The following is a 72,089-nucleotide window of genomic DNA, read 5'->3' on the forward strand; positions in this document are numbered from 1 at the left end:
AAAAATAATGATAAATTTATGTTGTTTCATTATAAAACAATAGTTTTGATATTAAATTGATATATATTAGAACCATGTCTCTAACGACTTTTATTCAATAGAATTAGATTATGACTGATATTAAATTGATATATATTAGAACCATGTCTCTAACGACTTTTATTCAATAGAATTAGATTATGACCCGCATTATACGTGGGAGAACGCATAAATAAAATACAAATATATAGATATTGTAGAATAATTATAAAAAATCAGGGTAATTAGTATTATTTAAATGTGTAGAAAATACACTAAAATCAGTAAATATATATAGTCGTTGAAGAACCTCTTTATAGACAACATTTTTTGTTTTATTAGTTAAACGACTTTCCTCGTCACATATGAGTACCTTCAAACATTTTGTTACTTGTGACATGGGAAACAACTACATATAGCTGACCATGTGTGAAAACGAGTCTACGCAAGTATAATCCAACATTTAACAATGTACTTTCGAAATACATTGTTATTTTATGGTTATATTGCGAAATAGAACTGTTTATTTCAAAAAATAACAATTTATTTATGTTCCTTCAAAATGAACCACATAAACCCCGACAATATTAAATATAAAGAAACTCTAACCAATAAATATAAAAACAGTTATGTTTGATCGATTTAGATATTGCCCGTGACTCATTGAAAATGTCAAAAGACATAATTGACAAACAACTTACTTGTTATTATAAACGGATTAAACAATTTAAACACATGAGAATGTCTTTTTTATTTTATGATAATGATAAAATAATGGAAAAATGATTGCTTACTTCAAGACATTTGTTGACGTTTGAGTAAGGTATGTGGTCTTAACTGCTAAGTATTCATATATTTTACATATAGCTATTAAATGGTTATTCAAGATGAATTAGAAAACAATGTTTTCTTGTTGCTTCAATGTTAAACATTTTATATGCCAATTTAGTACAAAAGTAGCAAACCGTAATTAAAGCAGGGACATAACCATTAAGGAAATTGGTAAATTGAGGTTCTATTTTCTTAAACATGTGATAAGGTAGAGACATACCAGGGCATGTAGTTAAAGGCTCGAATTCTTTCATCACTGCCTCAATGGGTTCAACGGACAACCCCTAAATATATCAAAAAAGTTAAAATTTTCAAATAAAGATTAATAAAATATGGTCAAATTGATGAGAATGTTAAAAAGCTGGAGGTGTCGATAACCTACAATTGGATGAATAGGAGGTCTATTAAACGATTTAGAATCACCTACTGAGAAGATACTTGAATACAACACCAAATGATCATAAAAGGTTAATGGAAAGAAGTATCAATTATAAGGAATGGAATTGAATGTTTTGGAAGGAATGAAATTTGTCAAATGAGTATAACATGTACCTCCGACTATCAGACATAGACCAATTTTAGCAAAGTTTGCATTATTTGATCAATTTTAGCATTATTAACATCCTAACTTTCATATAAAAAATTTAATTTTTTGCATCTGACCAGACTAATGGTTTTAACATTATTAACATTCTATAATTTATATTCTTGAGAGTTTTGAAAGTACATTGCTATATATCAGTTGTTTTTTAAAGTTTATTGTTATTTCTTGTTGGTTTAGAAGTATGTTTCGACCATTTTTGCATCATATTAAAAACATATAGGTTCTTTTAGTATTACTGCAATCCTACTTTCATATAAAATTATTCTTTTTTGCATCAGACCAAACTTGGTGTTTTTTAGCATCATTATCATCCTATATTATACATTCTTGATAGTTTTGAAAAGCTTGTTGCAATTTCTTATTTCTTTTTGAAAGTTCGTTGTTATTTCTTGTTGCTTTTAGAAATAAGGTTTAGACTATTTTTTTGTATGAGACAAAATTTGAAGGTTATTTTTGCATTATTACCATCGTATATGTTCCATTTCATTTTTATTATTTGAATATAGTTTTTGTAGTTCAAAACCGATACGAATATAAAAATACTGACTATATATTAACCGACGCCCTATAATGTATAATTAAAAATCAATGTAATCATAATTTATTGATGTTAGTTAAAATGTAATTTATTTGGGGATGAGGTTAGTTTTTGGTTATTTATTTGGGAAGTATAATATGTATTCTGCATTACAAGTGCTTACCTTTTGAATTTAGTATTTGTTGCTTTAGAATTTTATTTTGGATTGACATAACCATGATCATCCAATATTTAATACTTTGCTCTTCTTGCACCCTTACTACCTGCTGACATGCGTTCGTCAAATCAAGATTTAACATTTTTTAAAAACAAATGTAGACAAGAACCTATTAAACTCAATAGATACGCTAAAATGGACATAAGACTTGCCTTTTGTGAGATCAATAATACCAAATTGGACCACTTTCTGCAAAATAATTTAAGAACCGAAGAAAACCCGATTGCCGAAATATTTAATATCATTATTTAAGTCTTAACATGTTAAATTCCGATAAAATTAAAATTTATAGGCAAAACTTTGTTACATGCCATCAAAGTTGAAAAAAGATCCTTTAAAGTTAGAAGAGTGTATTAATTTAAAAAATTGTCTCACTTTTTGTTGGATGTATTTTTTGATGGCAGGAACAATTATCAGGCCAAGCATAATACTTAAAAACAATCCTTGCCAAATCATAGATGGCTTAATCAACAAAATAGAATACCACAATCGTAGATGGTAATCCAGTTATAACATCTTTTTTTAAAAGATCAAGAAATGGAAAATTTATTAGAATCTTATCACCTTGATAAAAGTCATAACAAAGTGCAATAGATTGAATTGATAATTTACAATAAATATAAAAAATAAAGCCGATAGAAAAACCTGAGGATGGGACAAAAAAAGCACATATCACTTCAAAATTGAAAACAACAAAAAAACAAGATGCTAAAAATCTAGAAAAAATAACACCAAAATTTATACCTGGTTGTGAGGTGAGCGTAAAGAACTTGTGTCAGATTCTTTGAGACATTTCGTCAAAAAAATCCAATGTTACAGGAAAGTGTAGGAAATGAACTAAATTGACATATATTTAGATTATGAAAATTATTTTGAACAATGTTCCTTCAAAAATATACTTATTTTTGTTCCAACCTACATACAAAGTTTAATAAAAAAAATGTTAATTGTAAGTATGAAATTTGATTCTACTATATAAATACGACACCATAGAAAATTTAAGAATCAAATAAAAAATTTGTCTATAATACCATAAATTTGATATTCAAGGAAATAAGATCATTCCTAATTTAGATTCTAACTTCTTAGCCAACTTCTGATATGGTTCATGTATTAATATTTAGAGAAACCGATAGGCAAAGGTGTTGATATTAAGTGTTGTTACCGGTAAAAAACTAAGTTGTAGTTTAAACTTAAAAGTTATTTTTTCATGGTAATTATGTTGCTATAATTTGTAAAAAAAAATCACATAGTTATTGATAGATAAAAAGAAATGTATGTTGCTATTGCAGTTTGTAGAGGTTGTTGAGGATTGAGTCCAAGTTAATATGCTAAGCATTTAATATGAAAAGTTATATATTGTTGTGTTGTTTGACTTAATATAGATTGAATGATGTAATATGTTAAGCCAAAAAACCTTATGTAATGTTTTATGAGAATTAAAAAAAATAGAAACCTAATTTTGTTGGTCACAGAAAGCAATCTTTGAAAGGTTTTATTTACGTGGGGCGTACTCCCTATGTACGTTGGGCGTACTCGTATGTTGACCACCATCGAGGTGGTTGACCTCGTACGTTGGGCGTACTCCAAGTCCACGCGACATACTCCTAGAAGTCCCAAAAACTCATTAAGTGCTTAATAGCTTAAGCACTCACGTCCATTTTTCAGATCCATGGCTAAAATACCCTCAAGAGTCATAAAGTTTCCAACTTTATGACTTTGCATGTCCATTAAGTGCTTAACTCAACTTCTTAATCCATTAAGACCTTCTAAATGATGCATGGAGCAAAACCAACCATTTGAAACCCATTTTTTATGACTCAAGACCCTTCCAAGGGTCTGAAAGGACAACTTAATGGGTCAAAAACATGCTATGTTCATGAATCATTATTTTGGGACCAAAAAGTGACTTAAAGGAGCAAAAACCTAGATCTACATTATGGAGTGGAAAAGATGCAAGCTTTATACCATCAATATGTTGCAAACCAAGAAGAAATCCCAGATCCAAAGTACTCTCAACTCCAAGATCTTCTCACCACCTTTTTCTCTCTTCAAAACCACTCGAAAACTCTCTTAAAGGCCCAAATTTTCTCTTTCTTGTTCTAGGGTTGCTTAAAGGTCGAAAACACAGAAGGAGGATGGATAAGAAGAGGATATGAGGCCATAAGGTTGCTTAAATATGAGCCAAAGACCTAAAATTAGGGTTTACATGCAATCCATGTACGCCCCACGTACGAAGTGTATGCCCAATGTACTAAGGCACGCCTTAGTACGCTCATCGTACACACACGTACGCACAACATACTCACCCATCCCAACTTTCACCAAAATGCCACTTTGGGCCCTTTTTCACTCTTCCTTAACTTAGGGACAAAAAATGCAACATAGTGAAATTATAGAGTCCAAAATTAAAAGTACCTTAACACCTGGATGTTACAACTTCTAGTAGGTGAGGGTGGTTCCAATTAAAGTTAATGTGTTTTGTTGGAAAATGTTTTTGGATAGGTTACCTACTCGGTAAAACTTGTTTAAAAAGGGATGGAAGTTCCTTCGATTTTGTGTCCCATTTGTGATCTTGTGGTTGAAGATGTCAATCGTCTTTTATTTTGTTGCTCTTTTGCTAAGGCAGTGCTCGAAAAGATTTTGGCTTTGTGGGATTTTAAATCTTATTTTTTTCAATCTTTTGAAGACTAGAATACATGCTTTGATTCTGTCAAATTGAAGAAGAAAGTTAAGGAGATTCTTGAAGATGTTTTCTTTGTGATTTGGTGGTACATTTGGATATTTAGCAATAAGATCATTTTTGGTAAGGTACTTCTAAATATGAGTCTTATTTTCGATAACATAGTTTTTTTAGTCTTTTAATTGGTGTTCTAGAAGGTCTAAGAGCATCTCCAACCCACCCCCAAATGCCATTTTTTCCTCCATTTTCTCCCCCATTCTTCTCCAACCCTACCCCATTCCCCCCCCCCCCCCCATATTTTGAGATATGAATAGTATTACCCCATATATGGGGTGATACTATTCATATCTCCAAATATGGGGATGAAGTTTCAGTTGTCGGGTTTAGTCCCTAATTTTATATATTTATACATTTGTAGTTTATTTTATCTATTAGATTTAATTTAAATATAATATTTAATATTTATAATATTATGAAATATAATAAATTATATCAATTAATCATAAATATAAAATTTATTTTTATTTGTTAAAACTAAATTAGTAGATGGATGTTTTTGACAATCTATCTAAGTTGGAATAATAGAATATACTTGGAATATACTTTTTGGGGTTAAAATGGGGTAAAAAATGAAGTACGGTTGGAGATGAAACACTATTTACCCCATTTTCTACTCTATTTTTGGGGGAAAAAATGGGGGTAGGTTGGAGATGGTCTAAGTCTCATTTTAATTGGGTGTTGTGACTTCAAAACCAAAGTTTGACTCTATTGTAATGTTGTTTGAACTTTTTTTCTAGCTTCTTGCTATTTTTTTAAACGACAGAAAAACGATGGAATTAATAGTTAGAAGTTAGTATATCATATGCGTTCTAAAAAATAACCAAATTAGATACATCAATTTGGTTCCAACTGATTTTGATTCCAATTTGTTTTTCATTGGAAGATCACTACCCTTTATTAAAGCATCTTAAATTTTCCTAGGGAGAATGACTTGCGAGGATAATTAAATTTTCGTCTTGTTCATGTTTAGGTAACTTCATTTTTTATCCGATTTTCGGACCAAAGATTTATTCAGCTTACATTTAGACTGAGATGTGAGTTTTCCTCACTATACCCATGGGTCGAAGGCACCAATTCCAGCCCACTAGATTATTTATCCTGTTTAGGATAGTGTTATGCTAGTTTGTAGTTGTTTTGTAGATATGTATGATTATCTGTATTTGATGGCTCTATGTTTATGTTTATCTATATCATATGTCAACATATTGTGTTGGGTTGAGGCGTTGCTTCTTTGTGTTATAGGCCAAGACACTCGGGGACAACCAGATAGGCAGTAGGCCTTATGAGCTGGTCCAGTCATATTGAAGGCTCGTAGAGTGGTCCAAATAAGCTGTAGGCCCTGCGAGGCTGTCCAATCATACTAAAGGCTCGTAGAGTGGTCCAAATAGGTTGTAGGCCCTACGAGGTTGTCCAGTCATGCCGAAGGCTCATAGAGTGGTCCAAATAGGCTGTAGGCCCTGCAAGGCGGTCTAGCCAGGCTGGTTGATCATATTTGTATGGTTGTTTGCTATGTGGTGTGTTGGTACTTTGAGGAACTCACTAAGCTTTGACTTACAGTTTTTAGTTTGTTTCAGGTACTTCTAAGGATCGTGGGAAAGCAAAAGTGTGATCGTGCACATCTTCCTGTTTTATGTCACTGAATCTTGGAAAAACTCTGATTTTGAAACAATGACTCGTTTTGTAAACAATATTGATTAATGATCGATTTTGAAAATTTTAAATTTCCTTGATTTATGGAGTGTTACAAGTATTTACTTTAAAAATATTGTATATGCATAAAAACAAAAGAAAAAAAAGTTATAAGAGGCTATATAAAATAATTCACAAAACAAAAACATATTTATTAATTAAAAAGTAAAGTTTAAAATTGATCAATATTTAGGAAATTATTGATATTTTAAAAATAACATTTGAAAAAAAAATAATACAAATAAATATAAAAAATAAAATCGCTATTAAAAGTGAACAAAATGACTTATCAAGGTAATTAACTTTTCGTTTTGTTAACATTTATGCAATTTTTTTCGTACATATTTAACTATTTAATTTGTTAATTTGTTCGCATATTATCATTGTCACCTGTTATAGCCGATGACAATTGATGAGTTATGAGCACTACATCATTCCTATGGTGTACATGCAAACCCTAAAGCTTTGGATCTAGTTTGTCTAATGAACATGCAACAATCATCCAAAGCCATAACCCATATGTCTAGCATACAGTAAACAATTTAACATATAAATTAGGGTTTAGATCTTACCTTTGATTATTATGTAGCAATAACAATCTATTCCTTCTTGTAATTGGCTTCTAAAAGCTTAGTGTCACAAGTGTCACACCTCTAATGGCTCACAAACACCAAAAGCAAGATGATGACTTAGTAGAAGAGAAACAGGCACCAAAAACCGTCCAAGGAACTCCAAGAATACTTAGCCACGTTTTTTGGTGCCCTAGGGATCTATTTATACTTGTGTGGGCTGCTAGGGTTTCAGGAGAAACCCTAATTCTCTGCTTAGGCCTTAAGCAACCCATGGAACCTTTCTAGAAGGCCCTTGGATGAAAATCATATGGGCTTCCCATAGATTTCGTCCAATCCCTTTCCCAAAAAGAATCCATAGCCCACAATGCAATTATCTTGTAATTACAATATCAGTCCCCAATGTTTAATTAATGTCTTTTAGCCACAAAGTTAATTCTTATTAATTATTGACTAATGTTAATTAAACAATATGATTTCTCCTTTAATATATTATTCATATAATACATTAGTAATTCATAATTAATTATCTTTCTCCATAAATCATCCTATCAAGTTGCTTTGGTGAAGGCAACCCAAAAGGACGATGCACAACCGGGTCAAATACTTACCAAATATAGTTAAGGGCTTAGACACTAATCCAACAGTCTCCTACTTGGATAAGTCTAGTAACTATAAATGCAAGTATTATCCGATTAGCAATCGTAGCTCTCAAAAACCGCTGTCAACTCTGATCTTATCAGAAGCGTGTGCCTTAGATAAGGGATCATATATTCCTCCATTCTAGATATCATATAAACATGAGACATAGATTATAATCATTCTCTCAATCTATGTGTTGTTTCCTGATTTCCGATTTATGACGACTGACAACAGATTGCAGTTGAACACATTAAATTAGTCCTAGCTTGGCCAAGCGCTTAGGGTGTCATCACTAAATCATCGAGGGGCCACATATATCGCTTTTATCCCACTTTGGGTAAAAGGAACGGATAAACTTCGACTCAATGCTCGCTTGTACTCACTCACCGAATCACACACAACAATACGTTTTATAACACCAAATTACTGGTGCGTTTACATATTATCAATGTGTAACCGACCCGCAAGATACAACTCACACATCTCGGTTTCAAGAATATAAGATATCACCGTCTCACCAATCACTTGTGATAAAATCCATGAAGCGATCTAAGTGAGCGTGGTTTTAATCCAATACTCTAATCTTATAGCAACACTCATGAACTCTGTAGCAAACTTGCGCTATGTCTAAACATTTTAGACAATCTATAGATGGATTCATGACAGTCTTCTTTCATACCTACTTCCAAAGTATGAGCGATTGTGGAGGGTTTGAATAATCTTATTATTCGGGAAGTCAAAACATGCAAAATGAAACACAAGAATAATACTAATCCTATATGGCCCCAAACTTTTGAGTATAAATAAAACATTTTATTTAATCACCATATTGATTACTCATTATTTGTTGTTTCGGGTAATCAACTTCTTACTAGAATTATAACAACAATTGTCTCATGCTCTTAGCATGCACACTATGTTTTCCTATGGTCCTTACTTTGTGAAATAGTATAATTGAATAACATCACACTCATTTCACAATTCCCAATCCTTACCACAAGTGTGAGAATACCAAATTCTTGCCACTTATAGAATATGTTAGATTCTAACATTTTATGCAACAATCCTTTCGTAATATCATATCGCTAAAGTTACCAAGACTTTGCCAATGAAATTACAAAGTGCTCTATCGGATATTGTTACAAGGCAATTCCATAGTCATGAAGTCTCATATTCAAAGTACATTCCTTTGAACATTCTTCTTGCATAAAAGTTTCTAATCTAGACATTGATTCTCGATATCCAACTCCCATTATGGAAACATTTCCATATATACCATATGACAAATCATTCTAAATATAATCTTATCTATTCATAATAATGTCAATATGGTCCATCAATGACTACACTTCTAACTGTCCACAAGCGACCAATCCTTGGCGAACCTTAGATTGTCCTTGATAGTTGTTTAATTATTTTAGTCAAATCCGGTTCTATTCCCTTTTTCCCTCTAAATGCCCTAGGCACTTGGAAAATTTTAGAACGGTCGAATATTACAGCATATGCAATCGATCCTATACCCGAAGCGTATGGAATATGATTCATAATGAAAAACATGATACTTTACTAGTTTCTTGCTATAATATTGTCATAATATTTCTAGTTGCTGTGTTCTCAAAATTCGAACTAGGAAGAGAGATGCCGTAATCATAATCGAACTTTGAGAATGCAATAAATATATCCTTGACTAAATTCAACCAAAATTTCGCGATCTAAGCTTTTAGCTTCGAAGCGAAGTATAACATTCTCTCCCTTAATTATAGCAAAAACAACTTTCAACCCCTACAAATTTGCAAAGTGAAATTTTTTATTTTTCTATAATTAATATTGCTAACTTGCAATACTTAAAATAATAATCATGCTCCCACTAACATGATGATTATATCCATTCCAGTATAACATTTATACCCCTACTAGCTTTGACACGTATTCAGAAAACAGTTGGACTTCTAAAAGACAATACTTATTGACTTCCAAAGTTCATATTTCCAATACGATGTGCTTCGATAAGCCTTTTATCTAAGCTTCTCAAACTCACACAGCTTTCCTTAGACAGCTCACATGTGTGTCTAAACTAATTCAGAACTTATATTACTAAGTCTCAAATGTTCAGACTAATTGCCAAATCTCACAATTCGAACTATGAAGAGGGATGCCGTAATCATAATCGAATTTGAGAATGCAATTTACATAATCGCAATCTCCTCAAAATCTCTCTTAGTGAAAGCGTTTTCTCACAATCATTTTCATGAAGGAGAGAAACCTTATGACACTTATATTTTATGGTGCATGTGTTCCTATCCATGTGAATTTGTCATAAGCATAATCATACGATAATGTTTGTGATGAATTCAAACTCTTATGGAAAGAACTTGTTCATTCTAAATTACTGCCATCAAGGGTCCCACCATTGCTTTCAAGTTATTTAGCAGCTCACCTATGCCAGTCAATGTAATTTCATTGAACAAGGTGTTTGCCTTATGCAGTCTATTGAGAACTCGTAGAATTCATATGCATAATTACTCAACTGGATTGGCACAGAAATAAAATCTTGTCAACACGATGGTTATAAACCTCAAGTCGTGTGCTAGTGCTTAATATGTTTACTTCTTGAAAATTTTCAAGATCTTTAGACTCCCACTGACCTCTTGACATATTAGACTCTCTTATCAAGATACATTTCTTGACAAAACAAATATCTAAGAATTTGTGTGTGTTTATATCAAGACAAAACCTACACACAATTTGGTACTAGTTGGTCTTTGTCTTATTCAAGACATCACAACCTACCAAAATGTGCAAGTGTAAGAACATTCCTACTTAAGATTATGTTACTCAAGTTACAATCTTGGAGTATGACTCTAAGATTTGATTTTAGAACGAAGTACGATACATCTTATCGACTTAACCACTACAACAATTCTCGATTCCTCTTCTTAGCCAAACTGGTGCACTAAGGTGTCCTTAGAGGATGAATTGTAATATGGTTCCTACAATTATCAAGACGATCATAAAACACGATACAAAAGTACTCTCCCTTCTTCTTATATTGGATAAACTTTTATCTTTCTGCCTAAATGATTCTTCTTATTCGTTCTGTCATTCATTGAAACTTTTCAATGATTCAGAATTACACTTAATCTTGTAAGTATAACCACATTTAGTAGACTTTTAGTAAATTATGACGAATAGTCTTATTGTTATTTGTGGTGGACTTGTCTAGTGCACAACATTGTGTTCTAGTCCTTTAGTCCTTCACTTGACTCACATACTTGTGTGATCAAGGAATTAGTCCTAATTTCCTAAGTACCAAGATTTCCATACATCACACAATACAAGTTGTATGATTCCAAGTTTCTGTCCAATTGAAACTTGGGTGACGGGAATCTTTCCTTACTTAGAAAATTTTGACACTACGATAAATAACATAACTAAGAATCACATCCATTTATAGAAATACACAAACATCAATTTTTTCACAACGATTTCATTGCAACGATATATATATATATATATATATATATATATATATATATATATATATATAAGACAAATCAAAATTTTATTTTATTCATAAACGCAGAAGAAAACATGTCCTTACAATGCAAAATCAACTGAAAACTATGTAATTAAATATTCCTAACAACTCTATCATAACTTTCTAAGCTCAAAATCTGATCTTCGAATCCATGCGATCGTGATCCATTTCTTCGTGATCAGACTTATCTTGCTCTTCCATCAAGCTTCCTTTATTCTCTCTGTTCTTGCAAAACATTCAAATGTAATCTTATCACATTATGTATTAAGAATCAATGAATAGGAACTTAATGGAGTTAGATAGTGGATTTTACCTGAAGTAGAGCCAAACGTATTGACTCTCCCATCTCTTAGATCTCTCAGGTAGACTAGGCAGCTTCGTCTCCAATGCCCCTTCTATTGGCAATAAAAGCAAATTGACTCTTTTGGAACAGCACACGGAACTACTTCGGACTTTGCCTTTCTCTTATGATCAAAATTTTCGACCATGACATGCCTTTCGTTGCCATTGCCTATATCCATAGAGGTCTGCAAGGCAGATCCACCAATCAACTTTGCTTTTTCTAGTGTGCCAAATCATCGTTGATTTAGCAACAATAAGCAAATAGGTGAGATCGATGAGGCTCACGTCGTGGTCTATTATATAGTACTCTCTTATGAACTCACTATAGGAGTCAGGAAGTGACTGAAGAACCCAATCAATAGACAGCTCTTCACAAACAACGACTCCCAACATTCTTAACCTATTAATGTGTGACTTTATCTTCAAGACGTGTGCACAGACTGACTTTCCTTCTTCATGTTTTCTTGCCAAAAGGGCTTGAGTGAGCTTGAACTTTTCAAGCCTTTGAACTTGTGGGTTAGGGAGAACAATAGGAGGAGGTGGAGGAAGTGAAACATGATCTCTTGTTCCTCGATCGAATCGTGGAATATCATCTTTATATGGAAGGCTTGTTCCATGGGATTTGGGAAGATCATAATTGTCATACTTTGACATCTACAAAATGGGAGAAGATTCAAGTTAGTTGATTGATTGAGTCCTTAATAAATCACCCAAATGAGATATTAAGGCTAGGACCCAACACAATACTCTACAACTTGGGAAAGGGATGTCGTAACCCAAATTGTAGAACATTTGAAGGTAAGTGAATGACAATTCACTAATTTTACACCATGAAAAACGAAAAAGAGATTAAGTTTTAAATGTATTGAAAACTCCTAGATCCTTTGAGATTCATTGAACTTTTCAATGACATGTTTAAATCTCGATACGCCCCTCGATTTGTGACTGGGATGCCGAGGATCACAAAACAGGATGTGAATAACCATGCAAATTTACATGGTGCCTCCAATGTTACAGTCATATATTCGATGTGCCGTTTAACCACACACGCTCCACCGAACTATGACAAACATCAAGTCACCCTTCGCTACCTTTGCTTAGAGCCCATTTAGTGTGTCGGTTAACCACACACGCTCCACTAACGTCTTAGCAAGGGTACCCATTCGATTAACGACCCTCCACTAGTCAATAATGTGGTGGGTAAGAGTGAATACCCAATGGTGGTCATTTTACAGGCCGCTTCCTTAAACACTCCTTATAGATCAGCTTCGTGAATGAGGCCTACTAACGGTAAGACTAGCATTTAAGTTATACATATATAATATTAGACCTTTTAATTTTATATATAGTATAAGGGTGTATTTCACACTTTTAAAATACTATGTGGTCTAATTTAATAAATTACACTTTTAATTTAATTAAATGTAAATCATATCACTATGAATTTATTAGCTTTCTTTTAATTATACACTTAATTAATTTAATAAAACCATAAGGGTGCAATTTGAACTTTTTCAAAATTAAGGTTTTAGAATTTAACATTTTAAACTTTTAATCAAAATTTAAATTCCAAAACTTGAGGGCAAGTTTTGAAACTTTTCAAAACAATTAGGTTTAACTATTTAAATTTCAAAACTAAAACTATTAAGTTTAAATTTAAACTATAAAACTAAAGGGTGTAAATTGAAACTTTTCAAACTTACTAGGTCAAATATTTTACTAATAATAATCCTATATTATCCATATTTAACCAAATCCACCAATTTTGATAAGGATAATCATTCCAAACATACACTACTAGAAAAACAGCCTTTTACGACGCTCATTGCGTGTCGTAAAAGGCTCAGACGACGCGCAAATGCGCGTCAAGGAAGGCCCTGTCATAAAGAGAGACGACGCGAATTTACGACGCTCATTTATGACGCACAATTACGACACACAATGCGTATCAAGGAAGGCCCTGTCATAAAGGAAGACGACACGAATTCGCGTGTCGTAACCTTACGGCGCGCGTGTTAATGACACACAATGCGTATCATTAAAACCTCTGTCAAGAAAGGCCATGTCATAAATGAAGATGACACACAATTTTGCGTATCGTAAATTTAAATGTTTAATATATATATATATATATATATATATATATATATATATATATATAATTATATATTTATTAATTTTTAAATTAAATTTGCATTTAATGTCTCATAATATAAATAAAATACCATATATAAAATACAATCCATTGCATAAAATTTAATGTCATATTATTTTATTTCTTACAATATATAAATTTGCATTCATCTAATCTACTATGTGTTTCATACTAACAATTGAAATGAAGAATGCAACACTTGCATTTGCAACATCTTATCTCTTTCAGCTTGAGCTTTCTTTTCCTCTTCTAACTCCAAAGCTATTCGCTTTCATCAACCCTGTAAACACAACACAAAATCACTTGTCATTTTCATTCTACTTTTAAAATTAATTCTTATTAGGACATTCTACTTTTAAAACTACCTATCTAGCAAAAATTTCAAAGAATATAATTTATACTTTTTTTTTATGGAAAGTACATTGCTATTTCTTGAATACAAGATGTTACAAATCAAGAAACTTACATGGACTGCTGACCACCATGAACCTGCAAGACACGAGACATCAAATAAATCAAAATGACCCAAAAGATTTGTGTGGCAACAATTAATTAATTAAAGTATGTTAAAACAAGTGTAAAATGGTAAATTGATAATGTTTTCTTTATTGATTTGTGACAAGTCAAAGGTTTTGTCCAAAACCCTGAGGAAAAGAGGTTGCTTTTTTTATTGTAGTAGTATCTAACATGTTTTTGTCTCTCTCTCTCTCTCTTACAATAATAACAAAATATCTACATTCCTTTTTTTTCTTTCTGGACCCCCTCCTCCTCCGCTAAACCCAATCCTAAGTCATTACACCCAGTATTATTACCAAATTACCCCTCTAACCCTCTCTTTCTTCAATTTAGTTGAGTTCCTGAATAGTATATCTGAAGTATGTTTGACATTCAATTTGGATGCTGGTTGGATTATAATTTGAAGAGGGCAAGGACACAATGGTAATTACAGAAAAGGATTAATATTGTTATAATTCTATTTTGGTTTTAATGACCTTCTATTTTGTTAAAAATTATATATTTAAATTTTCCAAAGAATTCAACCATATTTCGAAGATAATAATGAGAGAGAATGTGATGATTATAAACAGAGAATATGAGGCACATAGATCTTAAAATGCGCTTTTGAATCTTTGTTATTCCATTTGTAAGTGGTCCATTTAACACCAAAAGAAACAAAAGAAAATTGATTAGCCTTCCAATATCTATGTACTACTTCAAAATTAATCTTCCTATTACTATTGCTTCAAAAAGTCTACAAAAACAACTATAGTTTGTTATATTTTGTAGTATTAACTGCTATATTTTAAGTTATGAGATTATTCACCTCCCAAAACCTTTCCTTTCTACTAGTTATATATATAAGATATAGTTTCATAATATAAAAAGTTATTTATGTATACCTTACTAGAACGTAAAAAGAATACCTGCTCTTTTAGAAAGTGTGTTGAAACAGAATTCAGTGTGTACGAGCTCAAATTATAATCTCTTTGCATAGCCTGCAGAAGATAAGACAATGAATCAAAAACTTAAAATAAATAAATCAGAATATAAATAAAGAAGAATCTGACAGCTGTTTTGGATTCTTCTTTATTAGCCTTGATTATTAAGTAACACAGAGTAATCTAATTATCAAACACATATTTCTACAACTAAATGTGATCGAAATCAAATTAAGGAAAACTCAAAGTCTTAATTAGACAGACCCCTGCCGTGTAGCTTCTGACTTAATACAAAGCAACGTCTCAAATCTACAAGAAATTATACTCTGCTTTGTTCAAATTAGCACAAAAGGTACCAAAACGTTCATATAGATTACATGCGAGCAATATCAGATATACAACCAAAGTTCGCACCTAAAAAATAATTAAAATAACAAAAAAAAACCTACATTTGGAAACTCTAGTACATGCCAAATAGAAGCCTAGATACATTTATATTTGGTTAGTTCATTTCTCCATTCATATGCTTAATTATATCTATAAACATAACTAACTTTTTTATATTATGATAAAGAAGTTGCAATTTTTGTTGGTCGTCTACCGATAACGACCCGGCTCTAGGATACCGTATCTTCCCTCTTCTTTATGTTTTCAATTACTATTTCTATTGTTTTATGTAAACCAAGAAACAAGATAAGTAAAGAAACTAATGTGATTAAACCCAAAAGTGAAAAGAAATCAGTTTTTTGAAGATAAAAGATGTTATGTGATGAAAACTAACCTCAGTTGCATCTTTACCTAGCCAATAATGGATGTCATAGCAGAAGACAACACTTTTTTTTGTAACAGTCTGTAGAATAGATGTAAATTGCAGTATTCACTATAAACAAATAAATAGTACTCCAAGAATAAACGATTTACTAAGTCAAATAAAGTGTTCTTTTCTTGTTAGAAAACATGGCCAAAAAGCATCTTAGATGTAAAGTGTAGCTTCCTTTATCCTATGATTTACTAATTACATATAATAAAATGACAATATTTTCAATACATTGAATTAGATAATAACAATAACTAGATGGAATTAGATGCGCCTTTGGCGCTGTGTACCTTTTTTTCGTTATTTGAAGTTGTAGCAAATAAGTAACCAGATTGTACTTTTTATGAAAGGATATTACATATATGGGATGGATGTTCATATCAGCATCTGCTTTCTTCAACAATGGCTCCTCTTTTGTTTTTGGTGATCTTAAGTTAAGTTTCTGTTTCTTCCATGGGAGAATGCTTGTTTTGGGATTCTGAACAACATAAGCTTTAGAAACAGAAGCGGTTGAAACTGAATCATCGTTTTGATCAGATTTATGGTTTTGGTTACTGTAATAAACGCCATCTTCATAAAGAGATCCTCCTACACAATTTGCATATGCTAATGTGCCATAACTGAATGACTTTCTGAAAGCAGCATCATCATCTTCTTCTTCTTTGACTTCATTTGATTCGCCTTCTTCAGATCCTTCAAGTGATTCTGAATCAAAACGTTAGGAGTAATCACCCTCTTCGCTTCTACTTTCTTGATCATCTTCACATGAGGTTTTCTTTCCTCTCCTAGTTGATACATATTCTATAAAGATTTTGACTTTTCTTAATCTTGCTTTGAGTGCAGAAAGCTCATCTTTCTCTCCTGATGAAGTTTCTGATGTTTGACTTTGACTCTGTGTTGCTTCTGATGGTTCTTGATCACCTCTCAACTCCATTAAACTAAGTTGTATCTGCATAACAAACAAACCTCAAGATTTTACAAACCCACAAAAGTTTCTTTGAAATTTTCAATCTTTCAAGAAATATTGATGTGAAAAGTGTAAAAAGTGACATACATGAAGAGAGGGGCGAGGCTCGGTTGCTCCACATGGAATGGTGAGAGGAATTGTGAGGTCAAAATCTTTTTCTTCAGTAGCAGAAGCAAATTCAGCAAGATTTAAAGATGTTGTTCCAATTACAAGGACCTTGTTCTTCAGTCCTGCGTTTAATCCCTAAAAAGAAAAAGAAAAAAAATATTCATATGGAACTTTAGCAAAAAGATACCAAAAAGTCTGCACATAGAAATTTCCCTCATCTTTCATATAATGGAAAGTGGAAGTTACTTAAATTTTCTGCATTTTGATATGCAGTAAATCCATTTACTTCATAATAAATCATCTGGTTCAGTAGAGTTAAAATACACAATAGCAATTATATATTCACCATCGTTAAGTGTTTTAAATAACCACTCAGTAATTTAAAAAAAAAACAAAGATCAATTAAAGAATATACAGACAAAATGGGAAGGTCACCGGATTAGAGAGTGCAGCCAGTATTAAAGCCTATAAAGTATCATCATCCACAGAAATCGACAAATAATTAAACATCTGAAATACATAAATAAATAAAAACTTAAAACACTCACTCACATTGCATTTTTGTTGCTGTGAGGCATCCCACCAACCTCGTATCCATAAAAAAAAATGAAAGCCATCCCAAAAACATATAGCCAGAAATGCAAAGATACATTACTACAAAATACAGACATGCATCAGAAAGAATTCAATTCAATTCAATTCATTTCAATTAAATAATGTCAGATTGAAAAATGATAAAAAGATAAAAACCAACCTAGAGCAAGTTTTTTACATGGTAAAGTGCTGCAGGAATGGAGTAAACACTAACTTCATCAACTGATGTACTCAACCTGATGAAAAGAAGGAATTTCATACTTCATGGGGAATGAAACTATTGGACAAATTTATTTTTGAAGAAAGTTTATTGAACAAACCCGTTATCTTCGGTCACACCTACAGTTCTCCATATTCTAGCCAAGGCCAAAAGTGATAGTGCACATTTCAAAGCCTCAACCTGATTCCAAAGCAAGGAAAATGGAGGTGTAGCATAAGACAATATAAGAAAGAATTCTCAATCAGAGTATGGAGTAATAAGTAAAGGTTTTTCACTTGAAATCCTAGAACAAAAGTTCCTCACCAAAAAGTTTGTTGTTGTGACACTGTAGTCGTATCTTCCAGCTCTTTTGGACCACACAATAAGTATAGCTTGGCAACTTGTTAGAAAAGTTAATGCTAGTGTCACCATAGATCTATTGCAATCAAGAGAAGGAAATATAGATCATGACATACAAAATCTTATAGGATAAAATGAAATTGGCAATGATATGATTTCCGCAACCCCTTCGGGATCGGAATCAAAATTCCGAAACCCACAACCACCTTCCACTCCATCTTCTCTTGCGGAGACTCAATCTACCTTGGTGGATCCACCGCCCACTCCACCTCTGGGACTCTAAGACACAAATGAGTTGAGTTGTATCAAATGATGAGTCATATTCCCATAAAGTCCATTAAGTCAAAAAGAAAGAGAATGCAATCAATCCAAATCAGAATCTATACCTGTATATTTTCAGCCACATCTAAAATTGAAAGATCATGGCTACCCTCGAGTGAAAGAACATTAAATGTTGCATATTTAACAGTGCCAAGTGTCAACCTATGCCTAGACCTTCTATTGGAGAAACCCCTCTCTTGCATTATGGCCAATGCTTTTTTAGCTGTCACTCCACTTCTTAAATTTAAAATTATATCTCCACCATCAACACCCTGCACTTGCAAATACCAATTTATCAAGTTATTATACTCTTCTACCCAAACCGATCTCAACAAAAGCAGAAAATGTGTCTAAGTTTTGATTTTGATTTCATGATAGAAATGTTTCTTGATAAAACTAGATGATATAATGATCAACTTGACAAAAAGTCATCTTAGGAATTGGAAAAGGCAACAAAAGGACCATAATATATCTACATAAAGTGATAAACGACAGGGAGGGACAATTTTGTAATTTACCATTAAAGGTACCTCGTTTTCTTCATGGGGATGTGGTTGATCGACATTTCTTTTTTTTTTTTTCCAATTTTGGTCCATATCCTGCAGAAAGAGCAAATTGACGCAATATATCGGGCCATGTCAATGGATTTAAGTGGCGTTGCCAGCTACAAATATCAAAACCCCAAGCAAATGCCCGAAAGCAATAGCAGATTCATGATGATTTAGGGATTTTTTGGTGAGGTCAAGTTATCAGTCGAATCCATCTTTCTGATATAAGAACGAAAACGTTAAGAAGAGAGAAGAAGGAAAACATACCTTTATCAGACCTAGGGCTTGTATTCTTAAGTAATCGTAGTAGGTTGAGTAAGGTAGAGGGGAAGTGGAGTGAGAACGCAGCCCTACACAAAAAATTGACGGTGACTCAAAAAATCCGACAGCCCTACACAAAAACTCGAACAACTCCCTCTCTAGCTACTAAGACGAACGAACGGAAGATTAATGTTGTTTTGGGATGCTAAGGGTTTGGTTAGAGGGGATGTAAGAACTAAATATATGAGAAATCGGCCCTAACATAGGAGCCCAAGGGGATCTCTACATCAAAATGAGGCTTTCATCTCAAGGGTACCTGACGTCAACATGTGGCTGCCAATTAGGGTTTTTTTTCATGTAGAGGATGTAGTTGGAGTTTTTCTTGCAGATTAAAGCCCATAGTTGTGTTGGACGAACGAAGAAGTGTTGGAGGTGATGGATGTAGGTGAAGATGAAGGGCCCTAGGGTTTCTTTCTAGCTAATTCAAATATTAGCATCGATGGAAGAAGGTGGAGGCATCAGTAGAGGGGAACAAGGGAGAATGAGAGAGGAGCAAATAAGCGGGGGTTTAATTTTTGGGATGCCATTTCCCCCCGACTAAAAACGCGCGTTTCATTAAAAAAATTATAAAGCGACATGTTTAGATGACGCGCATTTTATAATAAGCGCCCTCCGTGTTTTTTTTTGTGAGACACTAATTTAAGGGCGCGCAAAAATGCGCATCCTAAATTCTTCAAATTTCTAAAGATCTGACATTATTTTTAGGGCACACCCTTTTGCGTATTATTAATCAGTGCGTGTCGTAAAAAGCGCGTCATTAAAGGTCTGTTCTCTAGTAGTGATAAAAAATCGATTTTAGGCAATAACAATGAGTTTTGGTAATTATCCTAATAAGAAATTTGCTAGAAAATCGAAAATCCCGGCACCAGATCCTCCAACTTGTCGAGTTCATGCAACTTGCCGAGTTCTTTGAGAAACTCGGCGAGTTCATCAGGCAGACAACAAAAATTTTGATTTTCTGATCTTTGGCAGTACACAATTGCATCAATTCATTATACAAATAGCCTAGGCTCTGATACAACTGATGGGTTATGAGCACTACATCATTCTTATGTTGTACATGCAAACCTTAAAGCTTTGGATCTAGTTTGTCTAATGAACATGTAATAATCGTCCAAAGCCATAAAACTTATGTCTAGCATACAATAAACAATTTAACATATAAATTAGGGTTTAAATCTTACCTTTGATTATTATGTAGCAATAACAATCTATTCCTTCTTGTAATTGACTTCTAAATGCTTAGTGTCACAAGTGTCACACATCTAATGGCTCACAAACACCAAGAGCAAGAGGATGACTTAGAAGAAGAGAAACAGGCACCAAAAATCGTCCAAGGAACTCCAAGAATACTTAGTCACGTTTTTGGGTGCCCTAGGGATCTATTTATACTTGTGTGGGCTGCTAGGGTTTCAGGCGAAACCCTAATTCTCTGCTTAGACCTTAAGCAACCCATGGAACCTTTCTAGAAGGCCCTTGGACGAAAATCATATGGGCTTCCCATAGATTTCATTCAATCCCCTTCCTAAAAGGAATCCATAGCATACAATGCAATTATCTTATAATTACAATATCAGTCCCCAATGTTTAATTAATGTCTTTTAGCCACAAAATTAATTCTTATTAATTCTTGACTAATGTTAATTAAACAATATGATTTCTCATTTAATATATTATTCATATAATGCATTAATAAATCATAATTAATCCTCTTTCTCCATAAATCATCTTATCAAGTTGCTTTGGTGAAGGCAACCCAAAAGGACCATGCACAATCGGATCAAATACTTACCAAATATAGTTACGGGCTTAGACACTACCATAGCTTCGCGGAATGACAAAATCGTAACTAAATTAGTGTATTAAAAAAAACTTAAGATCCATTCTGCGGTGCTACAGTTGATTCTGCGGAGCTCCGCGGAGGTAGCTCCGAGGAATGGATCTTCAGTTTAAAAAGAAAAAAAATCTTCTCCAGTTATTCTTTTATGTAATGATCTCTAACTAAAAGACAAATTTTTTTCCACATCACATTCATTCCAAACATTGTCAAGAAAACTTCATATTATGATCATAATCTTTTCTTGAAAATAATTAGCTGGGGGAATAAATATATACCCTGAAGAATCGATTTGAAAAAAAAAACAAAAAAAACCGAAGATCCATTCCTCGGAGCTACCTCCGTTGAGCTCCGCGGAATGGATCTTGAGTTTTTTTTAATACACTAATTTATTTACGATTTTGCCATTCCGCAGAGATATAATAAATTCCACGGAGCTCCGTAAAATGCATGTTTATACCCAGAAATGTTCATTTTCATGTCCAAAATTTGAAAATACAAAATTTATTTTTTTGACTATTACTGGTTTTTTCCGGATAAAGAAGTTATTTAAAGGGTAAACAAACATAAGGCTGGAGGGAGTGGCCCTGCCACCCCTCTCGTCAATAGCCTCGTCAAGATCGCTACACCATTCCTCAATATTCGCTATGAAGCTCATTAGCAGGAGTTCGCCAAGGGTCTAGCGAGAAGAGAGAGAAAGAAATGGAACAATATGATTGGCAAATGGTTTTTTTTTTTGTTCCGGCAAATGAGTTTTTTTCCGTGAAATGAAATTTACACGTAGCTAACGAGGAAGAAGACACATATTTCACAATTTAGCAGTTTTTGTCGCTTGATTTTAGCTTTATGATAGTTTAGACTCCAACTTACAACTTCTTTTACAACATAAATTTCTAAAATTGACATAAAACCCCCTGCAAAATTTTATTGTAACTTTTTTAATTTAATATGAAATGTTGTGTTTTAAAAAATATAATTTATTTGATATTAATTGTTTGTGGTTTAAAAAAAATTATTTAAGAAAATACAATTTAATTAATTTTGAAAATAAATTTTGGTGTTCTAGAAATATTACCACTCCTTATAAAATGTTAAAATTTAAATGCTAAGACAAAAAAAATGACATGACAAGCAAAAAAAAATAATGACATGGCAAAATGTTAGAAATATTACCCTACCTTTGGTCATTTCCCCTTTGTCTGTTTGTAAGCCGTAACGCCATCAATCAACGCAGTAAATGAGCTGACCGACTACCGTCTACAGCCGGTCGATCCAGTCTTTCGACCGTACTCCGAGTCCACTCGGTGCGACCTCAATTCCAGAACCTTCCTGATTTAGTGAGCCGTGTTGGTGGAGGACTCAGGATAAAGTCAATTGTCGTACGTACAGATGTGCTTCCCATTTCTATTCCTCGTAGAAATATCGTCTTTTCTCTCTATCTACAACTCTACCTGACGTCCACAAAACGCAACTGTTTCAAGGTAAACCCTAGATTTGCTCTTGATTTGATCATGAATTCACTTCTTTTAGTATGAATCTTGCTGTGTTTTGAGCTGAAACTATAACGGAATCAATCAATTGGAATTCACTTTTTAATTTACGAATTTGGGATTTTTCATTTCCATTTAGGGTTTTCTTTCTCCAATTCTGTTGATCTCCTTGGTTGTTCCATGTGCTTTTCGGATGTTCTTATGATCGGTTTGTTTAAAATTTTAATTTCGAATGATGCAGACTATCTAGATTTCTCCAAATTCTTTTTATTTTATCTGTCATGCCATTATTTTATTTATTTTCGATCAATAGATTCCATTATTTTATTTATTTTCGATCAATAGATTGGAGAGAGAGAGAGAGAGAGGATTATACCCTGCAAATTGTATTCTTTTCGTCTTTTTACTCTGTATATCTTTTCGATGATGCTTATGTTCTTGATGTTGCTGCCTCATGTGAGACAACTCATACTACTTCTTTATTTTTTATTTCTCTTTTTGGGTTATCGTTTCTAGAAATCAGTTGAAAACTTCACCTAATTACTTGTCGTTTCTTGATCTCGATGTAGGTAGGGTTCAGATTCACTCAGGGCGCCTTCATGCTTATTGAAGCTCAGTTTAAATTTACTATTTTCGTTGGATCTCGCTGAAGGCTAGATGGTCATGGAGTCACGTTTTCACGAAAACCTCGATTACATCAGTGGTTTCTCACTGGACGATGAGAACACCTTGCCAAACTTTGATCAATTTACAAACCATACCACTGGATACAGATTCAGAGACGAACCTTTGGATCTCAGCTTCTTAGATGTTCCTCCTGCACTCAACAATGATCTCGCCACTGTAAATTCGTCCTCACAACAAGATTCTCCCGATGTAGTTACAGATTTTCTAAACCAGTTTCTCATGGAAGAGAACATGGAGAACAACAACAACACAGAAGGTATGTTCCACGATCCTGTAACTCTACAAGCCTTTGAAAATTCTTTCTATGAAGACCTCAGTGAGAAACACCCACCTCAGCCAGCACCCTCTGTTATCGTTAACTTCGACCTGAATCCTGAAAGCCCAGAAGAGATCTCCGGCGCATACAGTACACACAGCAGCACAAGTGGCGGTGATTTATTCGAGATCAAATCCTCTCTCACACAACCCCAATTACCCGATTCCCCTCCTTTTAAGCCCACCGTTAATGCAACAACAGATTCGATGATAAACGCACACATGGTCCAAAACATATTCACCGATCAAGAATCTATCTTACAGTACAAAAAAGGAATGGAAGAAGCCAGTAAATTCCTCCCTCCTATCAAACCTCTAATTATTGATTTGGATAAATACAACTTACCATCTAAAGATCCACCAAAGGTTACAGTAAAAGTGGAAAACATCGAAACCCATAATTTCAATTCCAATTCCAATTCCAGTTCCCCAGATGGGTTTCGTGCAAGAAAACATCACCATTTAGAAGACAACGATTATGAAGATGAAAGAAGTAGCAAACAGAAACCGTCTTCTGCTGTTTGTGAAGAAGAAGAAGCTCAATTATCTGCAATGTTTGATAGAATTCTTCTTTGTGCTAATGTCAATTCAAAAGCCGACACCTTCCCCGATTGTCATTTAACTAGTTTACCACCACTCCCTTACAATTCATGGAATGCCTCTTCTTGGAGATCAGAAACTAATGACAGTTTTGACATCAGAACTTTACTAATCAACTGTGCACAATCAGTAGCTTCAGACGATTATAGAGTCGCAACCCAACAACTGAATCAAATAAGACGACACGCATCACCTTTCGGAAACCCCGCACAAAGGTTAGCCCATGTTTTTGCACATGGTCTCGAAGCACGCTTATCTGGCACCGGGTCCCAGTCTCGAAAATCCGTAAAAATCTCAGCTGCTGACAAGTTAAAAGCTTTCCAAGCTTACGTAACCACCTGCCCTTTTAAAAAAAACGAAGTTTACTTTGCTAATAGAACGATCTATGAAGCTGCATCGAGTTCTTCAACTCTTCATATCGTGGATTTTGGAATCGGGTACGGTTTTCAATGGCCGATTCTAATCAAACAACTGGGGGACAGACGTGGCGGCCCACCGAAACTTAGGATCACCGGAATCGACCGCCCGGAGGCTGGTTTCCGTCCGGCGGAGCGCGTGGAGGAGACCGGGCGGCGGTTGGCGGGATACTGTCGCCGGTTTAACGTCCCGTTTGAGTATAACTCAATCGCGGTTCAAAACTGGGAAACGATAAAGGTTGAAGATTTCAAGGTTGAAAGAAACGAGTTTCTTGCAGTGAACGCGCTTACATGTTTTGAAAAATTACTTGATGAGAGTGTTGTCGCGGAGAATAGTCCGAGGGATTTGGTTTTGAAGATGATTCGGGAGTTAAGACCGGATGTTTTTCTACATTCGGTTGTGAACGGGACTTACAATGCACCTTTTTTTGTTACGCGTTTTAAAGAAGCGCTTTTTCATTATTCGGGTTTGTTTGATATGTTTGATGCGACGATGGATCGTGGGGATGCGCGTAGGCGGAATTATGAGAGGGAGTATTGTGGGAATGAAGTGGTTAATGTGATTGCGTGTGAAGGGCGTGAGAGGGTGGAAAGGCCCGAGACTTATAAGCAGTGGCAGGTCAGGAACATGAGGGCGGGATTTAAGGCTAAAAGGATTGATCCTGACCTTGTTTCTCAGATGAAAAGTAAAGTGAAAGCTGGGTATCATAAGGATTTTGTGTTTCATGAAGACGAGATTTGGATGTTACAGGGATGGAAAGGGAGGATTCTGTGTGGGATTTCATGTTGGGTATCGGCATAGAAGAAGGGTGATGTACTGATATTAGGTGATGTAGATTTAGATATAGGTTGGTTTTCTAAAATCTAAAAGCTTTTGCATAATTGGGTGTCGGGAGTATATTATGAGTTTTAATTATTCAGGTGCAAAAAAAGGTATAGATCATGGTCTTTTATGTAAGTTTCAAGATGAAAGGAGTTGGTGTTATATATGTATTTGGAAGGGCGTCTTTCTTTGCCTGTTGCCTCCCTCATTCTACCTTGAATGTATGTATATTCATCTTTTGCTATCCTCGCAAATAAGTAGAAACTTGTGTATATTGTTAATGAATAAGTGATCAAATCCGTAATTGCTTACTAATTTGATGGTACCTTAATAGACTATTTTGAAGGAAAACTACCTCTTCATCTCTTCTCTTCATGTATTATGTATTTATGTAGTATAAATGTATACTATATAAAATATACACCTTGAATATGATTCCGTAAAGTGACCAATTCTCTCCAAGTATTCTTCACATTCTCTACTTGGTTTTTAGTTTAATTTGTTAATCTTGTATCGTTTATACTAAAATTTATAGGGATATTCACAAAATGACCGTTTTTTATGATCTTGTATAACATTTAGAACACATTCGAAGTTAACACCAAAATCGACTACATCTTGAATCAGGTAAAACCTTAAAAAAAATAATTATAAAACATTCAAATGGTCAAATTATCGTAAATTGGATAAACATTGCCATGCTCACCCTTGAGCAAATGGAATAATCATTGAAATATAAAATCCGAAAAGGTCGACAAAAAATGTGACATTTTGCGAAACATGACATTCCAAACCACCCAAACATGTTGGAATCCATATTTACTGTTAACGAGAAATATCAAATATGCCCATGAAAAGTTTCAATATTTTTTTATCATCCCTTTAATGTGTAATCATTTCGCCAAGATGCTGAAATGTTGAGGACTAAATATGAAACAATGTTTCATCTTCCCCAATTTGGTCGATAAATGCGAACAGAAACAACGCAACATCAATTCCGAATACGGTTCCATGTTCCGATTACAATTTCTTTTCCGATTTGTGAGTTAATCAAATTCCGATTACAAGACCCATTACAATGTGAAGCATTCACAGAAAATTCTTTTCAATCCAAAATAATCTTCCAATTTTGACTTTTCAACACAAGTATGAACCATCAAAGGCCTACTGAACTTTCAAAAAACACCAATTTATTCGTCTTCAACGTATTTTTCAGATCAACCAACAAAATCAACCAAAAATCATCTTGATCTTGATCTTTTCTTCATTATGTTCATTTATTCATTAATTTCAATCAAAGTCAAACAACAACTTATCTTTATCTTCAATATCGATTGATCCAAAAATCAAAACATGATTATCCGATGAATTTTAAATGGGTAAACGACAAAAAAAACAAAAAAAAAACACTATTTTTATACAGAAATTCGATTTTAACACCGTGTTTTTTTTTGTCAATTTTTACACTGTGTTTTCCAATTTGTTACAATTCTGATCACTTGACCGGTTAACCAGGTTGCATGCTGACATGGCATGATGACGTATCAGTTTTTGATGACGTGGCATGTAACGTCCGTAGATCCGGGCTAGTCAATTTAGAGACGATAGACGTCAAAAATGATTTTTTTATGAAAGATTATTTAGAATAAATAATCTTAACTAAGTTATAGTATATGTTACAAGGTTTCCGTGCATATAAAGAACGTCGAAATCCGAGTTATAACGAAGAAGTTATGACCTGTCGAAGTTTCGCGACAGAACCGGCACGACACAGCGCGACGTAAATAGTGAATTTACGTTAGAGCGATATTTAGCCTTAGCAATTTAAACGAAACTCGTAGAGTTCGTTAAACCGTGAGCGTGCATAAAAAGAACGTCCAAATCTGACTTCGTATGAGGAAGTTATAATTTTTCGAAGTTTCGACTTAGCGGTATGTAGCCCGAATACTCGATTTGAGACCGAGCGGTTTTTAGCCGAAACAATCTAAACGAGAATCGAAGATCTCGTTAATTGTAGTAAAACGATAAAAATACATGTGAAAACGGACGTCGAATGAAGAAGTTATGAATTTATAACGGAGTTTTCTTGTCCCGGCCTACTAAAAATAAATAATTAAAATAACGTCAAAATTAGCCGACGGAGTCTAAACGAAAGTTGTAGAGCGTAGTCTCACCTACGCGTGGATATAAAGAACGTCGAAAACGGAGTTCGTATGAGGAAGATATGAATTTTTAAAGTTTATTAAATAATTTAAATATTAAATTTAAATATAAATTTCGATATTATCCAGAGGGGGGAGTCAGCGACCCTATCTTCATTACGCCCAGCGTAATTCGGGTTTCCAGCCCCCTATAAAAGGAAGTCGAGAGCAGCCGAGTTCTATTGCTCCATTCTTCATTTCTCTCGTGTTTTTACCTCGTTTTCCGTGCAACTTATACCCCGAAGTCCCGGTATCATTCCTGAGACCCGAAGCAAGTCCCGAAGCCCCGAAGATCCCGAGAAGTGAGATTCCCGAGCCGAAGCTCTGCCCGCGAGAAGCCAATTTTTGTGAAGATCTTCCAGATCTACCAAAGAATACTACTTCTACAAGTCGTAGTGCTGTCCGATCATCTTCTAATCAAGTGAGTGTGTGGTCACTTTCTTCTAATACATAAATATTAAGTATTTGCTATGAAATACGTGCTATGTGTATAATATATTGTTGTTTATTTGAGATGATTGTGGAATGGACGAATTATATAAGTTTTAATGAGTTAAACTGTATATGTATTTTGTACCTACAAATATGTTGGGTAGAACATGGATAGATGAGGTTGTTGGTAGGTGATAATAGATGGGCTGGACCATTAGATAAAAGGATAAAGAGATAATCTTGTTTTAGATCTGAATGTATGGATCAGATCAGGAGGTTAGTTTTAGATCCGAGAGTATGGATCAGGTCAAGAGGTTAGTTTTAGATCCGAGAGTATGGATCAAATCAAGAGGTTAGTTTTAGATTCGGGAATATGGATTAGGTAAGGAGGTAAAATTTGAGATCCGGGAGTACGGATTATGTATTTTAGAACTACGTGTTCATCCGATAAGGTATCATGTGTATAGTCCCTTTTAGGAACGTGATTTTAATACGTGTATTGATTAAAGTATGAAATATACATATGTATGTGAAGTATTTGTTATTGTCCGAAATACGAGTTAGATATATTTGATGATATACAATGTAACACCGTAAAAATTAAAACAATTTTTCACATTTTCAAAACACATTTTCCAAACACATTTATTAATAAAAAGTCATTGTATCATATCCTTGTTTCACAAAACATCCCCCAAGATCGAAATACATAAAATCCCATGTGTGTGTGTGTACGAATCATGTCGGCGTCTTCCCACGGTCATCACTGGTACCTAAAACACATAACACATAACACTGTAAGCATAAAGCTTAGTGAGTTCCCCAAAATACCACTCTAACACATAATAGCCACTCGAGGCTGTAACTCTGTTGACCCTCAGGTCAATGTGTCTCAGTGGGGCCCTCCAGCCCCAACTCTCTGTGGGCCCTCTAGCCCTAACTCTGTGGATCCGAAGGTCCTAACTTTGTAACTCTGAATCATGCATATCACATATCACAATAAATCACAACACATAAATAACATGCAATTACACTGGCATAGAACTCTAAAATACTCTATCACATAACTCTGTTACCACACTAGGTAAAGTATAGTGAAAAGACTCACTTCTGGTATCTCGGTAAATCTCTGTCTCGGTAAACGCTGGCCTAGCCTCCGCCTAATCATATGAAATAAGTACTCTATTTAATATAACTCTCAAAGGCTAGACTATGTCCTCTTATGACACTCTTAGAAGGGTAAAAGACCATTTTACCCCTCTCATAACTCAAAAGGACCCTCAAAAGACCATACCCTAAAAGTCAACCAAAAGTCAACTTTCCGGGTTACGCTGCGTGTACCAGATGTGTACGCTGAGCGTACCCGGCTGCCTCTCAGAATCAGGGAATGCCACCCAGTACGCGGCGCGTACTGGGATTACGCCCGGCGTACTCCCCAGCTTCAGCCCCTTAGCTCTTGAGGTCTTAAACAGTTAAGACCCACGTCCCATTTCTAGATCTGACCACATCTAAGCCTCTTAATCCATAAAGTTGATGACTTTAAGCCTTTGCATGGCTGAACAAGCCACCAACTCCCATAATATTCCATCCTCTAACTCTAGAAGGCTTAATACTCAAGCATGACCTCAAACTAACAGCCAAGATGGAAACTTTATGGTTCTAAATCACTAATACCGATGAAAAGGGATAGATCTCGGACCATGGAGCACCTTATACTCATAAAGTCTCCACCTTTGGGGGTTTTAACCCTAGAAATGGCACATGCAACAACAACCAAAAGAAGAGGAAAGTTTTGAACTTTATACCTCTAAGTGTAGCCCCTTTCTCTGTAGATCTCAGATCCAAAATGGCACTTCAAGCTTTAGCTTCCAAGAGCTCCTTTCCTTCTTCTTCACTAAGCCACCAAAACACAATTAGCTCCAACAACACTCACACACACTAAGGACGATGAGAGGCTCTCTCTTAGGGTTTCACTCACTGATATGGAGGCTGAGAAATAAGCCTTAGCACCTTTTAAATAGTGCACAAGACAGATTAGGGTTTTTTCTCCTGGGCCGGGTACGCCCGACGTACCTTGGCGACTCCGCGTCCAAACTAAGCACATGAGTACGTGCAACGTACCCCTCTGGTACGCCCAACATACTCACTTGCTAGTTTCCCTCCACTCAAGGACTAATCATGACCAATTGACAAAGAATAAGGGTGAAAGAAATGCACCTGAATCTCGGGGTGTTACATACAACGTGTGAATCAGATATGGTTCAATATGTGTTAAGATGTGTATATATGATACTATTACTTAAAACCTTGTGTTAAGTATTCACTAGTTAGTGTTTCCTAAATGGAGATAGAATCAAAAGTTGATTATAAACATTGTACGTTTGCCTAGTGATGGGTTAACACTTAAATGGGATTTTTAGTTCAATTAAGATTGGAATTTGGGTAGTCTCTTATTAAGAGTACGTGTGGGATGAGATTGATGATCGGTGGAGTACGTCCTACGTACAGAAGTACATTTTATGTACGAAGTATTTTTCAAAGCTCTGTGTCTTGGGTGCTGCTTGTGCCAGGGTACTATTATGTTCTCGGGTACGATTCTTTCGCATACCAGGGTACTATAATGTGCCAGAAGTACTATCATGTACAAAGTCTTTTTGACAATTTTGTGTGTCGGCTACGGGAGCGTACGGGAGTACTCTAGTAGTATTTCCCCATACTTTTATTTTGAGAGACCTTTGGAGTCAGCGTTTCTTTTATGAAGTGATCGACCGAGCTTCATATGTCAGCGTTTTCTTTCACGAAGTAATTAAGGGAACTTCATAGACTGCCTAATAAAGTGTGTCGGTTATAGACCACTGATAGGTATGTCTGGTGTTATATTGTTGGATAGGGTGCGTCTGGGGGTGAAATACCTCATGTATTCAGGCCACTGCTAGGCAAAGTTCGATGTTGGGATAGGTAAAGTCTGGGGGTATAATGCCTCATGATAGCCAGACCACGCCTAGGCATTGTTATCTAGATAACCACCCCTGACTTAAAATGTCTTGTGGTTCTTTCTTTTACGAACGAAGGTTCGTGGTGAAACTTATTCCATTCCCCTTAATTAATGTCTTTATTGATCCTCGTTTGCTGCCAGGGAATTTCCGAAGCAGCTTCGTCAGTTTGTGGTTCATATCGATTCCTTAGGCTAGATCTCGTAAGATCATTGTATAGGGTCAGTATGTGGGGATCGACGGGATGGGATATATTGTTTTAGAAATATAATTTATATGTGTTTATAACATTAGTGGTTTAGCAGGATCGAGATATACTTTATTATCGCGTTGTTTGAACTAAGAGCTTTCATTCTCTGTGTTCCTTAGGTGATTGGGTTCACCAGGGATATTCGAACTAAGTGTTCATTAGATATTTGAACTTAGTGTTCATCAAGGATAATTGAACTAAGTGTTCATTGAGTGTTTGTGAACTATATGTTCATTGGGTAATATTGGAACTAAGTGTTCATTAGGTGTTCTTGAACTAGGTGTTCATTAATTATTGTGAATTGCGTGTTCACCAGAGGTAATCTAAGAACTTTGGCAGCACTAGACATTGTGCCAGTTCCTTAGGGAAATCCTTAGGAATGAATGGGAGAAGGGTAATTGGTTCTTGGGATAAATCTTTAAGAAACAAATAGAGCTAATGAGGGTGGGTATTTGAATTGATTATTTGGTAATTAAATATAATAATTATACTATTGTGGGTTGAAAACCCTATATGCTCACCAGGCTCCCAAGCCTGACCCTCTCAGTTTTCTTTGTATTACAGGTTATGGCACGAGAGCATAAGTTGGCTGACATAACGAGAAATTTTGGATTATAGGCCAGTAGTTATGAATAACTGTTGTAAGGTCTATTTTGTTCTGTTTATGCTTTTGGTCTGTATTGAACATGACATCCCGAGATTTTGTTATATAATGAAAATACATTTCTTTAAAGAAATGCTTTGATAATTTTTATCATATTTTGTTTTGGGAACAAATTCCACAACTGTTTTCTTTAAAAGATTACTCTGATTTTAAAAACAAAGCATAAACAGATCGATCTTTTCTGGCCGTGAAATTGGGGATGTCACATGGCATGCTGATATGATATGCTGACGTGCAAAATTGAATTTTTTTTCTCACAAAAAACACTAAGTTTTCATTTTTTTTTTCGATTTTGACACTAAGTTTAATTTTCTTTTTCAACTTTTACACTATGTTTTTTTGTTCCAAATCGAACATCATTTTTTCCAATTTTGTTCAATGTTGATAATTTTCTATTTGAAACCGTATAAATATTTTTTTAATACATTTAAGCCGTATAAATATGTTTTTTTTTTCATTTAAAAACCATAGTTTTGTATAAATGTATTTTTTACACTCAAACCATATTTTTATGTATAAATATGTATTAGTTATATAAAAATTGTATTTTATATTAAATATGCAACTTTAAAATGTGTTTGGAGGTTTGGAGGCGTGTAGTCGATCAAAACTGGGATATCAAGTTTGCAACCCATCAAATTTTTACATCTTATTAGAAGCTTATGGTTAGTTTGATTCTCATGATATAAATAATGCTTTGAATGTAAGAAAAAAAACACCTTGTATTTAAATAAAAATGTGGTTTTTAAACGAAAAAATATGTTTATACAATTTAAAATGTAATAGAAAAAAATATATGTATACAGTATCAAATGGAAAATAGACAAAATTGAACAAAATTTGATAAATGATGTTCGATTAGAACAAAAAAAACATAGTGTCAAAATTGAAATAAAAAATTTAACTTAGTGTCAAAATCGAAAAAAGTGAAAACTTAGTGTTTTTTGTGGGAAAAAAAATCAATTTTGACACGTCAGCATATCATGTCAGCATGCCATGTCATCAAAACTGACACGTCATCATGCCACGTCAGCATGTAACCTGGTTAACCGGTCAAGTGGTCAGAATTGTAACAAATTGGAAAACACAGTGTCAAAATTGATACAAAAATAAACACGGTGTCAAAATCGAATTTCCGTGTAAAAAGAGTGTTTTTTGTGTCATTTACCCATTTTAAATCAACAAATGAAATTGAATTATGATAAAACTTCTGATTCTTAAACATGATTTCTCAAACAAATCGATTAACAATTTTGATGAAAAAAATATGAATCGAGTATCAAAAAACAATAAGATGGAGTGAATATATGAATCAAGAACAGATGCAGTCAAAACGAATCATGAACAAAAGTGAGTCACTGAACTTATAATTTAACACCCCTTTCCGAGTTCAACTTTAACAAGAGAGAAAGGAAAGGAAATTTTGTTTCATTAAAGGAGAAAATTGGAAGGAAGTGGAGGGAAATGGGAGGATCACTTTTCCTCCTAACTTTCCTTCCGATTTGGGAGGATTTGGAAAGAAAGAACAAAATGATTCATTTTCCTTCCGCTTCTCTCTAACTCAGGAACACAAAAGAAAATTTTGTTTTCATTTCCTTTCTCTTCTTTTCTCTCATGACTTTCTTTTCTCTTCTCTTCTTTTCTTTTGTTAAACTCGGGAACAAGGCGTAAGAGCTTGAAAAGCACGATCTGCAATAAGCTTGAAATAGTCGAAGGAATCAATTCTAATTGAACACAGACTGAATAAATTGAATTGAGAATATGGGTTAAACAAATGAGCAGTAATGACTAGTGATTTGGGCGAAAACATATGGATCTATGGACAATAATCTAATCAAAAGACTTTGAGCTCAAAACAAATCAGATCTATATAAAAATATGAATAAAATGAGAATTGGATCGAAATTATACCATGATGAACAATATCAGACACCATAACTCTCCAATGAACAGTAGGTTGAACTTGAAACTTGATTCCATAGCACCAAAATACAATAATCTTCAATAACTTGTGTAGAAATTCATCAAATCGAGAACCGATACTTCAAAAATCACTTCGATCTTCAAAGACCCGCTCTGATACTAGTTGTTGATAATAATTAGTACTTAGATCAATAGATTCTATAAACAATGTAAATAAATAACAAGAACAATGAAGATCAAAGGTGCCAAATGATTATAATGAGTAGCTTTAGAAGAGTTCAATGTGAACTTCTCTGTGAAAGCTAGGTTGGGCGATATAATAAATTACCCTAATAAGATACATTCATGCACATTAAATAGTCTAACCCTAGCAAAAGATAACCATGGATGGACAGGCCCAAACCGTTGTAAATGAGACTATTCTAGTATTCACATTTGACACAATACAATAATAAGACCAACACATTTCTGTTTATTGCCAAGTATTGTTAGGATTAGATAATTCATCTATCTTAATGTGCTTGAATCATATGACTTTATGAACCACGCAATTGTATGACTAGGATTTTGACGAAAAACCTAGGGATAAGTTGAAAAGTTGGTAACTTTAATGTGTGAGTTATATGTGATGAACATTCATATATATAATTGATGTTTATTATCATTAATATGGGTTAAAGAATTCAAGTCTTGCATAATTCGAACTAAACACTAATTTGTATAATTATTTGTTCACTTTATGTAACGCCCGTAGATTAAGGCTAGTCAATTTAGAGACGATAAGCATCAAAAATGACTTTTTGATAGAAGATTTTTTAGGATGAATAATCTTTACTAAGTTGTAGTATATGTTACAAGGATGCCGTACATATAAAGAACGCCGAAATCCGAGTTATAACGAAGAAGTTATGACCTGTCGAAGTTTCGCGATAGAACCGGCACGACACAGTGCGACGTAAATAGTGAATTTACGTTAGAGCGATATTTAGCCTTAAAGATCTAAACAAAAGTCGTAGAGTTCGTTAAACCGTGAGCGTGCATAAAAAGAACGTCCAAATTTGACTTCGTATGAGGAAGTTATGAATTTTCTAAGTTTCGACTTAGCGGTATGCAGCCCGAATACTCGATTTGAGACCGAGCGGTTTTTAGCCGAAACAATCTAAACGAGAATTGAATATCTCGTTAATTGTAGTGAAACGATGAAAAGATAGACGAAAACGGACGTCAGATGAAGAAGTTATAAATTTATAATGGAGTTTTCCTGTCCCGACCTACTAAAAATAATATAAAAGTAATATATTTATAATATATTAAAATTTAAGTCAAAATTAGCCAACGGAGTCTAAACAGTAGTTGTAGATCATAATCTCACCTTCGCGTGGATATAAAGAACGTCGAAAACGGAGTTCGTATGCGAAAGTTATGAATTTCTGAAGTTCGGGGCGCGAAACCCCAAAACTGTCAGAGTTCACGACGTGAATATAGTGTTCACGATGTGAACTCAGTATTTATGACTTCTGGAGCCTGACAGACGCAACTTGCGATGACGCATGCAGTGACGACTGAACTCACGACGTGAATATTTGAGATTCACGACGTGAGACCTGAAAATGGCCCTATAAATAGAAATCGAGGGTCAGCCGAGTTTGGGTTGCTCCAACTCCTCTCTCTCACTCCCGATACCCTCTATAGCCATCCCGAAGTACCCCTGAAGCCCTGGTTTCATCCCGAGACCCAAATCAAATCCCGAAGCCCAAAGATCCCGAGAAGTGAGATTCCCGAGCCGAAGCTCTGCCCGCGAGGAGCCCGGTTTTTGTGAAGATCTTCCAGATACTACTTCTACAAGTCGTAGTGCTGTCCGATCATCTTCTAATCAAGTGAGTGTGTGGTCACTTTCTTCTGACACATAAATATGAAGTATTTGTTATGAAATATGTGCTATGTGATTATATATTGTTGTTTATTTGAGATGAGTGTGGAATAGATGTTTTATATAGTTTTTAAATGAGTTAAACCGTATATGTATTTTATAACTACAAATATGTTGGGTAGGACATGAGTAGATGAGATCCGTGAGTATGGATCGGATCAAGAGATTAGTTTAGATTCGTGAGTATGGATTAGACCAAGAGGTTAGTTTTAGATCCGAGAGTATGGATCAGGTAAAGAGATAAACTTGCTATTAGTCCGGGAGTATGGATTAAGACTAATTTAATTGTCCCTAGTCCGGGAGTATGGATTGGGCACAGTTATAGATCCGGGAGTATGGATCAGATATGGATTAAGATTAAGTTAATTGTCCCTAGTCCGGGAGTATGGATTAGGCACAGTTATAGATCCGGGAGTATGGATCAAATCAGGATTAAGGTATATTTAATTGCCCCTATTCCGGGAGTATGGAATGGGTACAATTATTGATCCGGGAGTATGGATCAGATCAGGAGGTTAGTTTTAGATCCGTGAGTATGGATCAGGTAGTTTTAGATTCGTGAGTATGGATCAGGGGAAAATGTTAGTTTTAGATCCGTGAGTATGGATCAGGTGAAAAGGTTAGTTTTAGATCCGTGAGTATGGATCGGGTGAAGAGGATAGTTTTAGATCCGTGTATAGGGATCAGGTAAAGAGGTAAATTTTAGATACGAGAGTTTAGATCGTGTCGTTGTGAGGATCGATGGGGTGGGATAAGAGTTGCCTTTATATGGTAAAATTGTAGAAGTTTAAATGTTCTATATTTATAAATATATGATATAATATTGTAGGATGAAAACCCTATATGCTCACCAGGCTCCCAAGCCCGACCCATTCAGTTTTCTTTGTATCACAGGTATCGATACGAAGACATATTTCACAGAGAGATTTAAAGGAGATATAAATCATTAGTGTAATTGAATGTAAGTTCTGTTTATGCTTATATGTCTGTATCGGAACATGACATCCCGAGGTTTTATTATTAAATGAAAATACATTCTCTTTGAGAAATGTTTTGATAAGTTATTATCATATCTTGTTTTGGGAACAAATTCCGCAACCGTTTTCTTTAAAAGATTACTCTGATTTTATAAAACAAAGCATAAACAAATCGGTCTTTTCTGGCCGTGAAAATGGGGATGTCACAGTTGGTATCAGAGCATTAGTTTAAGCGAACTAGAAATTTGTAGGAAATTTCTAGACTTAAACTTAGAATGCTAAGTAATGATTGTGAGGAGTGTGTCTAAAATATGTTAGGTAGTACACCTAAATTGACACAAGCAACAGTTTATTTTAGGAATGATGCCTAAAATGCTTTTATGTGCCAAATGTTTTGTGTGATAGTTATTTTGATGCTATTATTTGTTCGGATCTATGGTTTGTTGCCGACCGGATCTGGAAACCTTATGTGTGTAGGATTCTAAGCGTACGACTACGATATTAGAACTAGCATGTAAACGTTTCGGAGTGATAAGGAGATTTATACGTTTATCGTAAATGAAGCTTTCCTATCTTAAGTTCTCTCTTGGTACACCGAATGTCCGCTTGGGTGCACAAAAGGTCATGGTGAAGACTCGTAGAGCATTGAGTAAATGGAGGAAATGAAAAGGCTTATGATAGTGAATGACACCTATTGGGAGATATCGTAAAAGTGGTATCTTGCCTTTAGAATATGTCTTATAAAATAACACTACGTTTAGAGGAGTACGGTACGTTTGAGGTACACCTTCGATTGGCAGGATGATGGAACGATTGATGAAATTCTTGAACTTGTCTCATCGTCTGATATTTTCATCACCAATCGAGTTGAAGTAGAGCTGATGATTGAAGATTAAGCAATGAAGAAGTCCTAGTAGAGTCTAGGGAAATTATTTATGATTATTTGGACACATTTGTAGATGTTAAATTGTTTTGTGATTTTCTTGTATGGTGACTTGGTCGACTGCAGGACAATACTTGGGACGAGTATGAGTAGGTGTGAAAGGTAGTAGATGCATATAGTACCGGAAGCACAGGACTCACACTTGGATCAGGGAAAGTCACAAGGTTACCAAGAAGCTAGTGATTGATTCCGTTTTATTCTGGTATGTCATTACCCTTGTTTCGGTAATGACTAGTAAGACAGTTGTTGTTAGCGGTTATATCCAATTGGAGTCCGACTATGGTGAGTATGTTACGTGGTTTGGAGAACCAAGTTCGAAGTAACATCTGACGTAAGTTAAAAGATTGAAGTCAATGCGATCATTGGTATCACGCTCGTTGTTCATAAAGTTGTACCTAGAAATGCTACATGCTGAAATGTGATTATATCACATTAGAATACGAAGGAAGGTATATTCAATTCTGGAATTTAACTTTAAAAAAGACCGAGTCTAAGCGTCGCATGCGATGAGAGGTCAATAAAGTACGACCCATCGGTCTGTTACAATAGATAAAGGAAATTATTTATCCTAAGAAGAAGAAGGAGTCCACAATAAGGACTTATTTTGTAACTCGAAGGTTACGATTGAAAGTACAACATAGTACGATAAGCAGAGGCAAGATTGAGCATCGTCTGTGGTCAAGAAATCCATAGAGTTAAATACTCTTTCGAGGAAACATAGAAGTTACGGTTATTACCTAGGATGAAGAGATAGCGTATGGAATCATTATACAAGTTCTATTTTCGTTGATGATTCAGGGACGTAATCATCCTAAGGGGGAGATAATTGTAACGCCCGTAGATCAGGGCTAGTTAATTTAGAGACGATAAGCGTCAAAAATGACTTTTTGATAGAAGATTGTTTAGGATGAATAATCTTTACTAAGTTGTAGTATATGTTACAAGGATTCCGTACATATAAAGAACGCCGAAATCCGAGTCATAACGAAGAAGTTATGACCTGTCGAAGTTTCGCGACAGAACCGGCACGACACAGCGCGACGTAAATTGTGAATTTACATTAGAGCGATATTTAGCCTTAGAGATCTAAACAAAATTCATAGAGTTCGTTAAACCGTGAGCGTGCATAAAAAGAACGTCCAAATCTGACTTCGTATGAGGAAGTTATGAATTTTCTAAGTTTCGACTTAGCAGTATGCAGCCTGAATACTCGATTTGAGACCGAGCGGTTTTTAGCCGAAACAATCTAAACGAGAATCGAAGATCTCGTTAATTGTAGTGAAACGATGAAATGATAGGCGAAAACGGACGTCAGATGAAGAAGTTATGAATTTATAACGGAGTTTTCCTGTCCCGACCTACTAAAAATAATATAAAAGTAATATATTTATGATATATTAAAATTTAAGTCAAAATTAGCCAACGAAGTCTAAACAATAGTTGTAGATCATAATCTCACCTTCGCGTGGATATAAAGAACGTCGAAAACGGAGTTCGTATGCGAAAGTTATGAATTTCTGAAGTTCGGGGCGCGAAACCCCAAAACTGTCAGAGTTCACGACGTGAATACAGTGTTCACGATGTGAACTCAGTATTTATGACTTCTGGAGCCTGACAGACGCAACTTGCGATGATGCATGCAGTGACGACTGAACTCACGACGTGAATATTTGAGATTCACAACGTGAGACCTGAAAATGGCCCTATAAATAGAAATCGAGGGTCAGCTGAGTTTGGGTTGCTCCAGCTCCTATCTCTCACTCCCGATACCCTCTATAGCCATCCCGAATTACCCCTGAAGCCCCGATTTCATCCCGAGACCCGAATCAAGTCCCGAAGCCCAAAGATCCCGAGAAGTGAGATTCCCGAGCCGAAGCTCTGCCCGCGAGGAGCCCGGTTTTTGTGAAGATCTTCCAGATCTACTGAAGAATACTACTTCTACAAGTCGTAGTGCTGTCCGATCATCTTCTAATCAAGTGAGTGTGTGGTCATTTTCTTCTGACACATAAATATGAAGTATTTGTTATGAAATATGTGCTATGTGATTATATATTGTTGTTTATTTGAGATGAGTGTGGAATGGATGTTTTATATAGTTTTTAAATGAGTTAAACCGTATATGTATTTTATAACTACAAATATGTTGGGTAGGACATGGGTAGATGAGATCTGTGAGTATGGATCAGATCAAGCGACTAGTTTAGATCTGTGAGTATGGATTAGACCAAGAGATTAATTTTAGATCCGAGAGTATGGATCAGGTAAAGAGATAAACTTGCTATTAGTCTGGGAGTATGGATTGGGCACAGTTATAGATCTGGGGAGTATGGATCAGATATGGATTAAGATTAAGTTAATTGTCCCTAGTCCGGGAGTATAGATTGGGCACAGTTATAGATCCGGGAGTATGGATCAAATCAGGATTAAGGTATATTTAATTGCCCCTATTCCGGGAGTATGGAATGGGTACAATTATTGATCCGAGAGTATGGATCAGATCAGGAGGTTAGTTTTATTAAATCAAAGGATTGGTAATTTGACCATTATTGTTAGTCATAATAGGAATCGGTAAGCTACAAAGTTAAATCCATTGCACTGTCATTTGAGTTAATTATAGGGAATAGGAGGATCGTATCTAAATGGAAGTTATCTTTTAATCTTGTTTCAAAAAATCATTATTTGCTTGTCTTTAGTCTAGGTAACTATTGTTTTTAAAAATTAATTGCTATTAAGTTTCATGAACTTGAAAAATCAAAACAACACCTAATTTCCTCTATTTAAATTAGTTTACTTTTAGTAGATTTATTTAGCCTAAAACGATTCTTGTTCCTCAAGTGTTCGACACCTTATTTACCTACTATTCTATTTTCGCAACTAGGTACACTGCATATTGCATTTTAGCTGGATAGATTAATTAGGATTAATTAATTAAAAACTAGCATATCACTAGCCCTATATTTTGGATTCATTAACTCAATTTGAGGTTAGGAAACTCACATTTAAACTAAAACAAACCTTTGGTTCATTTATCATAGTTACATTTGAATTCCTTAACTCTAGGGTTAGAAAGTTCTTAAAAACATGTTTTGATCTAATTTCTAGTTTGCATATAAGAAAATGAAGCTGGAAATAAATCATTAGAATATAATCATATCCTAAACTCTACCAAATAACCATTAGGCCAGTGGTATTAGGTGTTTGAAAAATATTCATCTCCTAAGAGGTTAATGGTTCAAGTCATATAGTGAACAAAAAACTTATTTTATGAGTATGATTTAGAGGGGGTATGTGCTAACCGTTCTAATAAATAGAAAAATCATCACATAAACTCTAGTTCCTAACACAAGTCCACTATAAAAATCGGATTTGTGAAAATTTCAAGGAAAAAATGGGATTTGGAAAAAATGATGATGATGATGTTATTTCCTTCTTCCAAGTAGATGTTGATTAAAGCTTCAAAGCTTCCAGGTAAACACAAATCTAACTCAATTATACAAAATGCTTCGGAAAAATCGTCATGACCTCCCTCCCGATCTCTAGCCACTAGCTATATGTACTTACAATATCTATCCTAACATTTAAGTTGCTAAATCCATTTATTCACTTTATTATTATTATTATTACTATTATATATATATATATATATATATATATATATATATATATATATATATATATATATATATATATATATATATATATATATATATATATATAGGAACAATGCATTTTTGAGAGTTCATAGTTTGAGCCAACAATTTGTGGAGATTGTCGGTTTTGGTCCTTCATCTACTCCCACCGCTACTATAACCAATAAGAATGAGATTGGTGTCGATGCTTTCTATTGAAGACGCTTTCGATTTTCCCAGAACCGACTATTCGTCCCAATTTCATTGTTGATTTAGGGTTCGACCTCTATACTACTATCGATGTTGATTTTCTTTTTGCAGGAAACAAGTTTTGATTTCGGATTTCAACTAACTTACAATTTGATTTCATTACCATAACTCCAAAAACCACAAAATCTTGCTAGCTTCTAGGGTAGAACGCTTGCAAGGTTCTCAACGAACGATGAACATGTCTACTTCAGCTGCATCCACTAATCCTTTTTCTGAGAATTATCATCATGTACCATCCCCTGTAACCTTCGTCATCATCCTGTACCCACCGTACAAATCAAGTTCCAGGTGTTGGCATTTTTACAGCCGCCTTCCTGCCCTGAAGAAACTCAACATCGATAGATGTCACTTCACACCAGGAGAAGACCTACTGCTTCTCTCTACCCATTTCATTTTCTCCTTATCTTCTATCTTCTTCACCAATTAAGGTTTTAAGTTATATCTATTAGATGTTTAACTTTATATTTTCTATTTGGGAGCAGGTTTCAATGTTGTGTGATTCTTTTCATACGTTATTTTTCTATAGCTATTAATTATTGAATAGAGGTAACAACATTATTTATATTCAACAATTTATCAAAAGTTTTGGGGGTTTATTGAGATGTGACCAGATTTAATCCAATTCTTTCCAAGATAACAACGTTGATATTCAATTTGTTTATGTTCAAATTGGTTTTGATTTTCTTTTTGCAAGTTTCAATGTTCTATAATTGTTATCATACCTTATTTTCTTGTAGTTGGTCATTATTGAAGAGAGATAATAACATCATTTAAATAAATAAATTGTAGAAGATTATCAAAATAACAATGAAATTACTAAACGATATTAAAGTAGCATTGATCTACTTTTCTGGTGTGGTGGGTTATAGCGGCACATGTTACCGACCTTATCGAAGTTGATGTATCCCACATGATATGTATTATTAACGTTATCTTTCTGAATATTTAGTGTTACCAATTAGAAGATGGTTGCAGGTACCATGTCCTTGAATTTATTTTTCTATAATCTTTTGAGGTCTTACTTTTATGGTAGGGATGATAGATTATTAGCACTTGGGTTGCATTGGATTATATTAGAATATAAAGTTATTTTCTTATCTAGTGATTTGAGGATTACATTATATTAGAATACATTAAAATTATTTAATATAAGAATTTATATTTATTCTTTAAGATTGCATTGGATTTTTTAATACTTGAAAGTCGATTATGTCTTCTTCGTGGATTTAGGCTTTGAATAGGTTTTCTATTAATATGGAAAATGAAAAAACATGGAGAATGAGACTTTATTCCACCATAATGTATTCTGCCACAATGTATAAAGTGTTACTTTGTCAATAATATTCTTTCAGAATGGATTCGTGTTTTTGTTATATTTTGATTTTTTTTTCATTTTAACCATTTTTAGTTTTAATATTTAAGAATTAATATAATTCTTAAACCATTACTAGTCATATTTTTTTTAATTGTTTATAGTCTTATTCTTTACAAATTAATGTAATTAGTGATTCTTAAAGAATAAAATTGTATTCTTTAAAAAATATTATTCTTGTTGTTCAATTTTTTAAACATGTTAGAATAAATTTTACATATATCAAAGTTTTTGGCGTGATAATGTGACCATGATATCACACAAAAAATTTCTTAAAAATAATCATCTATTGTGATGCTCAAGATTGTCCGATTTACAACTTTTAAATTAATTATGTAAAGTGATTAAAATATATTTATTTGATTTTTTAAATGTTTACCGAAATGACTATACAAATTTCCAATGTATGGGTCTTCGCCTCCTAGTCCTCATCAGTCCTTCCAGAAACGCGGCATATCATCCTTCCTATTCCTCCCATGCCTTGCCCTAATGTACCAGAATTTTCCGGCCACCTCCCTGATTAACTTTCAACAGTATCTATTCTTAATCTTTCCTTAAAAACTACAAACTTAACGATAATGATTAAACCCACGCCATCACCCCAATCTTAATACATGACACACGGTTTTCTTCCCTGAGAGGATTGACCGGCCACCGCCATGGGTCGGTCATCCACCAGGGAGTCACCGATGCTTGAGATCAAGGTGCAGCAACGCCGGGACAACACCCCTCCACCCGGTTCTTCCTCGGTGACGAACCAACCATCGCGTCCTCGCCACCCTTCTCCGTCTCCTGAATTCAAACCATATAAAGATTGGTATCCTTGGTTAGTGCCTACCATTGTTTTTACCAACGTCGTTCTCTTCTTAGTTTCCATGTTCATCAACAATTGTCCTGCACATTCGAACAAATGCATAGCACCAGGATTCCTCAAACGTTTCGCGTTCGAGAACATGAAGATAAACCCTCTTCTTGGTCCGTCTGCAGCCACGTATGTTTTTCGTCTCGCTTTTTGTGTTCCATAAATGATTTTGCATATATCGTTCCTCGAATCTTTCTAGGGGTTGCGTCAATTTATGGGGTTTTTGTATTTTAATGTTGTAAGTTACCATGATAAAGTTCTTGATACAACTCCTTTCACACAATCATAACTGCAAACACGCATTCAATCTCTTGTTTAGAGATTGAAATCTTGAACTTCAATTAGATCATCAAGATTAGGGTTTAGTTATGCACACTGATTCAATTCTACTATATTTGTCCAGGCTGTTAAAATTGGGAGCTTTAGAATTTAAAAAAACCGTTGAAGAAAGGGAAGAATGGCGAATCGTGACTTGTATGTGGTTACACGCCGGTGTGTTTCATGTCTTGGCGAACATGATGGGTCTGGTCTTTATAGGGTCTCGCCTCGAGCAAGAGTTTGGATTTTGTAAGTACAGTTTTACAAACTCATACACCATGCATTTCTTTTGGAGGAGATAGATATTCGATTCAAAGTTCAAGATGCACTGTTTTAATTTTGCAGTGAAGATCGGTGTGATTTACGAATTATCTGGAATTGGAGGAAGTCTTCTGTCATCTTTGTTTGTAAGAACAAGCATCTCCGTTGGTGCTTCTGGAGCTCTATTCGGTCTACTCGGAGGAATGCTCTCAGAACTTCTTACAAATTGGACTATTTATGCCAACAAGGTTAATTAACTAAACCCTTTTTACATACGAATATTCTAATAAAATCAAACATATCAGAGATGCCATAATCATTTCATCGTTTTAAACATTGTGATCAGTCTGCAGCATTATCAACTATGATCATCATCATCCTCATTAACGTTGCTGTTGGAATTCTTCCACATGTAGACAACTATGCACATATTGGAGGATTTTTCACAGGATTCTTTCTAGGGTTTATCGTTTTGATCCGTCCGCAATTCAAGTGGACAAACCAGAAACACGTTCCTCCTGGCTATATCGCTCCAACCACGAAATCCAAATACAAAAGTTATCAATACATACTTTTGATTATCTCCCTAATTGTTCTACTTGTTGGGTAAGTATATGTACGTACTTTCATCTAATTAAGTGGACTTGTTTTTAGAAACCTCTTGCATTATGAGATATGGGAATCGAGTTGTACGTTAATTATATTAAAGATCACATATTTGCAGATTTACGGTTGGTTTGGTTTTGCTTTTTAACGGGGTTGATGGAAACGATTATTGTTCGTGGTGCCATTATTTGACTTGTATCCCTACACCTTTATGGACTTGCGAAGTGCGTTGCAAGGTATGGAGTTCAGGATTAATCTTTGATTGATTTTGAATATCACTCTTTTAAATTATCCAATTTAATCATATGTTATTTCCTTTTCAGTTGGAAAAGTTAGACAAGCAAATAAATATGACATGCCTACATAATGGGAAATTCGACTCTTTTATGCTCGAGGATGGTAATGACATCACCGAGATGCAAACATTGTGCTTAGAACTTTGTAGCCAAATGTCTTGACGATCAATTGAAATGGCATGGTGGAACATGAACAATTTGCTCAAGGCTCATGACTTTTATTTGGTTTGTTTCAAGATGTAAATCGTAAAATGCTAACAACCTGGTTTTTTCACGACTTGTATATTGAAATTAATGGGTAAAAATGTTTAAATGTGTTTTGTACGTGAAGCAAGGTAAATATTTTGCATTAGGATGCAATTGATATATCTACCGATCTAATAAATAAATGAATCATTTTTTTACCACGTTTCATCTCTTTAGCCTATTTTATATAAAAGTTAAATTATGATATACATTTTACCTATTTACTTTATAATCTACAAATCCACGTTCACCTACATTTTGTCCTCTCCATAAAATCAAAATTCAAATCCCTCCCAAATTCATACCCATTTCTTTAGTTATCAAATCCCGAATATACGCCTTCCATATTTAACACCATTTGAAACACATTGGAAAAGATAACAATTTCCAACTTCAATCCGAGAAATCAGCTTCTAAATTACCAAGCTTTTCTTGGGCATGTTCGACAAAATTAGATGGTAGCGGGTAGCTTGTAGTTTGTAGCGTTTTGTTAAACGCTACATGAAGTATTATTTAGATTTGGAGCGTTTTGTTTAAACTAAACGCTAGAAGCTTATAGTGCCGAACGAGACTCTCTGTTCAAAATGGAGTGTTTTGTTAAATGCTAGAAGCTAGCTAGAAGCTCTCAAACGCTCCGAACGCCGAACATGCCCCTTGTTGATTAGAAAGAGCAACACTTGGAATTCATGATTTTAAGAATTTGTGTTTTCTAAAATGGCGATTTAATTTTGCGGATTAGGGTTCGATTTAAGCATTTTGTCTCTCTTGATTCTGGTTAGGGATCGACTCCTCTGTCTTCGACCGCCTTCAATTGCTATTCGATTTGGTTTGCAAATTGATGGAGGTAATGTGCGAATTGGTTACATTACTTTTTTTTGTTTGTAGTTTTGATTGCAAAACATCTACACATGATTCCATGCCTTGCTTCTATTTTCTATTACTTTCGTCTTGTTTTTAGTGCTGCTTGCGATTTATTTATGAGTTTGTCAAAGTATCACGGTGTATCTCAATTTACCTAGTTTCACTGTCTTTTAGGGATTTCGGTTTTGTTTTCTTGCAAAAAACAAACCCACTTTGAAAATGAGAAGAAAATACATAAACAATTTAGCCATTGCTTGCATATAAATTAACAGGATCTTTTTCCGTTGGGATTACAGTCAAATCACAAAGCATTACAAAAGGTTCTACACGCCAGGAACTATGTAGTTAAATGTATTATGATGTTCACTTCTTTTTATCATGCTAATTAGCTTTGGACTTTTTTTCGTTATCTATATGTATGTATAAATATCAAACTAATAGCGTTTTTATATGTTTGCAGCATGAGATTAGTTATGTGATTGTTGAGATTGGATAATATGTTCTTTTTGATCAAATGTATTTCCTCTGATGAAAAGCCTCTCTAACAGAATAGGAATTTAGAACGAATTTTACAGATATAACTTATTTGATTTTGTGTCTTGACTTATAGTAAACGAGAGTTGGATGAACTCATAATAAAGGATGTCTTAAGACTAAAAAAGATTCAAGGGTACAAAAAGAGAGATTGAAAAGAAACAAGAAGATATTAGAAAGTTTTATTTGTCAGGTGATGTTTCTTCAAAGTATAGGGGACAATTTCATCAACTGATAGTTTTTCTCCAAAGAAAGAGAAGACATATTTTTTTGATATAAAGGTCATTAATAGTATCATTTCATTGAGTTTCCTCTTTTACTATCTCTTTCGTTTTATAAATTATTTAATTGATTTCTAGTGTCAAAGATTATGACGACCAATTTGTAGAAATTGTGGTTAAATAAAGACATAACAGTCATCCCTCAAAACTTAGTAGTTTATTTTATTCTATAATAATTACTAGTGTTTTTGTTTTTATTTAGTAGTTGATTTTGAGTTCATTTTGGTCTAGGGCTATAAGAATGTAACGCATGTGTTTCCGGGCTTGTCATTTTTAGTAATGTAATAGTCTAGGTTAACCTTTGTAACCCGTTTTGAAATAATAGAAGTGTATTATTTGAGTATTATATGTTTTGTGCTTAATTGCTTAATTATGTGGTTTGATTAATTAAGAATAAAAATAAGCGTCAAAATTTAAGTGTAAAATAAACTTAATATCTTTGGTTAATGTTGTAGTAGTTGAAATGAGGTTTCCGAATATATATAGAACGCCCAAATCTGACTTCGTATGAGGAAGTTATGATTTATCGAAGTTTCGGCTTAGCGGTATGCAGCCTGAAATACTCGATTTGAGATCGAGCGGTTTTTAGCCGAAGCAATCTAAACGAGGATCGAAGGTCTCGTTGTTGGTATCGAAACGATAAAAAGTTAGGCGAGAACGGACGTCAAACGAAGAAGTTATGAATTTATAACGAAAGTTTCTGTCCCGGCCTATTATTAATTAATAATAAAAATAAAGTCAAAATTAGCCGACGGAGTCTAAACGAAAGTTGTAGAGCGTAGTCTCACCTTCGCGTGGATATAAAGAACGTCGAAAACGAAGTTCGTATGAAGAAGATATGAATTTCCAAAGTTTATTAAATAATTTGTATTTATTTTTAATTGAAAAATCCGGCATTATCCGAAGGGGAGTCAGCGATCCGATTCGAAGTACGCCCTGCGTACTCCGAAGATGTCGACACTCGTAGCTAGTGGCTTCAGATGACGAACGCAGTGACGATTTCGGACGCGTACGCCCCGCGTACTCCGAGGCTCCAGCCTCCTATAAATAGGATGGGAGGGCAGCCGGCTCTTTTGCTAATTTTCTCTATTCTCTCTCCTGTTTTGCATCGTTTTGTGTGCCAGAAATACCCTGAAGCCCCGGTATTATTCTCGAGCCCCGAGGCAAGTCCCGAGATCCCGAAGATCCCGAGAAGTGCAGTTCCCGAGCCGAAGCTCTGCCCGCGAGAAGTTTGATTTTTGTAGAGATCTTCCAGATCTGCTGAGGATTACTACTTCTGCAAGTCGTAGTGCTGTCCGATCGTCTTCTGATCAAGTGAGTGTATACTACCTTTCATAAACACGATAATAATACAAGTATGGTTTGAGTGTATTAAGTAAATTGTGGTTTATATGTGTGAGTGCGTAGTTACTTTCTTCTAACGCGTAACTATGAAGTATTTTATACGATATACTTGTTATATGTATATTTTGTTGTTATATGTGTGAATGTATATTCACTCTCTTCCATCTCATAGATCTGAATTGCTTTCTATGAAATACGTGTTATGTGGGTATGCCTCATCTGTTATGTGGAATATATATTGAATGAAAATGATATACAGGTTTTAAACTATGTATGAAAATATATATTTTTATCTACTAATATGTTGGGTAGAACATGGGTAGATAGTTGGTGTGTAACAAACAGATGAGAGGCCTCAATGTTGTTGTTGATCTAGTTATTCAGCGGAGTATGGATAACGACCACAGACTCCTTCTAAACAGTCTTGTGGAACGTTAGTAGGTTCATAACCTGTAGGTGTTGTGAACGATGTGTTCACTGGTGTACTCTATCCCCCTCATGGTTGCCTTTAGTATATCTATTGTTGAGGAAACCCCTTAGCAGTGATGTCCGTCCCGATGAAAATCCTAGATTAGGTCCCTTGAGATAGATGTTGTTTTAGGGACGTAAAGTGAGGATAACGGGAATGGGTAATCGGGATAGTGATTGGTTTGTGAAATTAAATATAATTTATTTATTGTGGGTTGAAAACCCTATATGTTCACCAGGCTCCCAAGCCTGACCCACTCAGTTTAATTGTATTACAGGTAGTGGCGCGAGGGCATAAGATGGTTGACTCATCAAGTTGTTTTGTTTACAAGTCTGTATATGTATATATTTGTTGAATGACTTGTAATGTTATCGTTTATGCTTTATGGTCTGTATCGGAACATGACATCCCGAGTTTTGATTATATAATGAAAATGCATCTCTTGATGAAATGCTTTGATAAATATTATTTTATCATGTTTTGTTTTGGGAACAAATTCCGCAACTCTTTCATATCAAAAGGATTTACTCTGAAATTATTTAAAAGCATAAATGAAAATCGGTCTTTTCTGGCCGAGATTATGGGGATGTCACAGTTGGTATCAGAGCATTAGTTTAAGCGAACTAGGAATTTGTAGGATTTCTAGACTTAAACTTAGAATGCTAAGTGGAATTTTGAGATGTGTGTCTGTTGGATTTTAGACACGAGCACTACTTTGTTTTAGGAAAGTTGCCTAAAATGCTTTTATGTGCTAAATGTTATATGTTGCCATATATGATATTAATTGTTCGGATCTACGGTCTGTTGCCGACCGGATCTGGAAACCTTATGTGTGTAGGATTCTAAGCGTATGCCTATGTTATTAGAACTAGCATGTAAACGTTTCGGAGTAATATGGATGATTGGAATATCTATCGTGAATGAGGATCTAATTTCACCTTATTCGGTGTGTAGATCACAAATGGTGAGAACAAGGAGTGGCATTGGAAACACGGATGAAAACAGGAATCAACCGCCAGTTATTGAGCAAATACCTGTTGTAGCAGCAGCACCAGAACCAATAACAATGGCTGCGGTGCAAGCCATGATTCGGGCTATGCTAGCCGAACAAAGGGAGGAGATGCGACAAATGTTGCATGATAATAGGGATGAACCTATCATACCTATTGAGGAACCCGAATTGATTCCCGAGCAATCGGAGGAAGGGAACAATAGTCGCATTATGAGTCAAGTTGGGACTCAAGGAGAACGAAGGAACGATCCGGAAAGGAGAAACAACAAGGATGGGCGAATGTACAAGAATTTATTGGGCGCCAAACCGCCAAGTCTTTCTGGAAGCCCAAAGCCTGTTGAGATAATGGATTGGATCTCCGAGATGGAGATGGTATTTGAAAGTTGCGACTGTAGCAACAAACAGAAGACCGTCTTTGCTGTTAGACAACTGAAGACTGGAGTCTTGAGTTGGTGGAAGTTGTTGGTAGATACTATGCCACGAGGAGAAGCCCTGAAATGTCATGGGAGGAGTTCAACAACTAAGGGTGCAGTATTGTTCAGAGATAGATCTGATTGATCTGAACAATGAGTTCCAAAACTTGAAGAAGGGGAAGATGAGCATAGACGACTATGCTACTGCATTTACTGAGAAAATGAAGTTGTTTCCGTACCTAGTGCCAACGAAACTCTCCAAGATTGAGAAGTTTGCTAATGGACTGCCTGCCGACTTTGGTCCGACAGTCAAGATGGCAACTACTCTGAAAACGGCTGTTCGTGCAGCTAAGAATGTGGAGGCCCAGCAGAAGGAAAAGGGTCTGGAAAGGATAGATGTTGGCGAAAAGAGGAAGTTCGATGGAACTTCAGGGTCCAACAAGAAAAACAAGTTCTCGAAGTATGGTTCGAGGGGAAGTGGAGGTGAAGCGAAATGGTGCGACAAATGTAAGAAGAAGCATCATGGAAGATGTGAGGTGGCGAACACATGCTACAAGTGTGGAAAGCCAGGGCACTATGCCAATGAATGTACCCTCACTAAGAAAGTTTGCTATGGTTGTGGTGAGGAGGGACACATGTCGAGGGACTGTCCAAAGAAGAAGGAGGCAGCTAGACCCAACATTCCACCAAAGCCAAAGGCGAGAGCATTCCAGATGACACTGGAAGCTGCTAAAGATGAAGCTGATGTCGCTTCAGGTACCTTTCTCGTTAACGAATTGCCTGCCCAAATTTTATTTGATTTTGGAGCCAACTACTCCTTTATATCGCATGAATTTGGTAGAAAGCTAGCTTTGCCTGTTGTTAGACTAGATGATGCCTTATTAGTCGAAGTTGCTAGTGGCAAGTTTGTACCTGTTAGCCATCGTATGAAAAACATCTTAATTGATCTGAATGGGAATAAGTTCCACGAGGAATTATTGCCTACCGAACTAAATGGTTTCGACATCGTATTGGGAATGGATTGGCTTAGCGCCAATGACGCCGAAATTTTATGCAAGAAGAAAATAGTCAAAGTAAACCCGCTTGGGAAATATTCGTTTATGGTGTATGGGGACAAACGCAGAGTGAATTCTGGAATCATTTCATTGATGAAAGCCAGAAAATGTTTGACCAAGGGGTGTACATCATATATAGCATTCGTGATTGATGCTAAGAAGGAAAAGAAGGTGATGCAGAATATTCCAGTTGTGTGTGATTATCCGGAAGTATTTCCCGAAGATCTTCCTGGATTACCACCTGATCGACAAGTGGAATTTCGTATTGACTTGTTGCTAGGAACAACGCCGATTACGAAAGCACCTTATCGATTAGCGCCGACGGAGATGAAGGAGCTAATGATGCAATTTCAGGAGTTATTGGACAAAGGTTTCATTAGACCTAGTTCATCACCCTGGGGAGCTCCGGTGTTATTTGTAAAGAAGAAAGATGGAAGTATGAGAATGTGTATTGATTATAGAGAGCTGAACAAGGCAACAATAAAGAATAGGTATCCGTTGCCAAGAATTGATGACCTGTTTGATCAATTGCAAGGTTTGAGCTATTTCCCGAAGATCGATCTAAGGTTAGGATATCATCAGCTAAAAGTAAGAGAGCAAGATATCGAGAAGACTGCATTCAGAACACGATATGGACACTACGAGTTTTTGGTTATGTCGTTTGGACTAACCAATGCTCCAGCAGCATTCATGGATTTAATGAATAGGGTTTGTAATCCTTTCCTTGATAAATCCGTGATAGTGTTCATAGACGACATTCTGATTTATTCGAAAAGCCAAGAGGAGCATGGCAGACACTTGCGAGAAGTGTTAGAAGTTTTGAGGAAGGAGAAGCTGTATGCTAAGTTCTCCAAATGTGATTTTTGGATTCGTGAAGTCCAATTCTTGGGTCACGTGGTCAACCAAGAAGGGATAATGGTTGATCCAGCAAAGATTGAAGCTGTGATGAAGTGGGAACAACCGAAAAGTCGCACGGAGATTCGAAGCTTTTTAGGATTAGCCAGATATTACTGAAGGTTTATCCAAGGCTTTTCTTCGATCGCTACTCCGTTAACAGCTTTGACCCACAAAGGAGCTACTTATGCTTGGAGTGATAAGCATAAAGAAGCATTCGAGAAGCTAAAGAAGAAACTATGCGAGGCACCGATACTTTCTCTACCCGATGGAGTTGAAGACTTCGCCGTTTATAGCGATGCGTCTGGGGTTGGATTGGGTTGTGTTTTGACCCAAAGAGAAAAGGTGATAGCATATGCGTCTCGATAGCTGAAAGAGCATGAAAAGAATTACCCGACTCATGATTTGGAGTTGGCAGCGGTAGTTTTTGCTCTGAAAATATGGAGGCATTACCTCTATGGCACGAAGTGCAAACTTTTCACTGATCATAAGAGTCTCCAATATCTCTTTAATCAGAAAGAATTGAATATGAGGCAACGACGCTGGCTAGAATTACTTAAGGACTACGACTGCGAGATACTTTACCACCCCGGTAAAGCTAATGTTGTTGCTGATGCTCTCAGTCGAAAGGTCAATCTTGAAAGGAAAAGGCCAAGAGCGTTGAGAATTGAAGTTGTCTCGACTATTGTGGAAGGTATAAAGAAAGCTCAAGAGGAAGCTTCTGAAAAGAATGACCGAAAGGAAGAACGTTTGGGCAAAACTTTGGTGTTCGGTGTAAACAGTCACGGACTGAAGGTGTTCCAAGATCGGATTTGGGTACCTAAGTCCGGAGGAATTAGAGATCTTCTGATGGAAGAAGCTCACAAGACCATGTACTCGATTCATCCGGGTAGCTCTAAAATGTATAGGGACCTGAAACCCTACTACTGGTGGCCAACGATGAAGCTTGATGTTGCAAAGTATGTGACTGAGTGTGTGACTTGTGCGAGAGTCAAGACACAACATCAGAAACCGTATGGGAGTTTAGAACCTTTGCCTGTGCCAATGGGTAAGTGGGAAGACATTGCTATGGATTTTGTCACTAAACTGCCCAGAACAAAGAATGGTCACGACATGATTTGGGTGGTCGTTGATCAATTCACTAAGAGTGCGCATTTCATAGCGGCCAAGGAGAAATGGTCTATGGAGAAGCTTGCGAATTCTTACGTGAAGGAAATTGTGAGGCTTCACGGTGTTCCGTTAATGATTGTGTCGGATCGTGATAGCCGTTTCACCTCACGATTTTGGAAAAGTCTACAAGAGGAATTGGGTACCAAGCTATGTTTAAGTACAGCTTACCATCCGCAGACTGATGGTCAGAGTGAAAGAATGATACAAATACTTGAAGATATGCTGATAGCATGTACCTTGGAATTCCTAGGTAATTGGGATGAACACTTACCATTGGTAGAATTTTCCTATAATAATAGTTTCCACTCGAGCATTAAGATGGCACCTTACCAAGCTTTGTATGGACAAAAGTGTCGTACGCCGTCTTGTTGGCTTGAGGCTGGGGAAAAGCAGTTTATGGGACTGGAGTTGGTTCATCAAACTGCTGAAAAGTTGAAAATAATTAGGGAAAGAATGTTAGCAGCTCAGGATCGTCAAAAGAGCTATGCTGACAAGAAGCGAAGACCGATGACTTTTGAGGTTGGTGATTCGGTTTTGCTTAAAGTCTCGCCGTGGAAGGGACTTATAAGATTTGGTAAAAGGGGAAAGTTGAGTCCAAGGTTTATTGGACCGTTTAAAGTTCTTCAGAGGATTGGAACCAAGCTTACAAGCTCGAACTACCAGAAGAACTGAATGGAATTCATAACACTTTTCATGTGTGTTATTTGAGGAAGTTCACGGGAGAAGTTCCCAACATAATTCCAATTTCTGAATTGAGAATTGATGAAAACAAAAGGTTGATTGAGGAACCAGAGGCAATTGTTGACCGAAAGACTAAGAAATTGCGACGCAAGATGGTTGGGTTAGTGCTTGTCCGATGGAAACACACGAATGGGCCAAATCTCACTTGGGAGACGGAGAGTGACATGATGGGTCGCTATCCGCATTTGTTTGTGGATGTGTGATTCTGGGGACAGAATCATTCTAAGGTGGAGAGAATTGTAACGCCTGTGTTTCCGGGCTTGCCATTTTTAGTAATGTAATAGTCTAGGTTAACCTTTGTAACCCGTTTTGAAATAATAGAAGTGTATTATTTGAGTATTATGTGTTTTGTGCTTAATTGCTTAATTATGTGGTTTGATTAATTAAGAATAAAAATAAGCGTCAAAATTTAAGTGTAAAATAAACTTAATATCTTTGGTTAATGTTGTAGTAGTTGAAACGAGGTTTCCGAATATATATAGAACGCCCAAATCTGACTTCGTATGAGGAAGTTATGATTTATCGAAGTTTCGGCTTAGCGGTATGCAGCCTGAAATACTCGATTTGAGATCGAGCGGTTTTTAGCCGAAACAATCTAAACGAGGATCGAAGGTCTCGTTGTTGGTATCGAAGCGATAAAAAGTTAGGCGAGAACGGACGTCAAACGAAGAAGTTATGAATTTATAACGAAAGTTTCTGTCCCGGCCTATTATTAATTAATAATAAAAATAAAGTCAAAATTAGCCGACGGAGTCTAAACGAAAGTTGTAGAGCGTAGTCTCACCTTCGCGTGGATATAAAGAACGTCGAAAACGAAGTTCGTATGAAGAAGATATGAATTTCCGAAGTTTATTAAATAATTTGTATTTATTTTTAATTGAAAAATCCGGCATTATCCGAAGGGGAGTCAGCGATCCGATTCGAAGTACGCCCCGCGTACTCCGAAGATGTCGACACTCGTAGCTAGTGGCTTCAGATGACGAACGCAGTGACGATTTCGGACGCGTACGCCCCGCGTACTCCGAGGCTCCAGCCTCCTATAAATAGGATGCGAGGGCAGCCGGCTCTTTTGCTACTTTTCTCTCTTCTCTCTCCCGTTTTGCATCGTTTTGTGTGCCAGAAATACCCCGAAGCCCCGGTATTATTCTCGAGCCCCGAGGCAAGTCCCGAGATCCCGAAGATCTCGAGAAGTGTGGTTCCCGAGCCGAAGCTCTGCCCGCGAGAAGTTCGATTTTTGTAGAGATCTTCCAGATCTGCTGAGGATTACTACTTCTGCAAGTCGTAGTGCTGTCCGATCATCTTCTGATCAAGTGAGTATATACTACCTTTCATAAACACGATAATAATACAAGTATGGTTTGAGTGTATTAAGTAAATTGTGGTTTATATGTGTGAGTGCGTAGTTACTTTCTTCTAACGCGTAACTATGAAGTATTTTATATGATATACTTGTTATGTGTATATTTTGTTGTTATATGTGTGAATGTATATTCACTCTCTTCCATCTCATAGATCTGAATTGCTTTCTATGAAATACGTGTTATGTGGGTATGCCTCATCTGTTATGTGGAATATATATTGAATGAAAATGATATACGGGTTTTAAACTATGTATGAAAATATATATTTTTATCTACTAATATGTTGGGTAGAACATGGGTAGATAGTTGGTGTGTAACAAACAGATGAGAGGCCTCGATGTTGTTGTTGTTGATCTAGTTATTCAGCGGAGTATGGATAACGACCACAGACTCCTTCTAGACAGTCTTGTGGAACGCTAGCAGGTTCATAACCTGTAGGTGTTGTGAACGATGTGTTCACCGGTGTACTCTATCCCCCTCATGGTTGCCTTTAGGATATCTATTGTTGAGGAAACCCCTTAGCAGTGATGTCCGTCTCGATGAAAATCCTAGATTAGGTCCCTTGAGATAGATGTTGTTTTAGGGACGTAAAGTGAGGATAAAGGGAATGGGTAATCGGGATAGTGATTGGTTGGTGAAATTAAATATAATTTATTTATTGTGGGTTGAAAACCCTATATGCTCACCAGGCTCCCAAGCCTGACCCACTTAGTTTTAATTGTATTACAGGTAGTGGTGCGAGGGCATAAGATGGTTGACTCATCAAGTTGTTTTGTTTACAAGTCTGTATATGTATATATTTGTTGAATGACTTGTAATGTTATCGTTTATGCTTTATGGTCTGTATCGGAACATGACATCCCGAGTTTTGATTATATAATGAAAATGCATCTCTTGATGAAATGCTTTGATAAATATTATTTTATCATGTTTTGTTTTGGGAACAAATTCCGCAACTCTTTCAAATCAAAAGGATTTACTCTGAAATTATTTAAAAGCATAAGTGAAAATCGGTCTTTTCTGGCCGAGATTACGGGGATGTCACAAAGAATATAAATCTTGATCTTCATATTAGTTTTCCTGATTTCTTGCTTTTATGATTCACTAAAAGTGAAAAAAAATGTTTGGCAAATGTGGTTATCAGATGTGCTATTATGTTGTTTGATTTGGTAACTTATTAAAGTTAATTAGTTTCGTTGTTGAATGTTGTAGTCTTTTGGTAAGTAACAAACGACATAAAAGAATGTTATCATGAAAACTATATAACCTCTTTACTAATTACTACAAATAGGAAATGTTTTTTTTTTACAAAATGTAACACCCATAAAAATCATGCCAAATTTAAACTTTTTAAAAACATTTCAAAACCATTAACCATTACAAAACTTGTTTTCAAAATGTATAATATCAGAGTATCCCAGAAACATAAACATAAATATGAGGAGTTGTACGATCACGCCTTTGCCTTTCTGCGATCCCCTGATGTACCTGAAAACCGAAACTGTAAGCCCGAGGCTTAGTCAGTTCCCCCAAAATACCCATACACACAACAATACACATATAATCATAAACAACATACTATGGGTCCAGTCAACCATCGGGTTGGAATACCCCATGCCCTCAACCTGTTGGGTTAATCTTGATGGGTGAAGTACATGGAGATGGATCGGGTTATGGGTCACATATCATGGTCCTGGTTGATTTAGTCTCAGGGGTTAATTACTAAATAAAGAAGAGTTAGTGGGTTTACTGATTTTTTATTTAACCGAGTATTGAGAGATATATATGTATGACAGGTTTTATGGAGACAATAAAGGAGTAGGTAGGCTAGGTAGTTTGTTATTTTTTTATTGTATTTAGCATGTAGTCTATATATATATATATATATATATATATATATATATATATATATATATATATTGTATTCTGTTGTTTTGAATAAAAGATGCAAGAGGATAGAAAGATGTAGTCCTATGTATGTTTGGGTTTGTTCACAGGGGGATGTTCCAAAATTTGGTATCAGAGCACCTAGGTTCACACCTGGTTCTCAGCAAGAAAGAGAGGATGAAACCAAGAAGTTTGGTGATAGGAGGGTCAATTGATCTGTAGCAAGAAAGTAAGCAGTAAGCATGAAGAAAGGCTGCACAACAACAAATTAGAAAGAAAGAAAGAAAGAAAGAAAGAAAAGAATAAAGAAAGAAAGAATGAATGAAAGAAAGAAAGAAGAAATAAGAAAGAATGAAAGCAAGAAACAAGTCTGATCGTGTTTGTTAATCAGAAGAAAGATGCAGCAATAGAATTTTGTTGTTTGTTAGCAGGTAAGAAAGAAGAAGCAAGCAACAAGTGATTAACATGCAGGAGAGGATCAGTTGCAAGCAAGAAAAGCAAGATAACAGGCAAGATGTTTGTAGCAAGTAGCAAACCAAAAAAGTCTATAGCAAGGAGCAGCAAAATCACAGCAAGTAGTAGTCAACAAACATAAGAAAGAAAGAAAGAAAGCAAGCAGCAAGATGAAGCAAGCAGGAGGGTGAAGCAAGATCAAGTTCATCAAGATTAAGGGGTGAATGTTGGGTTAATCTTGATGGGTTAAGTGCATGGAGATGGATCGGGTTATGGGTCACAGATCATGGTCCTAGTTGATTTAGTCTTAGGGGTTAATTACTAAATAAAGAAGAGTTAGTGGGTTTACTGATTTTTTGTTTGACCGAGTATTGAGAGATATATATGCATGGCAGGTTTTATGGAGACAATAAAGGAGTAGGTGGGCTAGGTAGTTGGTTATTTTTTATTGTATTTAGCATGTAGTCTATATATATATATATATATATATATATATATATATATATATTGTATTATGTTGTTTTGAATAAAAGATGCAAGAGGTTAGAAAGATGTAGTCCTATGTATGTTTTGGTTTGTTCACAGGGGGATGTTCCAACACAACCATTCGGTTGGAATGCCAACATACTATGGGTCCAATCATCCTCAGGATGGAATACCCCAAGCCTACAACCAACAGCTTGGAATGCCCACATACTATGAGTCCAATCATCCTCGGGATGGAATACTCACGGCCCACAACCAATAGGTTGGAATGCCAGGTCTATTGGCTTTCGCACAAAGCAGATAAACCTCAACCGCCAAACAAACATGTGCATATATAACAGATAATCACATAATTGTCTATAGACAAACAAAGCGATCTAACAGATCATAGCCACATAATACATAATACCATCCTATCTACCAGGATACCGATCTAACAGATCATACTAGCATAACATATCCAGATAACAATCCAAAGGGTCGGCCTTGATACCTTAGATCCTTGAGTATAGTGAGGATAACTCAACTCGCAAGTAGTGCTGAAGTACTGAAATCTCTAATCGCTGTCTCACCGGAAATCCCGAACTATCACATAATAAATACCAAGTCAATACACAAGATGTTAGTCTTGACTAAGGGTCCACATAATCCATCATGTACATTCTCTTTATTGGGCCTAGGCCCAATGCCGAATCCATAACCTTGATAGTCCTTATGCAAAGTCCATTATTGGTCCAATTTACCAAATTGAGCCCAACTCCTAATTAGGCCTCATTCCAAGATCCATATTCAAATCTTGCCCAAAACACCATAGTCATAAACTCTAGCAAAGGCCCATGCCCAACTAGTCCATAAACAGCTAAATGACAAAAGCCCAACAGAGGACGTACACGAGGCATACTCCTCTGGTACACTGGGCGTACTTGTCCTGATGTTGACCACTATCGGGGTGGTTGACCTAGTATGCTGGGCGTACTAGATATACGCTGGGCGTATGTAGCGATTTGCCAAAACCCTAATAAATGCTTAATGGCTTAACACTTAAGACCAAACTCCATATCCAATGACCAAATGTGCCTAGAACCCATAAAGTCACGAACTTTATCACTTTGGACGTCCAGAAAGCTCTTAATACTTGGTCTTAATCCATTAAGACCTTCATAATCCATGCATGGGACATCTTAAGCCATTGGGACCCCCATTTTTATCACTCAAAACATTTTCAAGAGTTTAGAAGGACAGTTTAATTCATCCAAATCACATCATGCACCATCTTGGGACTTTTGGGACAAGAAATGGTTCATAAATGCCAAAATAGCAAGATCTATAAAATGAAAAATTTGAAGCTTTTTACCTTCTAGAGCTTCTAGGGCACCAACCAACTTCAGATCTACAAGCTTGATCTTCTCCTCCAAATCCTTGATGCAACACCTTCTTCTCAAAACACTCAAAATGCACTCTATAAGCTCACACACTCAAGGAAATGGCTAGGGTTTGGGGAAAACGACTCTAAGCAGTGGAGGCTGAGGTAAGGGAGGCTTATGAGCTCATAATGTTGCTTATATAGCCCCCAAACCCTAAATATTAGGGTTTCATCCTGTTATAAGTACGCCCAGCATACACAAGTGCATGCCCAACGTACTAAGGCGGACCTTAGTGCGCTTAGTGTACTCTTATGTATGCTCATCGTACTCCTTCTTGGTCCAAGGTTGCAACCTTGGCCCTTAAACTTATATTGGCTCTACACTTCCAACCCCAAGGACTACAAATAACCAAATAATGATAGTAGAGAGGGTTCGGAAATTCCTGCAAAATATCGGGATGTTACAATTCTCCCCCACTTGACCTAGAATTCGTTCTCGGAGTCTGCTGCTGTAAATAGATTCGGGTAACGCTCCTGCATCTCGAACTCGGGCTCCCACGTCCACTCAGATCCCCTCCAATGCTCCCACTGTACCTTTACCATAGGTATTTCCTTGTTCCTTAGAACCTTCATCTTCCTCTCTAGTATGGCCACAGGCCTCTCCACGTAATTTAGGCGCTCATCGACCTGAATATCATCCAACGATACTACTGCCTCCTGATCCATAATGCACTTTTGCAATTGAGAAATGTGAAAAGTGATGTGGATTGACTAAGCTTCTCCGGTAGCTCTAGCATGTATGCCACCTTGCCAACCCTAACAACGATCCTGAACGGCCTAATGTATCGGGGACCCAACTTTTCCCTTTTTTTGAGACGAATCACACCCTTTCAGGGTGAAACCTTCAGTAATACCATGTCCCCCACCTGGAACTCCAATTCAGATCGATGTCTATCGGCGTAACTCTTTTGCCGACTCTGAGTGGTCTGCAGTCGCTGTCTAATCTGTTGAATCTTCTCGGTAGTCTGCAAGACTACCTCCATCCGTCCCATCACCCTGTGTCCAACCTCACCCGAACAAACTGGGGTGCGACATCTCCGCCTATACAACAGATCAAAATACGGAGCGCCAATGCTACAATAATAGTTGTGGTTATTGTAGGCGAACTCTGCAAGGGGTAGGTGTGAATCCTTGCTCCCACCGAAGTCAACGACACACGCCCTCAACATGTCCTTGAGGGTCCGAATGGTCCGCTCGCTCTGACCGTCAGTCTGCGGATGATATGTTGTGCAAAAATGCAACCGCGTGCCCAGTTCCTCGTGGAAGTTCTGCCAGAAACGGGAGGTAAATCTAACATCTCGGTCGGAAACAATGGAGATCGGAACCCCGTGGCGAGCGACGATATCACGGACATACACATCGGCTAATTTGTCGGCCGATGAACTCTCCTGTATGGCCAAGAAATGGGCACTCTTGGTCAATACGATGACCCATATAGCTTCAAACCCATCCTCCGTCCTCGACAGCTTGGTAATGAACTCCATCGTGATCTGTTCCCATTTCCACATGGGAATCTCCAGGGGCTATAGCGTGCCATGCGGCCTCTGATGTTCGGGCTTGACCATCCTATAGGTCAAGCACCTCTCGACGTACCAAGTGATTTCTCACTTCATGCACGGCCACCAACAACTCAAGCTCAAGTACTGGTACATCCTGGTGGCCCTCGAGTGAATAGAGAAGTGAGACTTGTGAGCCTCCTCCATAACTGTCTGTCTAACCCCACCAGACATCGGAACCCATACCCGACCGCATCGGGTCAATAATCCCCGGCTATCCTGAACAAACAGGGCGTTCTCGCCATTGATCCTTTCCAGTTTCCAGTTCTCTGGTCGCATGTCGTCAACCTGAGCATCTCTAATCAAAATAACGAGTGGAGAATCCACCACTATCTTCATACATATCGTTGGGGTGGAAGACCTAGCCGACTTGCGGCTCAAAGCATCCGCTACCACATTCGCTTTACCGGGGTGGTAAAGGATCTCGCAGTCGTAGTCCTTGACTACATCCAGCCACATGCGCTGTCTCATGTTCAGGTTCGGCTGATCAATGATGTGTCTTAGGCTCTTGTGATACGTGTATATGGTACAACAGAGCCCATAGAGGTAATGTCTCCAAATCTTGAAAGCGAATACCACCGCTACCAACTCTAGATCATGAGTAGGGTATCTCGTCTCATGTGGCTTCAGCTGCCACGATGTGTAGGATATCACTCATCCTCTCTGCATGAGGAATGCCCCCAAACCTGTGATGGATGCATCACAAAACACCACAAAATCCTCAACTCCCTCCGGGAGAATCAAAACTGGAGCCTCACATAATCGCTGTCGGAGGGTCTTAAACGCCCTCTGCTGCTTGGGGCCCCACCTTTAATCTACCCCTTTCCTCGTCAGACAAGTGAGGGGTACTGCAATCTTGGAGAAATCCCATATAAATCTCTGGTAGTACCCTGCCAATCCCAGAAAATTCCTGATATCTGAAGGAGATCTCATGAAACATCCCAAAATTCAAGGCCAAAATTTTCATTTTTAAATAAGTTATTATAAAACCAGCAGTATAAGATAACATCCATAATATCATGTCATGTCAAGGCCAAGTAGAAATAGTCAAAACATAATATCATACAAGAATATCGGAGTGTAATCCCAACGATCTCATGTGCGGAAAACCATAGTGTGATGCGCTGCGATCAGGCCGACTCCTTTCCTTTAAATATGAAGTAACTGAAACCAAAACTGAAAACCGTAAGCACAAAGATTAGTGAGTTCCCCCATCATACCACGTACCATACAATCATAAAGCATACATACTGCCGGGCAATTCTGGGGTGCCCGACCTACCCGGTATAGCCATTCTGGGGTGCCGACCTACCCGTGTCAAGCCATTCTGGGGTGCTGACCTACCCATGTCAAGCCTTTCTGGGGCGCTGACCTACCCATGTCAAGCCATTTTGGGGTGCTGACCTACCCGTCAATCCTAACAACCGACCCTTAGGGACTATTCCACCCCCTACTGCTACTATCACATATATCATAACATAAACATACTATTAGACATATCTGGGGTGTCCGAACTACCCTTCGGTCCTAACAACCAAACTTGGGGACTATTACCCTCCTACTACCACTATCACATATAACATATAATGCCAGCATATAAACATATCATCACATACTGTCAGACATATCTGGGGTGTCTGACCTACCCTTCGGTCCTAACAACCGAACTCTACTACTATCACATACAACATATCATGCCAGGATATAACATATCAGGTAGTAGCAAACCTAGATGATATCACAAAGACAATCATCTAACATACTGTTGGATTAATGTCTAAGTCCATAACTATAATTGGTAAGACTTGACCCGACCCGACATGGTCCATTTGGGTTGCATGGCATCATGCATCTGGATAGACTATAATGAGAGAAATAAGACACTTATGGTTATTAATATATTATAAGTTCTAGTATATTAATAATAAGAATAATAAGATTATTTAATTAGTATTGATCAAGAATTAATCTATGATTAATTAAGTGATCAAAAGAAGACTAATTAAATATATGGGTTCATTGTGCAAATCATCCATACTTATACAGTGGGCTAATGCTCCATGGACTATCTAGTTGGGCTAAAACCCATATGATGCTCCATGGACGCTCCATGGTGTTTTTTGTACCCATGGATCATGGAAATGAAAGGCCATGTCAATTATGGTTTACATGGTGTAACCCTAACTATATATGCATCTTATTCTTGACCAAAATCGGCCACTAGGATCATTCTAGAGAGGGCTAGTCGATTTCATGAGTTGTAAATTTCTCTCAAGTTATTCCAAGTGTATTTGGTGTTGTGTGAACCATTTGAGGTGTCACACTTGAGGCACTAGACACTCAAGCTTCATGAAGACTTTCTACATCAAAGAGGTATGTATTCTATCTTGTTATATTTATTGTTTTGTATGCTAGATTAGGATAATACCTTGGAAAGTTCTTATTTGCATGTATAATAGAGAAAACATAGATCCAAGGTATTTAGGGTTGCATGTACACTTAGGAGTGTTAGAATGCTCAAAACCCAACAGTGGTATCAGAGCCAAGGCTTGTTTTCTCTTATACTTGATGCAAATTGCTGAAAAATGCTGAAAAACTCAATTTTTTGGCTTTCCGGGCACTGGACTCGCCGAGTCCACTGATGAAATCGCCGAGTCCATGAGTAAAATCATCCTACTCGTCGAGTAGGTTCATGGACTCGACGAGTAGGAGCCCCAGACATCATATTTTTGAGGTTTTTGGCTAGAAATGGACTAGGAACATTACCCTAAGTTGTTTTTGAACTTATAAACTTGTTTTTGATGTGGTAATGTTCATGCTAATCCAATTTCAAAGATAATTGTCAATAGATTCATGTTTTGAATTAGTTTAGTGATTAGGCTAATTACATGAAAAAGTTTGATTTGAATTATCTTGTTCTTATGAGTTGCTTAGATTAATAGAAAAGTTAATTGATTATGTGTTTTCAATCCATTTCAATCTAAGAGTTGATTCTAAAATGTGTTTTTGTAACTTGTCCTCAAGTTATATGAAAAGTCACACTTAAGTTTCATAAAACTCATAACAGTTGACAAAGGTTACAAAATGAAGAGTCTAGTTCTAATTAAATGGTTTTATGACTCCATAACTTGTCCTCAAGTTATGGAGGACCAAGAGTCTCTTCATTAAATAAAAAATAAATAAAAAATGTGCAACCTTAATTAATTCCATAAATTATAAAATAAAGATAAGTTAATTCTTTTATTAGTTTAAAGTCTTCCATAACTTGTCCTCAAGTTATGGAACTTGAAGAGTTTTTGGATTAAAACTACTTTAAACACATAAGTTATGGAATTAATTAGTTTTGAATAGTTTCAAAACTTGCCCTCAAGTTTTGGAATTTGTAAAGTTTTCTCTTATGAATACATTAATTCCAAGTTAACTCTTAGAATTTTAAAAGTTAAAATTCAACCCTTATACTTTATAATATTATAAGTTAATAATATATATATATATATATATATATATATATATATATATATATATAAGAGTAAAGCCAGTCTTACCGTTAGTAGGCCTCATTCACGAAGCCGGTCTATAAGGGGGGTATAAGGTTACTGTCTATAAAATGGCAGTTTAATGGGTGTCCACTCTCACCCACTGTTTCCTTGACCGGTGGAGGGTCGTTAGCCGAACGGGTTTGACAGGACTAGAATTCTCCCTTCATTAAAAGTATTAATGATAAATACTAAGTAACTAAACTCTTAATAATACCCAATCTTAGTTACTTAGGAAAATGTGAATAAGGTGCTAATCCATGAAATTACACTTTGCACTTTGTTTAAGTCGGTTAGTGGATCGTGTGTGGTTAACCGACACACTAACTCGTATTTAACAAGGTAGGAAAAGGGTAACTTAATGTTTATCATAGTATCGATGGAGCGTGTGTGGTTAACTGGCACATCGATTGAGGGGTAAACACTTAAGGGTACCAAGTAATTTGCATGGTTACTTCACACCTTGTTTTGTGATCCTCGGCATCCCAGTCACAAAACCTGAAGGGCACACCCGAGATTGAAACATGCTATTGAATAGTTCAATGAATCTCAACAGATCTAGGAGTTTCAAATCCAATTAAAACCTAATAATACATTTCGTTTATCTTGGTGGAAATTGGTGAATCGTCATTCACCTACCTTCAAAATATTTTATAGCTTGGATTACGGCATCCCTCTTCTAAGTTATAAAATAGTTTGTTGGGTCCTAGCCTTAATATTTCATATTGGGTGTCATATTAAGGACTTTAGATCAACTATCTTGAATATCTCCCAAAAGATGTCTGGTTTAGACATTTATGATCTTCCCAAATCTCTTGAAACAAGCTTTCCTAAATGAAGATGATGTCCCACGGAAATCATACTTCTTTCACCTCCTCTAATTATTCTCCCTAACCCATAAGTTCAAGGTCACTCAAGCCCTATTGGCAAGGCAAGGTCTAGGTGTGATCACATCTTGGAGATGTAGTCACATATTGACAAGCCGGGAGAGTTGGGTGTCAAAGTCTTGAGAAAGTTAGTGGTTCAATCACTTTCTAAGTCACATAGTGAGCTCCTTTGGGACTCTTATGAAATAGACTATGACAAGAACCTTAATGATCATATCTATTTGCTAAGATCATCTTCCTAAAACTTTATGGACATTGACAATGATGACATTGGATATCCAGTAAAGCTCTCTCTTCCCAATGGAAAGGGATCGGCCATAGTCAAATCGGTTGACCAAATAGTAAAGAGAAAAGCTAAGTCTGTGATAGTCCCGTGTACCATTATCAAAGGGTCCATATGTTTATATTGCCAAGGAAAGGGTCATTAGTTGCGAAGCTGCCAGATTTACCTATGGATGTTAAAGTCAATAAGTTTGACTCTACTTCAGGTAAAGTCCACTATCTAACTCTGCTAAGTTTCTATTCTAAGATTCTTGATACATGATGTGACTGGGTCACATGGTGATGTTTTAAGAATCAAAGAAAAGTGAAGAAACTTAAAGAAAGAATATGATGAATCTGATCGCGTAGATGGATTTCTATCGCGTAGTTTGAAGATCGGATTCTTGAGCTACTTCTTAGGAGTTATGAGATATTGCTTAGGAATAGATAACAACAAGTTTTCATATGGATTGTAAGGATAAGTTTTTCCGCAAAGTTTTAAAATAAAAGAAAATTTTTTATTTTATTTATTTTAAAATATCCTTACAATGGCATTTGAGGAAAAATTGTTGCTTATATGATTCCATTAATAGCAAGAGTGGAAATATGAAATTGATTCGTTCATTTGTGGTAATGTCTAAATTTACCAAATAAGGAAAGATTCTCATCACCCAAGTTTCAGTTGGACCGGGACTTGGAATCATGCAAGGGGTATAGCATGATGAATGAGAACTTTCAAGTATTGGAAAATTAAGACTAATTACTTGTTCACATGGATGTGTGAGTCAAGTGAAGGACTAAGGGATCGAGTACACATTCTTGTGCACTGGTCAAGTCCAGCACTAAAGATCGATAAGATTATTCGTCATAATTTACTAAAGCTTAGTAAATATGGTTATACTTACCGGCTAAAGTATAATTCTAAAACATTGGAAAAGTTTCAATGTAAGGTAGAGCGAATAAGAAGAATCAACTTAGGCAGAAGGATAAAAGTTTCTCAAATATGAAAAGATGGAAGAGTACTTTAGTATCAGTTTTTATGATCATCTTAATGATTTAGAGACCTTAAAATTCATCCTCTAAGTGCCTTCTTATAGCTAAGAAGAGGAGCTATGAATTGTTGAAGTGGTTAAATCAAGAAGATGATTCATACTTCGTTCCAAAAACAATTCTTAGATTCACACTCCAAGATTGTAACTTGAGTGACATGTCTTAAAGAAGGTTTAAAACACTTTTCAAATGTAAGAGTAAAAGTTTTCTACTCTTTTACATTTGAATGGTAAGTTGTGATGTTTTGGATAAAACAAAGACCAACTTAGGCCAATTTTGTGAAAGTGTTTGTCCTGATTAGAATCCACACTAACTCTTGAATATCTAACAAGGAAGTCTTATATGTCAAGAGGACAGTGGGAGTCTTAAGGTCTTGAAAGTCTCATGAACTAATCAAGAATAGAACCTGAAGTTCTTCACTAGCACACGACTTGAGGTTTATAACCTATCGTGTTGACATATTCTATGCCCATTCCAGTTAAATTTGGCTTTGCATATGAGTTCTTAGAGTTCTCAATTGGTTGCATAACAACTTGGAAGCAATGGCAGGCCGTTGTGCTGCCAGCTGGCAAGAAATTAGATTGAGTTCAATCCATATGAGTTTGGATTTGTCATTATCCTTGTCCCGTGACTATGGTTTTGACAATTCACATGGACAAGAACACATACACCATAAAAATCTATGTGTCATAAGGTTTCTCTCCGATTCATGAAAATGATGGTGAGGAAACACTTTCACTAAGTAGATTTTAGCTAGATAGCAATTGCGATATTTGCATTCTCAAAGTCGTTAGTGGTGCGTGTGTGGTTAACCGACACACTAACCTGGGCTTGTGAGAAGTGGCAAAAAGGTCTAACCATTATGATTACGGCATCCCTCTTCATAATTGTTTAGACACACCTATGAGCTATCTAAGGGAAGGTGTATGATTTTGATAAAGTTTTATCAAAACAATCTAGTATCAGAAATCTGAACTTTGGTAAGAAAGTCAGCTGATTTCTGAGTACATGTCAAAGCTAGTGGGAGCATAAGTGTCATGCTAATAATCATCATGTTAGTGGGAGCATGATAATTATGATAAGTATTGCAAGTTAGCAATGTTAATTATAGAAAACAAAAGTTTCAATTGGGAAAGAGTTGTTTTGCTATAATTAAGGGAGAGGAAATTGTACTACATCTCAAATCTAAAAGCTTAGATTGAGGTTTTAATCGTATTTAGTCAAGGATATATATATATATATATATATATATATATATATATATATATATATATATATATGAATTTCATGTTGGAATGGCTCAACATAAGGAAATTCTGTATACTGGTCCATTATTTGCGTTCTAAAATTCGATTATGATTACGACATCCCTTTTCATAATCTGAATTATGAGAACTTGGCAAATAGAAATGGAAATGTTATAGCAAAAGACTGGTTTAGTCTTTTTTGTGAGATATCATGAATCGTGTCCCATATGCTTCGGATATAGGATCGATTACATGTGCTATATATTCATCCTTTCTAAAATTTTCGAAATGCCTGGGGCATCAAGAAGGGAAAAGGTCTAGAATTGGATATGACTAAAAGGATTAATCAATTGTCGAGGACAATCTAAGGTTTACCAAAGATTGGGTGCTCAAGGGCAGTTGGAAGTATAGTGATAATTCTGGAAGGACCATATTGACATAATCTGTAAGGAGGCAACTCTTGTTCAAAAGTGATAGTCAAAATGAATCTGGAAATGTTTCAAAGTTAGAATTTTCAATCTGTGTAAGATTAAGGAAACTTAATGCAAGAAGGATGTTTCCAAGGAGTTGATCTCCTATGGAATACTTTGTAATGTTTTTTGTCAAGTCCTTGTGACTTTGTGCATAATCATTACAAGAGGATCAATGCATATAAGCTTAGAATCTAATAGATTTCAGTAAATCGCATGAATTTGGAATTTTTGCATTTGCAGTAAGGATTTGGGACTGTGAAAAGAGGATCATTGGAGTTATGTTCAATTGATCTATTTCACAAAGTAAAGATCATAGACAAACGTAGTATGCATACTTGGTGTATGACATGACTAGTATTTAGAAAACATAGCGTACATGCTTGGAGCATGGGACAACTATTGTTTTAATTCAAGAATAAAGTTGATAGCCGAAATAGTATACAATGAATAATGTATAATCATATGGTGATAAATAAAAGGTGTTTTATTTATATTCATAAGTTCTGAGACCATATTAGATTCCATTATTATTGTGTTTCATTTTGCATGTTTTGACTTCCAGAATAACTAGATTGTTCTTCATGAATGACTAAGTTATTCAAACCATCTACAGTCGGTCATATGTTGGAAGTAGATATGAATTAAGACTGTCATGGGTTGGCTTGTAGAGGTCTAAGGTGTTGGACAAAGGGCTACAACACTCATGAGTGCTCATAAGTTCTGAGTATTGGATTCAACCCGCGCTCATTGGAATCACTTCATGGATTTTATCACGAGTGATCATGAGACGATAATATCTTTTATTCTTCAAACCTAGAGATATGAGTTGTTACTATGAGTTGGTTGTACATTGATTGTACGAAAACGCATTCGGTAACTAGGTGTTATAAAACGTGTCTTTGTGTATGATTCAACAAGTAGTAGAACAAGCCATATGAGTCGAATTTTATCCATTCCTTTTACCTTCGGGGTAAAAGCGATATCTATGGGCCTCTCGATGATTTGATGATGACAAATGGAAGTGCTCGGCCGGGCCAGGACTGATTTGATTTGTTCAATTAGTCAGTCATCATAAATCGGAAATCGGGAAATAAAAAATGGACAGAGAGAATGATTATAATCCATGTCTCAGTCCATATGATATCTAGAATGGAGGAATATATGATCCCTTATCTAATGGACAAGTCATTGACAAAGGTCAGAGTTCATATACAAGGTTAGAGTTCGACAGAAGCTTTTGAGAGCTACGATCGCTGGTCGGTTCTTGAAGTCATACGCAATAATAGTTTTAGACTTATCCAAGTGGGAGACTGTTGGATTAATGTCTAAGTCCATAACTATAATTGGTAAGACTTGACCCGACTCGACATGGTCCATTTGGGTTGCATGGCATCATGCATTTGGATAGACTATAATGAGAGGAATAAGACACTTATGGTTATTAATATATTATAAGTTCTAGTATATTAATAATATGAATAATAAGATTATTTAATTAGTATTGATCAAGAATTAATCTATGATTAATTAAGTGATCAAAAGAAGACTAATTAAATATATGGGTTGATTGTGCAAGTCATCCATATTTATATAGTGGGCTAATGCTCCATGGACAATCTAGTTGGGCTAAAACCCATATGATGCTCCATGGTGTTTTTTGTACCCATGGATCATGGAAATGAAAGGCCATGTCAATTAGGGTTTACATGGTGTAACCCTAACTATATATGCATCTTATTCTTGACCAAAATCGGCCACTAGGATCATTCTAGAGAGGGCTAGTCGATTTCATGAGTTGTGAATTTCTCTCAAGTTATTCCAAGTGTATTTGGTGTTGTGTGAACCATTTGAGGTGTCACACTTGAGGCACTAGGCACTCAAGCTTCATGAAGACTTTCTACATCAAAGAGGTATGTATTCTATCTTGTTATATTTATTGTTTTGTATGCTAGATTAGGATAATACCTTGGAAAGTTCTTATTTGCATGTATAATAGAGAAAACATAGATCCAAGGTATTTAGGGTTGCATGTAAACTTAGGAGTGTTAGAATGCTCAAAACCGAACACATACAACTCCTACTGGTGGGTCGGCATTGTGGCCGTAGACCCACCGCTACTAGAAGGTAACTCACCTCTCACTGCTGAAGTCCCGTAGACTCAACCCCACACTGCTGAAGTCCTGAAGACCCAACCTCAGCTGCTGGATGACAGATTCCCGAACTGTCAATATCAAAACATCACCCAATTAATAATTGCGTTCCAACACATAACCATAAATACATACTTGGGTAAATACTACTTTGCCCCTAACTCAACTTTACCCAAGCCCACTGCCCAATCCAAAGGCCCAAAAGTCAACTATGAGTCAAAGCCCAACAGATGGCCCAATTTTCCAAATTGGGCCCAACCTTTACAAGGTCTTACCATAAGGCCCAACCATTTATTCCAATCCAACCTTTGATAGTCTAATAGTCCAATATTATATAATCATTATGGCCCATCTATGGCCCAATTTTCCAAATTGGGCCCAACTCCTCATATGGGCTTACCTCAAAGCCCATTAATTATTCTAGTCCATTTGCTTGATCTTGGATGGCCCATTAATAACCCAATCATCAAGGACCAACAATAAACCCAAGCGAAATTAAGGTTTTCTCATAAAATGACAATTGGGGTTAAGTGTTTCTCACTCAACCTATTAAGGACTTAATCCATTAAGTCCGTCATTCTTCTAAATAAGTCATATGGTGTGATTGGGCTTAATCACACAATTCCATTCCAGTGGCTCAAAAG

General features: G+C 35.9%; 1 protein-coding gene and 1 pseudogene across 2 annotated transcripts; both read left to right on the forward strand.

Annotated features, from left to right (window-relative positions):
- The first annotated feature begins 22,724 nt into the window (after positions 1 to 22,724).
- LOC145065653 (scarecrow-like protein 34 pseudogene) lies at positions 22,725 to 25,972 on the forward strand (annotated as a pseudogene). The gene is made up of 2 exons (XR_013688504.1): positions 22,725 to 22,878; positions 23,457 to 25,972. The product of XR_013688504.1 is annotated as a scarecrow-like protein 34 pseudogene (transcript).
- Positions 25,973 to 43,723: 17,751 nt separating this feature from the next.
- On the forward strand, positions 43,724 to 45,980 carry LOC145068472 (RHOMBOID-like protein 1). The gene is made up of 6 exons (XM_079015444.1): positions 43,724 to 44,303; positions 44,578 to 44,741; positions 44,838 to 45,001; positions 45,100 to 45,359; positions 45,478 to 45,595; positions 45,683 to 45,980. The coding sequence occupies exons 1-6, from the start codon at positions 43,972 to 43,974 to the stop codon at positions 45,815 to 45,817; spliced, it is 1,173 nt and encodes a 390-aa protein (XP_078871570.1). The 5' UTR covers positions 43,724 to 43,971; the 3' UTR covers positions 45,818 to 45,980.
- The last annotated feature ends 26,109 nt before the right edge of the window (positions 45,981 to 72,089 follow it).

Source organism: Lactuca serriola, chromosome 8 (genome assembly GCF_051521515.1).
Source record: "Lactuca serriola cultivar US96UC23 chromosome 8, Lser_US96UC23_V15, whole genome shotgun sequence".
Lineage (NCBI taxonomy): Eukaryota > Viridiplantae > Streptophyta > Magnoliopsida > Asterales > Asteraceae > Lactuca > Lactuca serriola.

Bases quoted from the DNA above. Each gene is read 5' to 3' on its own strand.
- LOC145068472 (XM_079015444.1), top strand. From the start codon at position 43,972: ATGGGTCGGTCATCCACCAGGGAGTCACCGATGCTTGAGATCAAGGTG. The intron at 44,742-44,837 runs GTAAGTACAGTT...TTAATTTTGCAG, and splicing joins CGAGCAAGAGTTTGGATTTT to TGAAGATCGGTGTGATTTAC. The intron at 45,360-45,477 runs GTAAGTATATGT...ACATATTTGCAG, and splicing joins CTAATTGTTCTACTTGTTGG to ATTTACGGTTGGTTTGGTTT.